Source organism: Astatotilapia calliptera, chromosome 7 (genome assembly GCF_900246225.1).
Source record: "Astatotilapia calliptera chromosome 7, fAstCal1.2, whole genome shotgun sequence".
Taxonomy (NCBI): domain Eukaryota; kingdom Metazoa; phylum Chordata; class Actinopteri; order Cichliformes; family Cichlidae; genus Astatotilapia; species Astatotilapia calliptera.
In genome coordinates, this window is record NC_039308.1 from 54361034 (window position 1) to 54432788 (window position 71755).

The 71755-nt window shown below is 39.3% G+C and overlaps 4 protein-coding genes across 10 annotated transcripts; 1 reads left to right on the forward strand and 3 right to left on the reverse strand.

Annotated features, from left to right (window-relative positions):
* Positions 1–8346: 8346 nt before the first annotated feature.
* On the reverse strand, positions 8347–9404 carry c7h15orf61 (chromosome 7 C15orf61 homolog). Of its 3 annotated transcripts, none has more exons than XM_026175809.1 (3): positions 9298–9404; positions 8680–8955; positions 8347–8583 (listed from the first exon to the last, which is right to left on the reverse strand). In XM_026175809.1, the coding sequence occupies exons 1-3, from the start codon at positions 9320–9322 to the stop codon at positions 8456–8458; spliced, it is 429 nt and encodes a 142-aa protein (XP_026031594.1). In that variant the 5' UTR covers positions 9323–9404; the 3' UTR covers positions 8347–8455. The 3 variants fall into 3 exon arrangements, with proteins under 3 accessions (XP_026031594.1, XP_026031593.1, XP_026031592.1); XM_026175808.1 differs by having other exon boundaries at positions 9239–9403; XM_026175807.1 differs by having other exon boundaries at positions 8680–9402.
* Positions 9405–11217: 1813 nt separating this feature from the next.
* Positions 11218–33304, reverse strand: iqch (IQ motif containing H). 5 transcript variants are annotated; one of them, XM_026175810.1, is made up of 20 exons: positions 32843–33304; positions 32642–32737; positions 32445–32536; positions 32239–32314; positions 31247–31348; positions 29358–29460; positions 28531–28673; positions 27892–28425; positions 25893–25959; positions 24927–25010; positions 24665–24846; positions 23513–23785; positions 23199–23414; positions 17844–17964; positions 17313–17599; positions 14229–14387; positions 12817–12939; positions 12475–12536; positions 11793–11901; positions 11218–11597 (listed from the first exon to the last, which is right to left on the reverse strand). In XM_026175810.1, exons 1-20 carry the CDS (start codon positions 32891–32893, stop codon positions 11520–11522), a joined length of 2958 nt encoding a protein of 985 aa, XP_026031595.1. In that variant the 5' UTR covers positions 32894–33304; the 3' UTR covers positions 11218–11519. The 5 variants fall into 5 exon arrangements, with proteins under 5 accessions (XP_026031595.1, XP_026031596.1, XP_026031598.1 ...); XM_026175811.1 differs by having other exon boundaries at positions 11219–11597; positions 23199–23387; XM_026175813.1 differs by lacking the exon at positions 11793–11901 and adding an exon at positions 12654–12702 and having other exon boundaries at positions 11536–11597.
* Positions 33305–33371: 67 nt separating this feature from the next.
* aagab (alpha and gamma adaptin binding protein) lies at positions 33372–37400 on the forward strand. Its single transcript, XM_026175817.1, has 10 exons — positions 33372–33582; positions 33868–34058; positions 34139–34235; positions 34324–34413; positions 34529–34612; positions 34695–34774; positions 34950–35046; positions 35176–35280; positions 36633–36682; positions 36769–37400. The coding sequence occupies exons 1-10, from the start codon at positions 33489–33491 to the stop codon at positions 36844–36846; spliced, it is 966 nt and encodes a 321-aa protein (XP_026031602.1). The 5' UTR covers positions 33372–33488; the 3' UTR covers positions 36847–37400.
* A 165-nt stretch (positions 37401–37565) lies between these two features.
* Positions 37566–54574, reverse strand: smad3b (SMAD family member 3b). The gene is made up of 9 exons (XM_026175816.1): positions 54014–54574; positions 44057–44250; positions 43825–43959; positions 43529–43603; positions 43381–43431; positions 40967–41179; positions 40730–40867; positions 40445–40589; positions 37566–39440 (listed from the first exon to the last, which is right to left on the reverse strand). The coding sequence occupies exons 1-9, from the start codon at positions 54214–54216 to the stop codon at positions 39317–39319; spliced, it is 1278 nt and encodes a 425-aa protein (XP_026031601.1). The 5' UTR covers positions 54217–54574; the 3' UTR covers positions 37566–39316.
* Between the last annotated feature and the right edge of the window lie 17181 nt (positions 54575–71755).

Consider the following 71755-nt stretch of genomic DNA (forward strand, 5'->3'; position numbering starts at 1 on the left):
GATGATCCTTAATGCCCTTTAAAGAAAAAATGTCACATGAATTTATTTCTTGTCATACAAGAAATAAAATGTAATGTTTCTTAAAAAAACACTTCCCCATAAAATGATATATACATCAACATAAAAAAAAAAGATTTTAACCTTAATAAGCAGTCTGACTGAACCATGAGCTAGCTTCTTGGTATCTTTTCAATTATTCGTGTAATTATTGAAAATTTGAGTCTCTAAGTTCTGAGGGCCCAAAGTGAAGCCTTCAAACTGTATCTGACCAGCAGTCCTACAGTCGTGGGCTTTCATCTTATAATGATATGAAACACAGAAGAGGTCAAAAAGATAAAAGAAAGATAAAATCAGCAGTTTGAATTTGCTTTTCTTGTCGGTGAATAAAGCCCGTTAAAAACTATTGTAGGATGGGTCTACAAAGTAATTCAAATAACATTTAGCTTAAAATTTTGTAAAATGTTTTGTAAAAGCTGCAGATTTTCAGAACATTAAGGCAAAACATCATCTTTAAATAAAAATATACGCAGTGTAATTCTCAGATTAGGGCCAGAGTACAGTGAGAATTAAGTCTGACTTCTTTTCAAACACATTTACAAAAAGAATGAGCAAGTGCTGAAAACTAGAATGAAAGAAAGCAAGCAAATATCATCAAGGCTAAAATTACACAAACCTTCATTCAACTACACCTTTCCTCCATAACTGCTCTGAAGTGAAAGAGCCACAAGCTATCTTAGTACAATGTGCAAGTAATTTTTCTTTAATAGGAAAATTGTTACTTATTGATCTGCACTCTGTAAAGCCTTCCAGCAATGCTCCAATCACCACAGCTGTCAAAACCATGGAAATACACTCTGCTCCTTTGTGATTTGATGGCACACTGATTCCCATTACTGGCACATTTCCAATGTTAATTACCTTCAACATAACATCATCTCCCTGAAAAGAGTCTTGTACAGGCCACTAGTGTCCCACCAGAGGACAGTGGGGGGGTGAGACTGATTGGGTGAGCGCGGAGATATCGTGCTTTGGCTGTCTAGAGCTCACGTTGAATCTGTGCATCACTGAGTCTGGCCATTAGGCAGCGTGATGGGCTTTTCTTTTCCAGGCCATTTCCCATGGTCAAAATAGCATAAAAACACTATTTTGGTTCAATAGCAAAGACTTCAACTGAATAATCACAAGGGTGAAACTGTAACTATTACAGAGGCACCTCTGGGATAACCATACATAACTGGGGTGTCAAAAACACTGTAGGTTTTCTGGAGGGCAAAGTGTTTAAAGTGTATGTTGTTGGCTCTTGCTCCAACATCTGCTTTTAATTACTCAATTAGCGCAATCATTTAGTCTCCTTGACATTCATCCAAATGGCAAATCATAGCCGGAAGTTGTTCTGTTTAAACAGAGCGTTAAGAGGAGTCATGAAAAATGCATACGCGATAATGTATACAGATACTTAACTAATTGAACCAATTAAAGGGAGGGAACTGGTTTGAGTGAGAACAGAGCCGGCATCACCCTGCGGGAAGAAGCTTTGACACCTCTGATCTACAGCCTCCCCTCTCCCTGCTCACAGACCTGGGCCTGAGGTCATATTTCAGCAGACAAAAGGTTTTTGACTTCAGTCATAAAGCAACAATGAACCAAAAAATTAAAAGCCATGCAGATTGAAAGGTTCGTGAAGCATCAGCGGAGCCATTGTTAAGCTAGTTTTCTTGAGGAAAATGTGCCGTTTAGAGTATTGAATCTGTCCTCAGAAACTGCAAAAATCTTTTCAGTATTTGCTAATGTGCAGTTTTATCTTCTTCTCTGTGGCATTCAATGTCATTGCTAACTATATGCGAGCTGACATTTCCAATAACGAAATCTTGGCAACTTTTGTTTGTGCTTGTGTATCAAAGCGAGACCTCTCTGTGATGCACGTGTAGTTATATTCCAGCACAGACACAGCTACAGACCAAACTCAGGTTTAAATGAATATATGCCTGGTTTAAGATCAGCTTGCTTACCTCCTCCCAAAGTAAAAACCAATGCAATCCCCCCCACCACACAAAAAAAGAATAATTGTACCCCTGCGGTGGTGATTTCCTGCATGCTATGGATGCATAAATAAACATAGGCATAAATACACAGAGGACACTGACTGGGACTAGCTGGCCAAGTGGGGCAGCTGTTATTAAAAGGGCTATTTATCACTGTCACCCCTCTCAGGTTCCATCCCTCTCTGCCCTCCAGCGATGTCAGTGGGCCGCACAGGAACAATGTGGCTCATCCAACCAAGCCTACCCCCTCTATCACACACACAAACGCATGCAAACACACACCCGCTGATGGTCACAGCCTTTCATACGCGAAGTAAAATACCTGCTTGTATACCAAAAATTGCCTCCGTGTTCGATGACTTCTCCGAAACAAACACAAAAGCAAGAATCTAGTTTCTTTTGGATTCCTTCAAACATCCACACATCTACACTGCACCCAAACGTTCATTTTCTGCTCTGTTACTTTATTGATCGTGGCCACAATTATCCACTTTTCTGAAGCACTGCATTAAGTGAATTCCCCCTTTGTTGGACAATAAGTACAGAAGGTTGGCTAAGTCAAGCTATTCTTCAGCCTTGGGGGACAGACTACTTCTCCTGCACCCTCATCATTATTAGCAAGCTCAGATAAAAACACACCTCAACAATTAGTCCACCTCTGCTGCGGGAGGCACGTCTAGTAAGGCGGGCTGCTCCAACTGACCCATGCATTGATTACAGCAGCTCACATCACGCCCAAAGTAAAGGCCAAAGATTACATTATCAAACAGTTACACACACTGAAAGGGAGACTTTGAATAAAATAAATCCCTAAATTCAATAAAGTCTTGATCTAAGACAGTTTAAGTGCACAAAAACTCTCAGGTACGAAGCAGAAGCTGCAACCTGAGAGTCTCTGTGCTTATTTATACTTTTTTTTGTTAAAAAAAATACCTGAAGCTATTGTTCTATAATCAACACAACTAAAAACAGTACTAATCATTTCAGTTCTACATTATGCTGTTTATTGTGCTTTCCTTATCTACATCTATTGAGCACGAACCTGCTTTTTAAAGACAGAACGGCCTCATTTTCTCTCATCTATGCGCTAGCAGTCTACACCACCTATAAACCTCTCACACTCAGCAATCCACTCACGATTAATGAAGTGCTTACTTAACCAATTTAAACCCTTAATTCCTATTAATTCAACATAATAGCCACCCTCTCCAACAGGAATTAAAAACACTCCAGCAGAAACCTTCAAATCTCTACAGGCCAGAAAGAGTCAACCCAGCAAAATCCATATTCTTTGATAAATATGTAACAGTATGTATATCACTGTTAAAATGCATAACCCTCATGTAAGACCCCTATCAAGTCTGCTTTACACCTGTATTACATTTCTCCCTCAATCAGCATTTTTTCTGAGACGGCGGCCTCCCACGAGGAGCAGAAACCATTACAAGGCACTGCAGCTCATTTGCAGAAAGATTGGAGATCACGCTGCCTCGAAAAGTATGTGAAACATTTCTGGGAGCAAAATTGATTTATTCCATTTCTGTGTTTGTATGCAGCATCTGTATCAGTGTATTTAATGTAAATCCCCCCAATCTAGCACCGAGTTGCTGTGCAGGTTGCTGCTTATTGTGCAAGTAAGAAGCAGGGTGATCATACAACACACGGACACCTGTTCTGCTGTAAGATAAAGGTGCACGCGGTATGTCTTTACACAGTATATGATTTTGTCTGGGAGTAAATGATAAAAGCACATATGCGATGTAGCAGATTATATCAATCAAACAAAAAGCATTCATTCATCGTTTCCTTTTTCCAATCCACTGATGCTGCTTGTTTAAGCTACAAAGACATTACGCTATTCCTTAGCGAGATAAAAACGCATAAACAAATAAATAAATATTTCTGAGTATTTCAATTTTGACTTAGGAAAAACAGATCAAGCAGAGCCTGTGGCTAGAGGAGCCTGACTGCATGCTGGTGGGGGGTAAAAGACAGCCTGGGGGGGTGTGGAGGGCGTCTGTTTTTTAATGAGCTGAAACTTTAAATACTGCATAATATATAATACTCCTAAAAATGGATAGTTCATTTCACTCTCCGGATAAGTCGCGGAAAAAACTATTAAAAACCATTTCTCTCTTAATGTCAACAGAGTAAGCATTAAGTATGAATGAAGTGAATGTCATACCGCTGTCATCGACAAGAAAGAAAACGCAAAATAATAATCAACTTGAACTGGAAGAAACAAGAGGTTTGGGCACGAAGATAAGTGCACGAGCTTAAGGGCATCAGCTAAACACAGTGCACGCAAAGACAATGATGTATTCAACTATAACTAGAAATTCAGATTCACTCTATGAAGACAAAGCATCGCCGTTTTTTCTTTTTTTATTGTGTTTAAAATGTGAAGTGCAATTGATCTTGATGAAATTGTCTTATTTATTTATAAGTTGCAGCTTAGTCTTAATGTCAGCTGGAAGCAGAAAAAGAAAGAATAGATGACTGACGTTTCAGCCACCCACTGACAGTAGCTTTGGCAACACTGGCACAGCAGGCATACTCTTTCAGTGGCTTCACTTCCTCCCCCTACACACACGCACACAAACACATGCACAGATACACAAGTGGGGGAAGTGAAGAAAAAAAAAGAATTATGGTGCCCCTTGTCATCCCCTGGGTAAGAAAAACACCATAATAGATTTTTAATGGCTATCTGCTCACCGAAAGAAAAAGGAAAGGTTGTGTTTTGAATGTCAGTGACAGGAGGTCAGCAATTACAAAGTGCAGGTAAAAAATAAAGCAAACTTTTCCGTAGCATTTCTTTTTCAAAGTTGATCAAAGCGTGCGCATGTTTACAACATCAGATGTCTCCAGATGAAACGCAATGATTCTCACGTCACATTATAATTCAGAAAGTGCCGTTTGACAGTAAACACTGTGACAATGTTGTCTTGACTCTGCTGCATAAACATGTAATTCCAGCATGATCCTTAAAGTGATCTGAGTGATGGCTCAGGTACCCCGCTGTTCATGGAGCAAGCATGGAGACGGTGCTGGTGGCCGATCCGGAGGCTTAATAATGATAACCTCGCCAGTATTAGCTGCAGGGGTTGTTCACACAATAATTGTTTCTGCCAAGCCATATATCTATATGACAGAGGAAAAGCTGGTGTGACTCTCCTGCTAAATAACTGATTTACGGAGCGGCTGCGTCAACTATTTCAGAGATCGTTTGTTCTTTTTTTCCTTTTTCCTCTGAAGAAACTGTGAACTTATTAGCTAATTAGAAGATAATTACAAGTCTCTGCAAGTTGATTAGCAATTTCACTGCTGAACATTAACAACTTACAGAAAGACTGCACTCAATTTCAGCACTTGTTTTGCCTTACTTACCTAAATTCTAAATAGTATAAGTATTTAAAGATTTCACCTTGGCAAAACTTATTACCAGCTCCAGCGTGCAATTAAACTTGCCGAACAGGCATTAATTCTTTGTTCATTACCACATTAAATGCATGTAGGGTAATTTGACACTTCAATACAAGACTGCACGATTACGGCTATTAAAAGGCATCACTTTCGTACCAAAGGCAGGCGCATTTTGTTAATTTGCACAAGTCCATCTGCAGTCCCGGCATCCTGCACCCACTGTGGTGGTGACTAAAGTTTGATATGTAATGCTAATCCTTAGCCCGAGCTGGAAGGGGTCGCTCCCCCGCAGTTTAGAGTGACTCAAAGGTGAAGTCCTGAAAACAAATACATCGTACTCAGATGCTCCGCAGTTTACATTTCACTGACGCACATCGGCCCGTATTAGCAGCGCACAAAGCTGCAGTCACTTCCAACCCCGTGCAATTGTGTCTGGCTATACGGCAGTATCAATGCAGCTCGTGGGTCAAAGGGTCAATGAGTAATTAAGACATGGTTGCCTGAGCATTCCCCATGCACACTTTCAGTCCTGATGAAAGGTTGGCAATGAAAGGAGGGGGATTTAAGTGCAGCCTGATACGAAGGATCAGATTTCCATAAGTGTGTCTAAATGTTCCTTGTTCAAGGCAATTAGTATGATTAAAGAGATAGCGAGGGGTCATCACGCTGTTTAAGAGGATTTTGCACATGAATTCTGCATGAGGTTTTCAACAAAGCAAATGCTGCATTGCTTACAATAAAAACCTTTAAGCTAGTCGTATTTTTAAAGTGTTGCCGAGGCACCGTCTAAATTACTGTACATTTCAAGACAGATTCAGCAACAGAAATGATTATTTGATTTATTACTTTTTTTTGTGACGTGGGTGTTAAAGTAAAAATGTGGTCAGGCGGCATGTAAATGTCTAGTTAAATCTTCTCGCATAAGATGATCATGAGGATGCAGAACATTTGTAACAACACGCAGGCAAGTAATCGTAGCCTTCAACTCCAGCGAAGGTCACAAGGTGCATTGATTCCCGTGTACGACAAGAAATTATTCCTAGAGTTTCATTGTTGCTAAAAATTGAAGAGGCCAAGGCCTGAAAATTGAGGTCGCTGATAAACGCTATTAGTAGGAGATGCTGAGAGGAGAAATCAATATGGCAGTTTGTCAACCTGCCTCTCAGAGGGAGGGGAACTCTGCAGCTGGGGTAAGTGTGCCCTGTCAGCAAAGCACATTACCAGAAATCAAAGGCCAGAGAAGGCCCGAAGGAAGGGATGTAGATGTCTCTCTACAAAGGCCACACTTTGGTAATTAAAACCTATTTTCTCAGACCTGTTGTATCACTGGTTTTTCTCTAACACTATTGACTATCTGTTGAGTGGAGGGTGATCACTAATTTAACTTTAAATAAATGAGCTGTGGCCATTTAGATTCCTGTACCTGTCACACAAAATTAAGCAAAAGACATCAAATAAATTATGTCACTTCATATCACTTACATCAAGTCTTGAAGGAAACATCTGACAAACTTAAGCTATGTTTTTTCAACAGGCGACATTGAGAAGCTTCTCGTTTCCAACGCGTGTAAGTACAAGTGCCATAAAAACCAAACATTATATCATCTCCTTTCTGCCATTCTCAATAATTTGATTTCATAATGTCTCCTCTCCTTTTGCAATAAAACCAAGATGAAAAATCTCCATCGCTCCATACTTCAGTCTATTCTTGAGGTATTCTTAAGCTTTCTGCTAAAGAATAATATAGTACAAGAACTGAACTTCAACTTTAAATATTTAATAGTACTTAAACACAACTGAATCTATGCAGTCCAAGAAGCGCATCTCAGGGGTCCAGGCCTACCCTGGAAACTCAGTGTCCCTTAAGTTGAATTCTAGCGATACACTTACTCTAAGTGAACTAGGTCATACAATTTGGTAAACACCTGTCTCTCACTGATAAGTTATAGCAGTGCAAACTCAGTATAATCATTCGTTCATGGTAGTTTAGTCTTTCTGCAGCATTTGTGGTACCCAGCATGACTGAGGACGACACCGAACAGGTGAGGCTATGCAGGTCAGGCTTTGGGAAGTACCCAAACCAGATAGTTTTAAAGCACGAGTCTACTTGGAAATGACAAAACAAATGGGAAAATGTTGAAGATCTTGTGTGCCCACAGTCAACTGTTCTAGACCGTGGTGAGATTGCTGATCCACTTCTGTAACTGATTGTCTCCTGTTTTGCTTCTGCAATCTTTGACAGATATTTTTGCACATTTATAAGTGCAGCTACATTTCTCTGTTAGTGTACAATGTTTGTCTGGTTATAATTGTGCATAGATTTTTTTTCCTTGGGAAAAAAAGCAAACTTGAGCAGAATGACCCCATGTGAAAGTTGGTTGCTCGTCCAGTCAATATGATGTGCCACTCAGCTAGAGCACTACTGACATGACGGTAAAGGGGACCTGTTATGTTCACTTCCAGCTCCATGTTTTTATTCTTGCTTGACTCATGCTTAAAAATAATCCATATCACAATCTGATTGCAAAGCTCCCTGACAGGACAAGATTTTGAAAAATTGATTTTAAAAAATCCATATTTTTCTTATGCTTTGCCTTGGGACACTTTTTTTACTATCTGAAATAAGCAGTTTTCTCTCTGGTTCACCTTCTGATTGGCTGCTCAGATCTGATCAGTGGGTAGGGCTTCTTTGCTCACACTCACATGTATGTGCCTGAGATCAAACTAAGCCAACAGTAGCAAAAATGCAACTTAGTGTTCAGAGCAGTCTGACTTCAAAGCATTCATTCACAGGGATTGCTTGAATGTAAGATGACCTCACTATTAAACTCTGTATAACAGGAGCGTCGATAATTAAAATAGCATATAGGACCAAAAGCAAAGAAAAAAAACACAAAGGCTCCTTTTTAATGGTTTCAAAAATACAGCAGCTTGGTAGATAATATCCTCCTGAAAACACATTCAAGTTACTTTGTTTCCTCTTCACTTCAGTACTGTGCACCTTCCTCCTCTTTGTAGGCAAAATAGACTGTAACAGGTCCGACACTCGTCTGTACTGTTTCTGATGCTCCCACCACCATCCAGCAGCCAATGCCATAGGCCAAACAAGGGATACCTGCAGTTTAAAGGGACACTGAATATATGGACTCTGTTGTATTGGAAATAAAATACAAGTATGTAACAATGACAGCAACGTGGAAGAAATACTGACCCAGATTAATAACTTTTAACATGGTGAAAAATCTGTCTTCAAAATCCAGCTTCTGAGGAGGCGCTTTAGTGCAGTGATATTTAATAAAGGGGAAACATCCCGTTCTCAGAATGTGGTAGTTGGATCCCTGAACTCTCCAATTAAAGTTTGACATTCCAAACTGGTCATTGTGGACGGAGCTGTAGCGGACACAGTATGAAGTCCACGGAGGAAGTCTGCGCTGCTGCAGGTGACAGGTTAACACCTCCGAAGCAGCTGGCCGCGGACCTGTCCTGCCTAACGTGCTAGGAAACAGAGCGATCTTCAGAAAGAGGCTGTGGGTCTTCTTCAAAAACTCCTTCATGGTTTTAAAGATTCGTATTTTAGCATTCGGACTGCAGAAGGACACACCTATAACTAGCCACACTTGGAATATACCAACGTTTTAAGAGTGAAAATACCAAGTTGTAACACATCAAAGCAGCAGCTGACATGAGATATGCTAAAGCTAGCAAGAAAACTCCCGCACGATTTGCGAGCTTAAATCCTCAGACCATGTCTGAGATGTTCCAACACTGACCTATACACCTGACGTGTCTCTGTAGAAATGCTGAATTCGCACACATGTATCTAAACCACCTGTGAGAAGAAGAGCAGCTTTCATCTGGTTGGTTTTCTGTTTCTGTTGTGCTTCTTGCGTCTGACCTCGTACCGCGGCTTAACTCATCCGGCTGGAAACGCGTCTCTCCGAACCCGTTCCTCTTTAACATAATTAACTTCAGTCTGGTATTTATTTATATCAAGTACTCGCCGGTTCATTCAATATAGGACTTATATCCTTTATAAGAATTTATAGACTGCCACGTGTTCAATAACCCTGTAAAACGACTAAACGTAAAGTTATTTTGTTCTTTATACTTCTAACGTTATTTACCACAAAAAAATAAGCATGAAAACGACAAATGTATGTTCCAGCTACCAAAAGACCTCTTCAAAATTAACCACCACTGACCCGAGTGCCAATAGGCTAATAAGTGTTTTTGTTGGTTCCATGACCACACCACCTACTCCTTTAAAATCCACTTAAAACCACCACAGCAACTGCTGAAGCATTTCCACGGTTCAGTGAACTGCTGTAGATCAGGACCATGGACAGCAGTCTATAAACTACGTGGTAATTAAACACCGCAAATAAGCCATAATATATACATATACGCATATGCTATATTTAATACATGCGCTCATCATTTTTGTTTCTTTTATTATTTACTCGTATTTTGAAAATGTTTTTAAGAACCTCTTTAAGAACAGACATTTTAATTTATCTTTGGCTATAAATTTTGTGGTATGTGATGTGATTTTTGTTACATGTAATAAAATACCCCCCCCCCCCCCCCCCCCAAAAAAAAATAAATAAATAAATAAAAAATAAATAAATAAACATGTTTGTTTTTTTTAAATTTGCGTTTTCGTTCGTGTTATTTGAATATATCTTTGCCTGTCTTCCTTTTAGCATTTCAGTCGTTTGTGCAGCACTTACCTGCAGGAAGGGGGCCATATAATAAAGCTTGATTGATTCATTGATTGACCGTAATTTGTCAGGGTGATTGGTAATGCCTTAACAACTTCACAAACCAACCGAAATCCCATCTGCATGCTTTATAAATGATTTGCTAAATAATTTAGGTCCAATTCTGTGTGAAATGCAAATAGATAATAATTAAGTGATGTGAAAATAAATTACAGATGTATTTGTCCCAGATGTTTTCAGTGTCTTAAAATATTATTTCTGAAGTCAAATATGTGAAAATAATGCACATATTCAAATGTAATTCTAGTCTCTGGATTTAAAGGTGTAACAGAGCCACTGGGGTGCTCAATCCTCCATAAGAATTAGTCCTGTGAAGTTTTTCCATTATCACATGTTGTCTTTTTTGCAATACAACTGTCTATTTGAACAGAGGGGGGTAAAGCATGACTATGAGTGCTTTTTCCTGGAAATCTAAAATTTTATGTGCTTTAAAAAATGTACATCAAGTAAGGCTCTTGGATAAAATTAACATATATAAATCCTTGATACAAATTACAAAATAAAAATTAAGTACGATTTAAATGTTTTTTTGCAATCTCAAATCCACGAATACACGCATCGTCTCTACTTAGAAAGCTTAGAAAGTCAACGTTCACAGTCCAGTGAGGACCAGACTGAAACACTGTCATGTCACCATATGAGGCGAGTTGTTTGAAATTGTCAGCTTCCAGATGAGGACTTTGACAATCAAACTAGTTGACTCTAATCTAATTTAATAAAAATCAACCACAGTAGTGCATGGCCCAATTTGTACAGAAGAAAGGTATTCTGGGAGATCCTAGTGTGTATTGTGACACCAAACGCAAATATATATATATATATATATATATATATATATATATATATATATATATATATATATATATATATATATATATATATATATATATATATATATATATATATATATATATATATATATATATATATATATGTGTGTGTGTGTGTACCAGAAGCATTTGACTTGGCAGAAGAAGCATACATTGCTATATACACACATTTGACTTCTTTTTATGTACACACTTTTTGATTTACACATGCAAATTCCTTCTGCATAGGTTTCTGGCAGTGTAATCTTTGTTTATAGTAAAGTATATTCAGGCTTTTGAAACTTTTTACAAAGCCAGTGATTTTACAGATTTGTGATATATTTAGGGTTTTTTTTCAGGAATTTATTTGGAAAGTCCTTCAATCATCTTCAGAGTAGACATATTTAGTTATATTTAGTGATTTTGGAAAAGCAAGTCAGCAACACTGATAATGGAACTATCTAAGATGCAGGTTTAGCCTCCCGTTGAAGCTTGTTCTGAGTCATCTGCAGTATATCTTCTATTTCCTTAATCACCTCCTTCAAGTAAAGCAGACAGAAAAGGAAGCAAACTTAGAGTATTACCTATTATTATTCCATAAAATCATCAACATTAACTTGAAAATATATTCTTATTAGGATATTTATGAGTAGTGATCATGCTTTCAGTTTCACTGATACACAAGTTTCATGACAAATAGATGAGGAGAGATCATTAACTCATTAACATGGTACCATGAAATTGGTTTCTCCTTGGCTTTTAGGGATTGATATTTCCTGATGAATGACTGACAGATGCCGAGCAAAGGTCGCGAGAGCTCTCTGGAGATCCTCTGAGACTGTTCTATTAACGACACCACAAACAAACGAGTTTACTAATGATCCCCAAGTCGCCAGCTAAGAAACAATCACCTTGTTCATCTGATAGTGGTGGTTAAATGAAACTTTCAGCAGACAACATCTTCGCTCTTTAGGGGGATGAGCACAGCTTGATTTAACTGTTACAGCATTGTGGAAGCGAAAGGATTTGTGTGATAAATATGTTAAATAACCCTCTGCTTAACAACTTTTAGAGTTTGTAGCATTACCAAAGCTAGAGGTGGCATCTTAATCCTCTGAAAGAATTGATTTTACTCTTAGCCATGTGAAGTCTTTCACCTAATCGCCTATTATCTTCTTTGGAAAGTGATCGCCTATTTGAACAGAGGAGAGTAAGGCTCCATCTCCCGGGGATGAGCCTCAAATTTTATACACATATATGCAGCAAAAAAACAAAAATCTTATTCTCTTCCACATTATGTTTGTCCATATTTCTGACTTAAAATAATAAAAGATCAGCTTATGGTTTGTCTATAAAGAAAGAAAGTTCATAACTCATGTTTTCTTGTATGGATCTGGTGTAGTAAGACATACTTACATCATTCCAATACTGCTTCGCTTACTGCTGTCAAAAAAAGCGAAAACTGTGCCTTGCTTTGTCTGAAACGCAAGCAACAAAAAACAGAGAAAAATAAAGCTTCATCATTGTATAGCAAAGAGTACTAACTATTAGTGCATTTCAACCCTGCTTTAAATCTAAGCTCTTTAAATTTACACCTTTTCTGTATGTTGCCCTCCCTCCATATGCTGTTGTACTCATTAAAACCTGAAAACAGACTCTGATGTGTAAAATCTGTGCAGTTTCCCTTTGTATTAACCATATAACAGGAACAGTGGAAATGATGATAGAAAAGCGTGCCGATCAATTCTGAATTGTTACCTTTTTGTTAAATCTTATGCCATGGGCCTTGCACATCATAAGGAACACCTTATTGTATAACATGGAAAGGTCAGAGTGAAATAAGTGGTTCCCAATAACTGCACAAAGATTTCCAACTGGAGCCTGGACAAAAAAAAATAGACAGAGAGAAAGAAAGAAAAAAGAAAACAGCAGAAGATGTGAGTGATGACTGTTTGTCAATTAATTCATTGAATCCAATAATTTAAAGTTTGATTATATTTGGCAGCTAAGTATGGTGGTGGTGTGTGAAATAGATAGAGCAGAAATGGCTAAACCCCAGACATGTCCTTAGGGTCACTGCTGAATTTGTGTGTGTGATTAGTGAACGTGATGAGTACGGGGCACATGTGGTAAACTGTTGGGCCTTTCTTAATTAACTGCAGGGAGGAACAATTAATGCTTAGAAGACATGCCAAACACAAGATGAGCTTAATTGTACGACACCAATCAAAGAAACTACAGGTTGGGGACTGCAGATTTTTTTCATTCAATCTAAGATCAAAGCATTAGTGAATCCACAAAAGGAATACTCACTGCACACAACATTCTGTATCACCGTAATAGAGGGATTCTGTTTGCATGTGTCATAAGTAACACCAGAGAGGTTGATTACTTAAAAGTGGCAGGGCTTAGGAGGATAAAAATGTTCCTGCTTCTCAGCCACCTTTGGGAGACTTAAAGAGTAGGCCTAAGCCCCCGTGAGCTCAGGAGATAGCCCATAACTTGCTGTGAAGGGTGTGTGTTTGCAGTTGTCAGATGCAGGGCCCTCACACAACAATAAAAGCGTCCAACTGGGATTTAATTGTGTTTGTAATATGCAGGGCCTTAATGACGGCCAGCGCCGAAGCCATTAACCACTGCAGTGGCTCAACTGCTGTACTGAAGCACCAGGCCACCAACTAAATGAATGTTTGATAAAATAATACAAGTCGCAGATCAACAAGCGTAAACTCGGGCATACTGCTAATAAAAGAACTCTATTGTTTAAGGCCTGGCACCAGGTTGATGAGGTGTTCAAGCATGCATACACATGCATAATGAAAATGGTATGAATTATTAATGTGTTGATTATTTAGGCTCATCTATCAAAATGATAATGAATTCAGCACCTAAACACCAATTGAGCTCGGTGCATAATTACAGTATTTAGTTGTATTTAACAATAATGAAGAGCAAAACGTTGATCTATCTTTGTGATTACTGAAAGGCTACGAATAGCCTCCATAGTCTCAGGCTGCTTTTTTGTTGCAGAAACTACGTGACGGCATCATTTGATTTAAGAAGAAAAAGAAAAAAGTGTGAATTTAAATTATAGCATCTAAACTCAACACACTGATAGGTGAGTAAAGACATAATTTAAACTGCAAATATAAGCAAATATAAGACGGTACTTTGGGCACGATCTGGTGTTCACAGCATTTCTCGCTGATTGGCATTGGCGCTTCTAAACAGCCTGTGCGGCAATTCAGCGTTCCTCCAGTCATCATCAGAAGCATCTGGGTCATGGCCAGCTGGTTACTGTATGTGATGTCCAGATCAACAGCCCACACCTGCAAACAAGACGTCGTGAACTCTGTGTCATGGAGAGAAGACAAAACTCTATAGACTTAATCATTTCAATTTAATCACAAAAAAAATGGAACATCAAAGTATTTCATCCCCGGACCTTACAAAGCGAAGAGTTAGCACCTCTTAATCCTTACAATGTTACTCATGTTAAGAGGCAAACATAAGGAAAACACAGGCATGGTGAGTGTTTGACTGATTTAGGTAATTCAGTTCTGACATGTGCACAAAGTAGATCCTTCCCTGTGTATTTGAATTCGGGCAGCCCTGGGCATGTTTGGCTCAAGTCTGATGAGAAGTAAAGTTCAGTTATGTATGGTAAATGGCATCATTATAAGTATATTAAGGGGTCAGGTATGGTCGTAGCCCTCCGCTTAAACAGGGCTAATTTTCCCAATAATAACCTAATAGCTCTGCCCTTTCTTCAAAAGTGACAAATAAATCACCAGTGAAGGAGTTGTTAATAACTAAGTGGCAGTTGGCTGCCTCCTTTAGCCGTTCCTATTTGTCAAAGTAAACGCTCCTGCCACCGAATGCAAATTGCTGCCTGTCTGAACCCGCAGTCTCGGTAACCCGAGTACTTTATCTCCACCAGCACATGGACATCTGACCATACGCAGTAATTATCTTAAATGCTTCACTGTGTTTTATATGAAATTTGAATATATTGTAAAGCATATTGCACAGTCTGCTTCTATAACAATTGTTTTTGGGACCGATTAGTGCGACAGCGTGTAAAAAACAATTCCGGAGAGATACCTGAAAATGTGAGATGTTTGGAAAACTTGAAAAGATTGGCACAAGCGGGAAAACTGGAAAATGTGTGACATGTTTATCTGAAAAATTTGTTTTTAAAATGTTATAGAGACAAAAATAGCTTTTTCCTGATTTGACATAATCTGATTTATAGGGCAGAAGTTACGCAGTTTTGGTTAGTAACATTTTCTTCCCAATAAGAAAATGCCCCAACTTATGATTTATAAACTGCAGAAACAAGTATGAAAATTTCACGAGGTACATAAAAACGTCAAAAAGAAAAAGTACAGTATGTGGATACAAAGTTAAAAAAAATTCAAGGTGGGAAACACTTTAGCAGAACTGAGTGAGCTTTTCTGTAGGTGGTACTTTAGCTACCTGTGGGCAGATTCACGTCTCTATATATCAGGTTGATACCTGGGCCTGAGTGATGGACACACTTCACCAAGCCATTCACTCAACTCACTAAAACTCATACACCCCTGTCCCATTGTTGCTCTTAACAAAGCTGTGGGAAATGTAAGCCTGGATTGTACCTGTTTTCTATTGCCTTGCATTTTCATTAAAAGCCCCGATGCTGCAGCTGGGGCCCCACCGTTCCACAATGTGAGGAAAGACTGCAAGGGCAAACATATGTGACCCACTTCTTCCCATCAAATAAAGTAGGCAGCTTTTAGCAACAGGTTTGAATCTAAATTGATGTTTAAACCCAGACAGGTTTGCCCATGTGGCTCTCTTCCATCTAAGCTTTGTGTGTGTGGGGAGATGGTTAAGAATCTGTCATTAATGTTCCTGCCTCTATTGAAGCACACGCTGTTTTATAGTCTATTCTTAATTATGCTGTCAGTGAGTCCCTTTCAATTTCAGGTCAACATTGAAGATGAAAATTAATTTTAAGCCTGTCATTATTTCATTCTAAACAGGTAAAGGAAAAAGGGCCTGATTCTGTCCCGAACACATTTAAGAAATTTCTGCTTTTAGTGTCACCATTTTGTCACTGAAATGACAGTTTAATTTGACTAAATAAAATCACAGGATGTAAGAAAGTACTGCAAGTTGGTTTTTTACCCTAAAATAAATACAGCATGGTAGAGTCCACAGTCTGTGCAAAGCCTACTGACAAAAACATTCCTGGCTGGATTTCTAAATCTTCAAAGAAAGAAAAAATGCTGATAATCTAAAACAAAATCGGACATTTGAGGTTATAGGATGCAAATTGCAACACTGCTTTGCTTACATTGTACATTACATCTAATCCAGAAGATACTACCCTCTAGTGGCAAGTGTGCTCTTTCTCCAACTCCGGCATATCTATTATGAATATAAACAAAAGAAGGAAAGTCGGAAAAGTGCAGGGACGATATTTTTTGAACTGTTCTGAATAAAAATCCATCATAAATAACTAGAGGACAAATTGTATTCTGCTACTGGTGTTCTTTCATGTTTTTTAATGAAAGAATGGGAAAGAAGATAGTGTCCTTCTTTCTTCTTTGTGCTTTTGTAAAACCTGTAAAATTCCACAGTATTTTATAGACTACATTACATACAAAGCATTTCATCATACAGCTCCAAATCAATAGGCAGTCAGTCAAGCCACATGTTAGGAGCAGAGGTTAAAGCATCATAAACCAGTCCATTTCAAATATCATAAATCAAAGTGCTTTCAGCAAAACTTAATCCTGACAAATGAAATAAGACTTCCATGCTACCTGGCTATAATAGCGAGATACATTTCAGCCGACTGCTGCAGGTAGGGGTTAAACACTGACAGGGTATCCCCCCACCCGAAGCTGCCAAATCACTTTGGAATGACCTATTGTCTGAAAGATAGGTGCCTCTGAAATTCTCAGTATTGTAAGGTTAAAGGGCAAGCCTTAAATGGTGGAATCAGTGTATCGACACAATAAGACTTGACAGTTTATTAGATGGCCTTGTGACACATTTGCTCCCAGTGCCCACAGTTTGCCTTATCTTTTTTTTTAGATCCCAGGGGACTAATATGGGCGGCACCTAACTGCTCCTATGGATCCAGCCTAAAAATTGATCTTTTCCACCAATACGTTGAAATAAAAGCATTTGCAGAATGTGTTGTAACACCTTAGATCATATCTATTATGATAGATAAGCTAAGATCTTCTCTGTTTGTGTCTCACCTTCTTCTCCATGGTGTTATGGTCCAGAAAGCTAACGAGATCCACAGAGACATAACCTACGATACGCCGCTGCAGGCAGGCCCGGCCTACACGGGTGCAGATGGAGTGCAAAGTTTCTGGGTGTACAGAGCTCTGAGGAACAATGGAGCCTATAGCTTCAAGTTTACAACCACCATGGAGTTGGTCTCCACAAGAGAACATGGTCACTTCACCCCCTGGCTCCAGCAGCAGATCTACTGTCAGACAGGTGACACTGTTTGAAGGGGGGTAGGCCTCCACCACACCTCCTGGGAACATAGCAGAGCAGATAAATGGCTCTAGTACCCTCAACAAAACACAGCCTAACAGTAATACAGGACCTGAACTCTCCTAGCAGCTGTTTAGCAATCACAGAAAGTTACATGAAAATTATTGAATTTCGCATTTCACAAAGGCAACACCTGTGAAGCAGGAACGACATAGGAAATCCATATTACATGCTGCTATATTTGCAAGTGAAAAGCATTCCGTGCCTGACAATAGATATCTAACCTTGCCTGAGGAAGGTCTTCAGGAAGCAGGCCCAGTTGGGATAGCAGGAGGTTTTAGCAGGCTGGGCATAATGGGTCAGCCATTCTGGGATCTCATCTAAATATCTGAGCAGCACAGTCTCCTACAGAAAGAAAGTGCATACATTAAGCATCTACTGAATATTGTGCAAATTTTAGGAGTTTTTGTATCAATTCAATGCAAAATAATAAGTTTCAGTTACTTCATTATTATTAAAGCTTTGTATGTGTTGACCATATTATTGGAAGCACATTGTGTTTGACTCCAGTGACTGCTTGTTGTCCCCCAGACCTTGGGTGGCTGCTTCAATTTCTGTGCAAGTGTCTGATGGATATTGCGGGAGGGTCCATCTGTGAGTGACAGCCTATTATCAGAAGGCCTCAGGAGTCTAATGGCTTTAACTCACAGCCTCCAAGCAGCTGCCCTCAATAACAACTCTCTCCACTGGGCAGTTGATGAATACGTAAGCTAACCCCATCTATCTGGGGATCAATCAGGGCTTGACTGAGATCGATATCACTCTTGTTTCTGTAACTAGGAAATGCCATAATGGTTACACCACTTAATTATGCTGTTAATTTCTAACTTTTGTTTTAGGTTTCCCTGAAACAGTTTGACAACAACAAGTACAACTCTCTTCTTATAAGGCTATGATGGCTATATTTAAAATACAATGCCCTGACTAAACCCTCTGTAGCCAGTATGACAACAACAACAACAACAATGCTGTACGTGTGGCGCCAACAGAGAAGAATTTAATTTTTTTCATACACAATAAAACATGAAAAACATTTTTAAGAGATGACTAAATTATAAGTAGAAATAATATCTTTCTTCTGTCCTCATACTATCAAGATCATTACTTTGTTTTGAGTGCACGCTGTTGGGCTTCACTGGAGACAGGACCAGAGATTATACTGTTGATATTCCAGTCATGTAACAGCCATCATCATATTCAAGTACTGTAAGAGGCGAGGTCAAATGCTACACAGTGATTCCCCCTATACAAACCATAAAGCACACAATGGTGCGGCAAAAAGTGTAAGGGAACGGTTGTCATTCTCAACGGAAGAGCAAACTCACCCCGGGACTTTGCCTATGCAGTTCACAGAAACAGCAGGACAGTAAGAAAAGAAAGAGAGGTATTTTGCAATAAATTATTTGGACTTAAACTGCGTATAGTACCCTGTGATAGGATTCAGCCTTTGCTTGGTGTCCACATAAAGCCAAGCAATCTGGTCATAAATAAAATAGATGTTGCCCTGGCTCTTTGATTGCCATTTCACCTCTCCACTACATAGCACAACAACTGAGATACTACAGTGAACAGGTCTCAGGAACAGGAAGATATAATCAGGCTACTTATATATTTCGCATGAATATTTGCTTTACTTCAACCTCATCCTTGGATTTCTTGTACAAACTGAGGCAAAATTTCTTTGCATAAACATTGTAAATAAATACCTAGGATTGTCTTTGCAATGAAAAAAACAAAACATATATATATATATATATATATATATATATATATATATATATATATATATATATAGACTAAAGGAAATATTTTAAATTCCCAAATTCAGGCTAATTATATTAAGGCAAAACATTACATATTTAAACTCCTCCATGCAAGCAAGCACAGACTGCACAATGTTTAGACATAGAACATCTGTATTAAATGTCCCTCTACCTCTTCAGTGGTAGTGATTATCAAATGACCCATTTCGCTGACAAACTTAACCTAAATAAGGTGTTGCTCAAGATCTGTTTGTACACAGCATGACAAAAAGAAATACTCCATCTGTTGACGCTATTAGGTGTAATTTTTACCCTCTTGTGCCTAATGATCCATATGCAAGCTGTGTGAGCGCTTAAGTGTGTGTATGGCCCCCTTCGGGCATTGCAAGGCTGCAGATCTACATGTCTTTAACCTCTCTCTGTGTAAATGCTAAAAGAGGCCTGGGGGCTTTCTGCAGGCTAAAACATTGTGCTGGAAGCTCTGGGCCTCACAATATTTTGAGAAACACACGCTTTCTAAGACCTGTGCAAAAGCTCCTATAGTAAGGATGAACCCCCCCCCACACACACACACACACACACACCACCACCACCCATCCATTCTCCTTTTTGTATCATTTTAGGCTATCCTTTTGCATAGCCAGAAGGGTTCTGAATGTTAATATTATTTTGAACGAGCACATGGTATCATCTGACTCAAGCTTTCTCATATGGAGCCCGTCAGAGCAAGCAATAATTAAGAAAAAAGGGCCAGTCACACTCATTTATCCCCCATCTACTTTTATAGTGAATATAATGGGACTTTAACTAAACTATGACACATATGATAATATACACTTTAATAATCCCTTTGATATTTATTGGTAAACAATTATTGGTGAAAGCTGATAAATTATGGATTAGTATTATAATGCTTAATTTGATCATTTGTATTTGATTAATAATTTATTAAAACTACTGTTTTCGTAAAGCTTGCGAAATATTCTGGAGTGTATTCACTAGCTGTCATTACGAGTGCAGTTAGATCTATTGTTTTTCAGCAAAGTGCTCTATTAATGAGCGTCATTTCTCAAAATGTATGAAGAAGGTTAAACATTCATGAAAGTTTTTGCTGTGTGAAGAAGATAACGATTAGATACATTAATATAACATATTAATATGCTCGGATCTACTCAACAATACTGTTTTATGATCTTTCAGCACAAAGAGCCAGATTGCACTCTTCTGTATAAAGCATTTCAACAGAAGGTCAGTATGATTCACATCCAAGTGGCTAACAGATTTTAGGAGAAAACAATATCGTAAGAAAAACATCATGCAATGAAGAGCACAGGATGTGGGCTTTGCTTTGATTAAAAGAGCAAGGTGTAGAATAAAGGCCAGTTAAAGTGTTGTGTCCATATGGCCCAGAAGCCCCGAGGCTGTCGGCCTACACTGGGGGCCTCGGCACTCTTCCCTCTCCATGGGACCCCAGCTGGTGAAAGAAACCCCATTTACTTCCCTGTGCTGCTTCAGCCACCATTATGGACCTTGGCTGTGGCTCAGCCACTCTCTGCCATAATTAACAGCACCAAAGCCACAACAATTACAGCCCCGCACCACACATACACTCTGAATTAAAGAATGAGCTAATAGGAACAAAAACAGAGGGAGCCACAAGAACCTTGAGATGACTGCTATTCTTCCGAATGGAATAAAAAGTAAAATTGTTGTGCTCCAAGCCCACAATCATTAGCCTGTAATTAGTTTACACAGTGCTCCCAGTTAAATGGCAAAATACGGTAATTAACACATGACAGAAAATCAAAGGCTACTTTGTAAGCATATGAGAAATAAGAGCCAGGGGCTCAGGCGCTGTGTACAGATTGCATTTGTTGTAAATGAATGGTTTACCATTGATTAAATACATTTTATTTGTTCTAAATAGATCCAAGATGAAACCAGGATTTATATTTTCAGGAAAAACAAATGAATTCTTGCAACATCGCATTTGCAATTTAGACTTTATTTTACAGAGAGCTCAGATCCATCTAATGAGTGTAACAGATGTAAAAAGCTCAGTATAGCAAATATTAATGTAACTTGTATTTAAACTATTCAGTTCTGTTCTATACAAAGTTACTGATACAGTGACAATTCACAGCAGCCATCACAAAGAACTTTACATGCTAAGGTAACAACTAAGGCGAAAACCTCACTCAAGCTGCAGAGTAAAAGTATCAAAATACACATTACTTTGGGAAAGTCTTGAATCTCCCCCCATTTCTTTAAATTTCATTTTAAAGGATGTATTTTCTCCTAATTTCCTAAGTGATCTTGAGCAATATTTCTCTAGACTTTTTGAAGTTTTTCTTTGGTTGCTTCTTCCCTTATTTTCAGTCCAGTCCTTGCAACTGGCCATCTTCAGAAGAATATTTTTTTCTTACTTTTTTTTGTTGAGCCACACAACAAGCAACTCAGCAAAGTATCAATTGTAAATTGTATCTTTAGGAACTTTGTTACTAGCTGCTGTCACATAAACACAATTTGCTTCCAATTCTTTAACCGAATCTACAAAAAATGACATAAAATTAAAAAAAAACTATCTGCAGCACATGAACAGCAGATGAAAGTCCTTAAGAAATATGAGAAAATCCAATAAAGACCTGAGCCAGGGACTGAGAGATACATTTGACACTTTAGTTGATCTATTTGCTGTCCCATTAGAAATGATCCCAGTGGAAAGGTTGCTGCCAAGAAGCGATTCTTAAGAAAGAAAAATTACACAAGTACTAGACTGAAAATCAGTGGCAACAGGTCTTAAAAAGCAGTGAACCAAATTTGAAGATTTTGGTTTAAATTGCTGTTAGTATGGACGGAGGAGGTCAGGATCCACCATCTGTAAAAGCTGATTTGCAACATCCAAAGAAAAGCTTCAAGAAGCCTATTGCAACAAAGTCTTCCTAAAGGTGGTGATACCAAATGTTGACTTTCAATGTTGTTAGAATGGTATAAACTCTGTTTATGCCTTATATACTGTATTTATTTGTATGTATGTAGACATTTCAATAAGTCACTGCACTTGTTTTCTTAGGAAAATATAAAAATGAGGGGGTGACTCAAGAGTTTTGCACAGTACTATACGGATAGGCAACAGTATGTTAAATACACTATGTGTACCGTGATTTGTTACTGTTGGATGAGTTAAAGCACTCTAGGTTATGTGTGTGTTTCAGGATATATCTATATGTATAAAATATGTATAAAATTAAAAAATGTCATCTATTGATTTACTGTTCTGAGGCTCCTGGGATGACGTTTAAAATACTGTACTAAGGGAATCAGCATTGCCACTGACCCCAGGGTGAAAAATGACATCTCTTTGACCCTAATGTGACATACACTTTTGTTCCTTCAGTGACAGAAGTGAATCTAACCCTTTTTTGGGGCTCTCTCTTCTTCTGAACACCTGGGCACAGTCTGGACTTTAATATCCAGTCGCTACTGTAGTGTTATCTGTTAACTATTTAGTTGTTACCATGTTAACTTAAAGTGGGAGATTCCTCATGGGTGCTGTAATAATAATCGCAATAAACTTTATTTGTATTGTGTTTTTGCAAAACCACTGCTTTGGAGAGAGCCATAAAAACAGGATATAATAGTAAAAAAAACATAAATTTGGTGAGATGTAATAAGGAAAAGTAATCAAAAAAGAAAAACAGAAACTCCAAATTCAAACTCATTTAATAAAACATTGCATAAAATTCAGTGTAAAATTATGCTCAAAAATTTTAAGTCACAGGAAGATTGACATAATGCTCTGAGTCACATCTTTACCTGAATGCATTTTGGGTTCCACAGCTCCGGACCGTAACGATGATACTCCTGCAGAGCCCACTTATAGCAACTAAGATGGCATGTATCACAATATGCTGTACCGTGGCTGCCATCCTCTGAGTCAATCTTGAAGAGCCAGCGCTGCACATCAGTGTTTTGAGTCATAAGCTCTGCCAGTGTTTCATGAAGCTTGACCAAGATTGAAAAATGTGCAAACTAAATTAACACAAACATTAGGAGGGAAAATGTATTATGTTTTCATCTGTTACTGAGCAGTGATGAAGGACTGTGTAATGCAGTATTTGGTGTCTGACCTGGTTTAGCGAGTAGATGTCTCCTTGACCAGGTGGCACATCGACCTCTGCCCCCACAAAAATTCTCCTCCCTCCAGATTTGGTGCTGTAGTGTTGAGCAATAGCAGGTTCTGGACCCAGGATTGGTAGCCCTAACTCATCAGCTACCGCCAGGTCATCCACGTGGGCAATTCCACCCACAATATAGGCATGCTTCCCCTGGATCAGGTTTCTGATGTGCTTCAGGGTTTGTGGACTGTACTTCAGAAGTGTAGACAGGCACATGTTATGGGTCTGGAAGAGAAGAGGGGAGGACGATTTTCAAAGCGGAGCGTTTTCACTGTCTCTTCCAAGGGTTGTTTCTTGACCTGATTTATCACTGTGTACACAAAACAGATCTATTATTGAAATAGCCAGCAGGGTTTTGACCTCTCCTGTATTCTAGCAGGTTGAATTGATAAAAGCTGCCTGTGGGAGGCCTCCCCTATCCTTCACATCTTTAATGTGTGCTCCCAATGAGCTCCTTGGGAATACAACTAATTACTTCACATCTGTATTTATTTGATCCACATGGAATTATCCCTTCTGTCACTGGCAGAATGCGCTGCCAGCCATGGGTAGCAGTGATTCATCTCAGCAACACGTCTGGCACAGTTTAACAACAAAACAGCAGGAAAATCAATAAAAAGAATGAAGAAGACCATGTCATGTTGCACATTCAATCTAGCGCAAAACGATGGAATAAGATGGATAGAATGGCTGGATGTGCAAAGATAAATATAGCAACAGCTTCACTTTTATAGCAGTGAGATACTCAGAACTATTAAAAATACAGCCTTTAAATGTAATGATGAGTTAATTAAACCACCCACTATGGAATTTAATCATCTGCTGAACAACATCAGAAAACACCCTCAGTTAAATTCAGTAAAACTTGCAAAATATGTAGAGTTTTGGTTTGACAAGTAGAAAGAAAGATGAAAAAATGTTAGACAGAGTGTAGCGCTATAACAACAACCTCCTTTGGTACCCTCTAGAGGATAATTTATAAACTACAAACGCTTGTGGCATCTATAAATATATAGTAAGCAGATTTCTGTGCTCAAAAGGCACATTGTTATCATGTTAATACTTAAAAGTTGCAAGTAAATTGGTGAATACTGTCATCCTTACTGGGAAATAATCTACAGCCTCAGGTGTGAGGATGATGTAGCGTCTCACGGAGGATGAGGCTCGAGCGGTCCTGGTATCAGCCCCATCTGTGGCTCCATCACACTTCAGGAGGCTGGTGTAATAGTCCAAGATGTCGTTTCCCAGATGCTGGGGACATATGTAGATCACCTCCACATTTTCATCTACAATTACACAAAGAGTGTTTTACAAATGGCATGTTTACAGATATGAACAATAAAAAAACGTAAGCTGTGCAGCTTACCTCTAATATCACACAACCTGCTCATTTGGATGTTCTGTAGGATGTCAAAGCCTCTCAAGTTCAGTCGTTTCCTCTGAGAGTATCCTGTCAGAAAAATGTTATATGTTATCTAACAGTTTAAAAATCTGTAGCTCTGTACAACTACTGATAATGCGTGTGTTACTAGACTTGGGGATGAGGGACTTAAGTCTAATCACACTGTAGTGCAATCCGATGATTAATTTAGCTTAATAACTAGCAGGTGCTGTGCCTGTCGCGTGCTGGGAGTCCTGCTGCACCATGTCCAGCCACCACTGAACTACATTCAGTGATACCGCCAGGATTTTAGCCCATGTATGTCTGGATTTCTGCCTGAGAGAGAATCCTCAACTGAATCAAGGTAATTAAATGATTGGATTCATGCTAATTAACAACAATGGGGTTCAACTTTCTAATTATCCTTGCTCACACACCACTCTCTGTAGTCACCCCAAGTGCAAATAAAGCATTCCATCTGCTAGTAATTAGGCTTAATAATTTTAGACAATCGCTCAATGATTTACAATGCACATGCCTGATTACTGTCTAAATGTGGATGCTGCGGTGAAATTAGAACAAGAACCGATCCTAGATTGCACTCTGTGTTTAGTGTGAAAAACACAGCAGCGATTCCTCTTTTGTCTCTTTTTTTTCTGCCTTTTTTTTGCGCAGCAATAAAATAAGACCTTTGTGCCGCTTGTAAATATTCACCATAATGGCTTTTCATTTGCTTAATCTACAAATTAAATGGCGATTGAGACTAAATTGTTCAGTTCCCTGGCATGGGGACTGTCATCATCCTGTGAGTGCTTTCCTGCAGAGAGTCATTTGAACGAGACAGAGTGCCTGCACCAGGGCCACAGACTGGGGCAGCAGAGTGGTGAGACCGGGGGTGACTGCTGCTAGATCAGATGTGCTTGTGTGTGTGCAGCAGGCAAAGAAAGCTACCTAATGAAGGGATGTGGATAATGGTCCTCTTGAAGGACTGGATGCGTTTCCAGTTGGCTGCCAGATGCTGGGGACGGAAAAAAGGAGCGATCAGAGATGGGATCGCCAGAGCGTATGCACACACACACATACACACACACAAATCATCATATCATTGCATAGCTAAAACACATCAAGCCAATCTCTCTCTGGGCTCACAGAAGCAAACCAAGCATAAAATACCACCGTAATTAAATTAAGCGTTTACTTTAGGAACATCTTCTCACAATTAATTCAATCAGCAAGGTACATGATGCTACTGCCAGGGGAAGATTAGCAGGCTTAATTACCAGGGTATGAATGCTTTAAGAGTGAGAACATACATTTAGTGCATGTATACACACACAGTAATGGTAAAACTAAATGAGGTTTTAGGCACTAATTAATATTATGTCAGCGCTCTAGAAGATGTTCAGCCAGATGACACAGAGACATGACATCTACAAGAAAAGGGAAAAGGATTACAGAATATTACGTATGTAGAACAATTGAACTGTCACAGCAGTCTTTTAAATAGAAACACTGTTTTATTTCCCATGTCTAAGATTACAAGTTAACGTAGTTAAGTATACGTCATGCATTCTGCCATGTTAAGGAGATGTTAAAATATTTGGAGATACTGAACATAAACTTTGGGAAGCCTGCCTGGAAGTCTTCAATGAAGAAAATCAGTCTTTTCAGCCTAATAAATAAAAAAACAAACTTGTTTTTAACTGCAGTTCTGGTGTAGATTATATGTACCGTCACTCTTTTGCATCTCTTAAATTATGCCAGTGCGATTAGAACATGTTTACTGTTTATTTACACGTTAAAATTCACAGTAACATATTATTTTTGAATGAAGAAAAAATCCCTTTCCAGTATGTGGGCAATATATAAAACACATTCTCTGAACAATATTTGATTTTCTTCACCTAAATCTGCCTTGTAGCTTACTGAAAAACGCAGAAGCCATGACTATGTAAATATATTTTATTTCATACTAGTGGAATAAGATTCATTAGTTGTTCATTAGATCAGGATTGATACTTAATAGCACAAATCATGCTCACTTGCTAAAAAGTGTGGCATTTTTAAAAGCAGAAAGATATATTTTTTAATATTTCCTAAATTAATCTAAGGTTGTAAAAAACTGGTAAACAGGTAAAAGTGCTACAGACACTGTAGAGAGCTGTCCTATCTTATAAGAATATCAATCCTCTCTGGGGTGAAGAGAAGTAGCCTTGTGCTTGATCGACAAAGAACACAATTGATGTGGCACTGAGAAAATACATAATCAATTTTTTTCATTAAATCAGATGTTGAGTATCAGAAGAGAGAGAGGGGAAACCTTTCCTTTTTAGAGATCAAATAACTAACAAATGCCAAAACACGTATTTCATTTTTATAACATTTCATCATATGTGTAGTAATTATTACTTGAACTGTAACAGACAATCAGCTGATTGTCCCTAGGCTTTGTAGCCTTCATTACCACTGTTTCTGCTTCTGTCTTCTTTTACAGTGTGGCTATACTTATATTTATTGTCTTCATCCCGTCCACTTTTCCATTGTCTTTTTGTTTTCTCCTTAAACTTTACTAAAATGTGTATATCTGGGTTTGTTTCTTTAAATCTCACACTGTAAGTACTAGAGAAATGCATTTTTTACCACTGTAAACAATTGTCTATAACACTGCATCTTAGCATAGCATTACATGGCTTCTGTCCAAATTTCTAAAATTGTCTTGGTGTTCTAGAAATGACCATGTGCCTTAAAAAATGCTTGTAAAATACAGAACATTTATACTAAACAGAATCACAATGTGCAACCTTATTTTAATGAAAAGGAATCCATTTACAGTCAAAGGACAAATATCAATGGATTCATTGGATTTGGAGAAATTGAGAGAATAGTCAAGAAAACAGGTACCAGAGCATTATTAGGTAAAAGAGAGATGGAAGCGAGAAAGTAGCATCACCTGTGCTCGGCTGCGGCTGTTTTCCAGCTGACTAAAACGCCGAGCCTGCAGGGCCTTCCTGACACGGCACAGCTGAGCGTGCATCAACCATGAGATGGCAATGGTGCCCGCCGCCCACTTGCGGCGACAGTGGCACAAGTAGGCTGTCCGGGCTAAGTAGCGCCTCCAGGAGGACTGGATGTGGATGGCAGCGGCCTCGATGCCTCCCTCTCCCTTGTAGCGCTGACCTGGGTGCGAGATGAGTTCTGAAACCTCCTCCCAGTTTTCTAGCACTGAGAGGACAGGCATCGCTGAAGGAGCCTTACTCCAACCACTATCCCAAACATGGCTCAGCTCCACCAGGCGCTCTCCACCCACTTTGGCTAAAGGCACAGCAAACTCCCTGAGCAGTTTTTGCAGGGCCTCTAGAACATCAACCACACTGCTCCAGCACAAGACAAAACACTGCTTGAAATGACAGAAGTCTGCAGCCATTGGGTCGACCTGTCCACTTCTGATTGTAAAAAGGTACCTGGGGATATCTACAGGCAGGCTCTAAAGAGGAAACAAGTGAGAGACACCCAGCTTAGTTATTAATAACAGTGTTACAATTCATGAAAATGTTGGTTTTTAGCACCTACTATTTTTGAATTAGTGTACCTGAGGACTTCTAGGAACCATGCTCTTGGAAGTTGTGGCGAAAGCTGGTGTCTCAGTGGGTGTGCAGTCTTTGTCTGCTCTTAAATAAGTGGATTCAGCTTTTGTTTTACATACTGGCTGTTCGTGGCACGTGGACTTTGAATCTATCAGGGCAAAATTCACAGAAAGACCCAGATACATTTTAAAAGTGATCAGAAGTCAAATCAAGCATCAGCTATCTCTTCAAGAACAGAGTCATTGAGATATTTAACCTAAAATCATGAAAGAAAAACTAAAACAGCTAGAAGGATGAGACAAAAAACATAATTGCTTTGGCAAAGCTGATGGACTTTTATCCAGATTCTTAAAAGTTTGGTATTCTAAAAAGTAGAACTTTTAGCAAAGATAAATGACATTTTCCATAAAAGACATTTTTTAATATTCCCTAAATAATAAATTCAAGGTTAATGTAAAAAGCAGACAGAAACAGGAAAAACTGCTACAGACTCTGTAGAGCGCTGTCCCATCTTTGAAAAATATCAATCTTCTCTGGGATAAAGAGATGCAGCCTTGTAGTCGATCGACACAGAACACAAATTTGGATGTGGCACTGTCCTCGTTCATCCTCTCCCAGGATTAAGAAAATATATATAATAGTATCTAAACTTAATACTACTAACTTAATATAAAAATTTATATGATTTGGAGTTTGACACTATAGAGTATTGTGGAATTACTGACTTGATCAAAGTTTCCGCAAACATTAAGCAAACACAGAATGTCAAAAGATGTTTGTCTGGAGTATAAAAGATGAGGAGATGGTGTAGGGGTGGTGAAATGCTGCTAACCTGTCCAAAAGTCTTCTTTGGGAACTACCAGGATGTGATGGCCCTTTGATTCAGCTCCTTGAAGATTCACCACAGAGCCAGAGATTATCCTGTCACCTTTTGCCTGAACAGAAGATTTTCGCAACATCAGTGACTGCACATCAGATGTAAACACAACCAACAAAACGCTGCCTGACATTACCTGCTACTGTTCACATTAAAACCCATCTGTCCCATTAGACATGAAAACATTTTCTAGGGGAATAAGTATAAACAAGCGGTTCAGGATAGCATGCTTTATCAGAAACAACAGGTTTGCTGCATTCATTAAGAATTTAGAAAAGTGCCACTGGCAATAGGACCTTCGCTGTAACTCACTGTCAATCATAGTTATTCAAATCTGTTAACCTTAAACATTTTAATTCATAACACTGGATTACAATAAAAATAAAACAAGATTTATTGGCCTAATTTCAGTATGAATTTGTTGTGACTACATTTAAACATTTCACAACTCATAAAACAGAAAGTTTGTGCTCCTCCAGATTTGTCACCTAATGTCCTTTCTTTTGTTCTTCTCAGACCACTGAGCTCTTTGACAGACCACAGGTAGCAGCCAGGTGCAGTGAGATTCTCCCCTCAAAGGCACACATCTGTTTCAGATGAGGTTGGGAAAAAGGTGGCACCCTTTGTAAAATTGCTAAAATGCAAACGCTCATTGCCTGGCATGGGTATGGAGAGAAGAAGAGCTGGCCTGAGTTGCAGGAGATGGTAGCAGGCAGAGAGCCAGTGGTTAGCAGTTGGGGAAGCTACGGCTGTCTTATTGGCATGCTGGACCAGGTATCCACTTCTGTCTTGAGACAGCTGTAAACCAGTAGCCCATAGCACAGCAATCAGGCGCCTGTTACTTTAGAAGAATGCTGATGTGCTGCAATCTGCTGCTTTCCGCTTTCTGCAGCCAGCAATTCCATCTCTCCTATATCAGAGTGACAGTCTTGGCCTATGTTTCTTGTGTCAGGTAGAGATTCCCAAAAACATATCAGAAAAGTGTGTAAAATAGATCTAAAACTAATGCCGACCTTTGCAAAGATTAATTTGTTTGCTGTGACAAGTGCTGGATGTCATCCCTAAGCCAAGTGACCTTTACGTCACAGACTGTCTGAACATGAGACTTGAGGCATCTATTAATACAGAACACTACCATCACTCTTCACTCCAGCACACACTGTCTATTGGAAGGATTAGAGAGTAAGTATCGGGGAAAAGAACAATGATATCTAATTCACCACAGGTGCAGCAGAAACTTTTCTCACTGTACAAAGCAAATACCCGGAGGAAATAATTATTATTTCATGATTAAACTCTGACAAAACTATGATTATAGCCGAGATTTCATGCAGTGAATGGTGTTCTTTCCAGCGGTAAGACTGAAATGCCCCATGAAAACATTTCAAATATAATTAGAAAACATTGAGCCTGATGTCTGCAACAAATGAAAAGTCGAAATTCTCTTTTGTGGTTCCGTTTTACAAAGCCACTGCAAATTATCTGTCAGCTACTTTGTGTAGAGTATTCAATCCGACAAACTGTAGCACATAATTTTTGGAGAAAAAAACAACTATCGACATAATAAACAGATTCAAAGGCTCCAGAGAAAAGTTGACTAAAGTGGCAAGTTCACAGGGTTTATTTTAGACCCACCTGTGATAAATAATACATTACAATAAGAATAACTGGATTAAGAGTTGTTTATGTTATAACATTATGTATATGATCAGTAAATGTAATACCATGTTTATACTTCATTTGAAAGACCCTATGGCTTTCTGTAAGGTGTAGTTTCTAAAGAAATCATGCATGATAGCAAACTACAACTACAGGTTATTCTACATTTATGGAATATTACTTACCTCATTTGCTCTCTTCCTGTGAGTATCAGTAAGCAATTTCCCAGATTTCTGATGCCTAATGGATCTTTTGTTTGGCAAACACATGTTCAATGCTAACTTTTCCTGAAACAGAGAAAGGAAAAAAAATCAGAAATTGTAATAGAAGATGCACTCTCATTAGTCTATTCATTAGGTATACCTCATCAGTACCAGGTTGAACCCCCTTTTGAATCATAGCTGCCTTAATTCATCATGGCACAAGTTTCATCAAGGGGCTGCAAACATTCCTCAGAGACTTTGACAGCATCACGCCACTAATACAGATCTGTTGCATCCCAGAGGTGCTCTGTTTAAGATCATGTGACTGTTGAGACCATTTGAGTACAGTGAACTCATTGTCATGTTCAAGAAACCACTTTGAGGTGAACAATCTTTGTGACATGGTGCATAATCCTGCTGGAAGCAGCCATCTGAAGATGGTTACAGTGTAACCGTAAAGTGATGGATCAACTCAAAGGAGTCTGGCTATTCTCCTCTGATCCAGAGAACTGTCGCTCACTGTATATTTTCTCTCTTTCAGACAATCCTCTGTATACCTTATAGAGATGGTTGTGCAGGAAAATCCCAGTAAACTAGCAATTTGTGAAATACTCAGAACAGACCGCCTGGCGCCAACAATGCTACGTCCAGAGATCATCTTGCCCATTCTGACGCTCAGTTTGAATTTCAGCAGGTGATTTTGTACATTCCTAAATGCACCAAGTTGCTGCCGTGTGATTGGGCTATTGATATTTGCATTGACATGCTGTTAATGCAAACAGGTGTACCTAATAATTTTTCCAATGAGCGTGTAAATAGTTAGGATTTTTGCTAAACAAAAAAGGTATCAATCCTTGCCCGCTTTTACCTTCCCTATCGTATTGCACGTGTTTAGCTTGTACACACCCTCATTAATTGAAAAAAGGTCATTTATTATCCTTTTTTAAAGTTTCTGAATGCACATAATAATCTACCTGTTCCCCTGCTGGAGCTCCTGGAAGGTTTTCTCTCTGTTTCTTCACATCTGAGATTTTCTCCAGACAAGGAGTCCTGTGTAAAGACTTTCTTTCAGACTCACAATCCCAATTAACCAGAATTCACAACAATTCTAAACATATTTAATCAAATTTGCAAAAAGGTAATGGTTGAGCAAAATATTCCCACTAAAAATACTACTTACCATTTAGAAATAGTCTTTTTTTGTAAATCTTCAATGGGAGGAAGAACCAGCTGCTGCTTATTCACTGTTTTCAAACAATCCTCTGCATGTTTCTACAGACAGTCAAGAACTTATTAACTGTCGGTTCTTACGTGTACTATGTTTCACTTAAGTCTCTTTATTTAATATAAATGCTACTGTGCGTGAAGATTTCTCACCCTGATGTTCAGGGCCTGAGTGTTCAGTGTTGTCCTCCCCTCACTGACAGTCACTTTCTCAAGACTAGGTTTGAGTTGTCTTAAATCGTCTTCCACCTGCAATACAGTCATAAAATGTAAATACTCCAGAAAATGACCTAAAAACAGCATACACGAGTTTGATGATTTAGCGAAAGGCAAGATAAGTCAAGGAAACTTTACCCGAACCGAAACAGCTCCCGACTTGTCTTCCTTTTTAACCACTTCGGACATTTTTTTTCATCATTATTTATGGGTTTGTAACTGAAATATATATAGCACAATGGCGAACTGTACTAGTTACCCCAATGACTTTTTTACAGTCATTGAGTTACCCACTGTTAGCGAAACAATTAGCTTGTCACCAGTGAAAGTTTCTGATTCGGTACACGTAACCTTGACGACGAGACACCGTGCAGCTCATTTCTTCCTGGAATTTGACAGTCAGGCATATAAGGGTCACGTCTAAGTAAATAATTGTTTATCCCAATGCTCCAATCCCATTGCCACATAACCATGGCCTTTACTTTAATCACCTTCTAAAACATATCAGCTGATGTTAGATTTGTTCACAGTGTCCCTCCACTTCACATAAACGCAGAGTGCAATTTTTTGATTTTGCTTTTTAAATAATTATCATTATTATTATTATTATTATTATTATTACTTAGTTTCAATGATGGATCGAAAAATATTTTTACAATTAAACGTCACAAGACTGTTTAACGTGCACCGGAAGAGGCCGGTCAGAGTTGAAAGGTCTCCCAAGTTTTCCATCGTAACGCTAAGCTAATAGCTGAAGAAGCTTTCTCTCCAATTTATAATTAAAATGTCAGCTTCAGAAGAAAACACAGAAATAGCCACCCCATGTGTGCTTGTCACTAGCTGTGACAGCGAGTTTAAAGAAGAAGAACTAATCAAACGTAAGTTAAGGTGAAAATAACATAATAGTAAGGAAGCTAACGTTAAACAGAGCTAACTAAGCGATAGCATCTGGAAGCCCTTTTATGTCTTTTTCTCGGGTTAATAGCGAATTTCTTCAAGGCGTCTAAGCCATTTTATGTCCTTTACTTTCGCCAGGCTGATATACAAGCGATATGGTAATGCTAATTAAGGTTAATACTATTCCTGTTGCTTGAGCTTTCACCGTGAGAAGCTTAGCTTGACGTCTTTGTTCGTGTAGATCAACAGATTTGTTTTTGTCTCAGAAATCCTCAGTACGAAGACTTTACCCGAGCCGACAAAGCGAGAGGAAACAGTGGTCTGGTACCCTTGGACCATCAACAACAAGTATTATACGGCAGATGTCAGTCTCTGTGTTGTATCAAGCACTTTTCACATGTCGTCAGAGATTGCCCAGTCCATGCAAGCTTTCATCGCTTATTTTGACAGCAAAGCGGTATGTGACATAAGAAGTTATATTTATAAGTCTAAACAGCACGTTTCTTCATGCCTTTATATCATCCATTATGTTTGCAGAAAGATGGGCTGCAAAAGCTACAACCTTGGATCCCGTTAGTGGAAGATCTTGCGCCAGAGGTGCTCATCCTGGTCTGTGACAGAGTCTGTGAAAATGGTCAGTTTTTTTGCTCTGCATGTGGCTTGCAGAAAACACTGTCTTACATATAAGTCGTGGGGGATACAACTTCTAATTTATGTTGTAGGAGTCACCAGACATGAAGCGCAGCAGTGGTGTTTGGCTCATGCATTTGAGCTCGTAGAACTCAATCCTCAGGAGCTCCCAGATGAGGATGGTGAGTTTCTCAAATGGGAGAAATGAGCAGTGACATCACCCAGATTTATATCTCAATTCTTTGTGTTTTGATAATATTTTCACCCGCATTCACACTATTCTGTTTTCTCTATCAGACGACTTTCCAGAATCCACAGGTGTAAAGAGAATTGTTCAGGCTCTCAATGCAAATGTGTGGTCCAGCGTGGAAATGAAGGATGGTAAGATGACATAACCTTTGATTTAACTACTACATACTCTGTGTATGCATGTATGGCATGTGACAGTTTACATCTCTAACAGGGCACAATCAGGGCTTTGGTCTGATGAGCAGTTTGGTGGCTTCCAGACATAACAACCCACGCACCTGCCAAGATCCACCAGTCAGTGGAGTTTTCCTTTTTTGATAATGATCGATTTATTTAGGTTTTAACAGTATTTTTTCATGCATTTTCTTGCTTGCTTGCTTGCTTGAATCAATACAATTTAAATTTATGTTTTTTTAAAGTAGTTTTTGTGGAGGCATGCTGATCCAAGCTGTTTTATTTTTTTTGGTAGTCTTCCAGCTTACCAGTAGAGGGCACCGTTAACAATGAGGAGCCTAACCACACAGAAAGTACTACAAATACAGACACACAGGAAGAGGCAGTAGTTGGTAAGCGAATGCCTTGTGATAGAATTTTCTTTACTAAGTCGTGAATCAATTTTTCTCAGATTCCTCAAAATACTGCTGCTGGAACTGTTAGTTATGTGTATAAACATACATTTTTTTGATCTCCCTCAGATGCAATGACTGATTTGGACATTCAGGAGCTCGCTAACCTCACAACTGGAGATGTAGATGTTGATAACTTTGAACGGCTTTTTACCAAATTAAAGGAGATGAAAGGTAAATGGGAGAATTTTAAAAAAGATATGCAAATCTTGTTTTTTCTTTCTTTCTTTCTTTCTTTCTTTCTTTTTTTTATTTAAAGGTATGTTGTCCCTGTGGAGGTTAAATATTTTCTATAGAGTTCACTTTGAATAGCTAAGTGAGCATCTTTGATGTATTTAGCTTTTGTTTTTCATTATATTTTCAAAATAGTTTGATGCATTTCAGATGATTACTTTAACTAATAAAAAGAAAGTGATTATGATAAAAAGTTTAAGCCCCCATGGTCAGTACTTTGTAAGCAACACATCTTACCATTCTTGTTTGTTGGATTTTCACCCTTTCTTTGCAAACATCTTTCAGTTTTGTCAGATCTTTGTTCTGGCCTGCACAGCTTCTTTAAACTCCATCAACTGTTGAAGATGTTTAGCTCAGGAAATTTCAAGAACCACTGACAAATCTTCAGTGTTCGTCACTCAGTAGTTGTTGTTGGATTTTGAGGTGTTTTTCGGATTGTTAAAATGTTGTTAAACAACATCATCTTTTTTTATCTTGAGCTTTTTGTTTGCAGATACTGCAGTGCAGAATTTGTGGTGTATAATTGAATCCATCCTTCCTCTATCTTGTGCCAGTGGCTGTAACACAAGCCATCCACCCATATGCTTAACAGTTAAAGAGATCATTAGGTTTATTTAGATGTTCATTTGAAAACTTCTGATGCTTTTAATTATCTCTTCCACGAAGGTCGTGGTTGTACAAGTAGATTAAAGCACAGTCTGCTCAATTTTCCTGAAGTTCCTTTGTTTTCATCACAGGGTTTTGATTCTAGCAATCCTACGATTAGATCTCTTAAAGTTTTTTTTTTTTTGCTTTGTTTTCCAGACATCACTTTGATGTCCCTCCTTTCTTTTTAAGTACAGTAAATCAGTTCCATTAATTCCAGTTCCAGCTGAGTAAAGGCCTTCTTAAAGCAATATCCTGAATTGTGGGCATAAAATTTTTAATCTTCAAAAGACAAGGCGCTCTTACTTAGTAGAGGACTCAATGGCTGATTATTGTAGGAATAATATTTTAGGAGTCAGAATATGTATGCAAGTCTTGAAATGTGCATTGCCCAAGTTTCCAGAACAATTACTATGAACAAGCCAAAGCACAGACAAGCTAGTTACCTTCAGGATTTCTGAGATTACTAAGATTTTGGAATACTTACATTGCACAAAAACTCTAGTCTTGCATTCAAGGTTTCAGAAACAAACAAACAAAAAACAAATCAACTTTTCATCAGGAGTGCTCAAATATTTGGATGCCAGTGCACCTGATGTCATTGTGGCTGACTGATGATTTTGGTCTTCTCTATTTTAAACCTACAGACAAAGCTTCTTCATTACCCCACGAGCAGAGAAAAGTTCACGCAGAAAAGGTAAGTTTTTTTTTTTTCTTTAGTGTTTTAATTTAACCCTTCATTAGTTCAATACATGATCTGTTTACCCACAATCTGCTTTCTAGGTGGCAAAAGCATTTTGGATGGCCATCGGTGGTGATGAAGATGAGATAGATGGGTTATCATCGGGAGAAGAAAGCTAAAAGTAGCTGGCTGTAACTTGGACTCCTTTCACCTGATCCTCCTGTTTTTCTTGGGGCTTCCACAAGATTCAGCATCCCGTGACATCCTGCTTGCACTTGGAAAGTGGAGATGCTTACAGATGGCACTGTAGGCATTAGTATATTTAAAAACTGTGGATTCTTAACATGAAATGATGTATTGAAAAAACAGATGGGAATTCCTGATTGCAAGAAAAGCAAATGAGTGGCCCTGATCCTCAATCTACTCCCCTGGGTTCTTCACTATACTTTAGCCCTAAGTGAACCTCAGCACGTGATGGTGTTGAAGGTGGGGAAAGACATGAAATGTATGTGGTTTGTGTATTTGTTATTAGGTACATTGATACATATATTTTAAAGGTAAATGATGTGCCTTATCCTAAAAAGACATATAATGCACACTGGAATAAATTAACACAAAACCTTGTGATTTTAATATTTAGTGAGTATGGTTTATTTGTTGTGAACACTCACATGGGTTCACAATCTCTATTCAACTTAAATAAAAGGATATGTGTATTGTGCTTTGCGATTAACTCTGCAGTAAATAAGTAATTTAGATGTAGCGCAGTGGGGAGTTTCTAATATTTTTATCAAGCCTTAATGAGTAGAGAAGCACATTTAAAAATATATTATACTGTACATACATACCATCACAAACTATGCCGTTTAGCAAAAGAGTGTCGCGTCACCTCTACAGGTTTCCTGATGATATCATTTATTACAGGACACTTATCCGCTTTATGTATATCAATTTCAAATTTTTGTCACGGTGTATAATAATGTTTCAACAAGCAACTTTACTCCTTGGTGCAGGGTCATGTATGAGAAGCAGAGTGTACCCCAGACAGGTCGCCACCCTAACACAGAAAGGGTCAATTTAGTGGTACAATGAATGCACCAGCTGCTGTGAGGCAACTGTTCTTTTTACATTTATATTTCATACATAATTCCTTTTACAGAGAAGCAGCCCTCTTTTTACTGTTTTGCAATTTATTAAAATTTCACAGATAATTCTAGACATTTGAGAACAAATATTAGTCTACATTAAAAAACAAAAACATAAGACTTGGATCATAAAACCACTAAAAGAATATCAAGGAACTCAAGTACTGATACAGACCTACCACATACCTAATGTACTGTGTAGTACAGTGTTTCCGTTCAGCACCATGTAACTCCTTTAAATAGATTGCTTGGTGACTCAGTCTTATGTACTGTGAGTGAGTGCAGGATTAACATGGTGACGTCTTAGACAACGACCAAGGACAGTGAGCATATTACACATGCCTTATATTGTAATGTACATGTAATATACAGTATTTAGTGGACAAGCAAATTACCACAACCATTAAAGTGACACAATAAACTTGAAATGCATCATTTACCCATAAGGAGCATAGTGTACCATTGGTTAACAATTGATAATACATAAGAAGACCTGCATTGTTGTTTTCACTCCACACTGCCAACAATAGATGAACACAACCTTGGTCACTGTACACTTCATACTTCAAGTCACATGGTGTCCAGATTCAGTCAGTCTACTATAATGACTCATCGAGCCTGTTATCAAATAACACTAATGGTTGGTACAGTATTCCTGTGCCACACTTCAGAACCAACTCACCTGAAAAGTTCATCTAAGTAGTCTTACTATGAATCCACCCATGCCAGAGTTCACTTTGATCCACTCTTTCAAGCAATGGATGACTAGCAGATTACACAAGCTATAAATATTTATGTACAATCATATTTAGGCAATAAGAAAAATATATTCTCATGCAGGACAATATGCAAAAATAACTTAGAAAATGTCTCTTTCATTGAGCAAAATACTTTTAATACAAGGGCTCTATATCAGAAACACTGATACTGTTTTTTTTTTAAAGCTAGACAAAATACCAATTCACTGATCAGATAATTGGTTTCTTTATTGATCATAAATCAATAAAGGAAAGTACCTTCTACTTAAAATATTAATGAAATATATTCTGTCACTATAAATAACATTTCTCATGTTAATTTATCGTTTTTTTATTAAATAAGCTTCCCAATTCAGTGATTGCTGGGACACTAAAGGCTTATTCATAATATTGATTAATTCATAGAATCAAAAATGTTTTAAAACATGTCGATGGCCAAGTTGAAACTGCATATCTTCCAACTTGGAAAACAAACATTTCAGTCTCCTTTGTGAAATGTAAAGTTAATTAACAGGAAGGATGGACATAATATGTAAAAGAATAATCATGAAGATGCACTTCTGTCTTCTGAAAATAATAAAACCCATAAAAATGTCCTACAATGACCATGAAATTGAGACACTAAATGACACTAAAGACAGTGCTGTACATGTGATGAGAAATGTCAAACACAGCAGGGGAAATGCTGTTTCTGTGGATTGATTCCTATGGGGGGGTTTGAGTGTGGATGGGAAGGAGGGCTGCTCCTAGGACACACTAGAGCAGTGGATGCTGGGGGAGCCCATCTGTGTGAGGACCTTGTCCAACCACTGAAGGGGACCATTAAGATGTAGCTCTATCCAGCAGGGGGTGCTGGTCACTGTCTGACGTCTGCAGAACACAAAGAAGGAAAGCACACATTTCTGTCATTGCTGAACCTTTTCTTCTGTACTATATTATAACGGTTGTTGTCTTATAGCTTATACAGTCCATATTTTTGGAAGAATTTCCCGAACAGTGATACCAGCTCTGGGCTATTTCTGAAGCCATTCAAGTATCTCTGAGGATGTTTTTCTCCAAGGTGTTTGGTGCCAGAAATACAACACGCACCATTCATAGTCCAGTGGGAATCCCCCTTCCAGAGGCAGTTAGAAATATGTCCACACCCCACTTCATACCCCCCTCACTACTGCATGCCTGCTGCATTCTTCCTCCTCTCTTACAGAGTCACAGTTACACCATCCCCCATCACCTTCTTTTCCTGTTAAAAGTCGGCTTCAGTCAACAACCCAAAGTCATGTTTTTCTTCTTTTATTCCTCACTTCTCCAATTATGAATGAAGATGTTGAACAACCTCTTTAGAATAATGTGCATTCATTTGTGTAATAAGTTCTACAATAGATGCAATTGTCCACATGTTTCCCAAACAGAACAAATTCTTTTCTTCCAGCATTTTACTGCCTAATAAACAAAATGTTGACTCACTGAACCTCAATTTGATTGTATATGCAGTGTACAATTTAAGTTTCCACATCACGTTTAGGGAAAAAAATGCACGGCAGAGACTTGAAAGACATGAGTAATACGAGCCACTCACTAGCTGGGTCAGTTAAATGTTAACTTGTCTTCTGACCTCTAAGCAGGCCATCTACCAGCCAAAATATTTAGTACACTGACATTTATTAACTACCTGTAAATGACCTAACCAGAAAATGACATTTATTTTAATCACTACACAACCTCTACCATTTCAGAACACCATATTACACATTTACGCCACTACAACATGACATCAGTCCTTCTCACGTATTACTTTACTGTCAGTCAAATAATAAGCAAATGCAACAATATCTTATACTTTGTAAGTAATATAAGAAAAATAGTAAAATATTTACCTGTACTCAGCTCCCCAACCCTTAACAAAACTCATCCGAATAGTACACATCCTGGTGAGTTGGTAGACTGCCTCAAATCCCTGGTTGACTGACTGAGAGAGCAGCGCAGCAAACTCCTGGTTGTTGAAGATCTTCAGGTTGCAGCCTAGCAACAAAATATTTATTATCAGGTTTACTAGCACAGAGAATAAAATAAATGTCAGGAGCAGAAGAACACAGTTATACAGTCATACTCTGGTCATATTGCCTTTAATGAGTTTGTGTTTGTATGCACGTTGTGCTGACCTGGAGGTATTTTGCACACAGTGGCAGGATGCCACCCATAGCGCTGGTTGCAGTTAGGGCTTTGGACAAAGATGGCGCTATCACTGAGACATTCTGCAAACACCTCACCCCCGATGTAGTATAACCTCACACCCCGACCTGGAAAAAGAGGAGAAAAAAAAAGCTAGCTCAGCATAAAACAACCTTCACATATAATCAGAACAAATTTATGCCGTCGCTTCGAAATACAGTTAATACCTATGTGTCTGCGTGTGAGTTCTACTCCTGAGTTGCGGTTGACGTTTGACAGCAAGCCCAGACAGAAGCGTTCGGAGTTGGAGGGATCTGTGAATCCATCTACTGTAAGGGAGGGTTGTGAAGCGTGGAAGGTCTCTCCAACACGCTGGTTCAACTCATAATAGGAGATGGAGCACCAGAAGGCAGATTCACAATATGTCACAGGTTGAAAGTCTGGTAAGACAAAGAGACATTTACAGGTTTAATCTATTTCCATGATGAAAGAATTAAATAGTTGAATAGCTCTGTCATCAAATTGATGCTGAAGGTGCAGCATCATGACAAAGTCCTGACAAGGTTTCCTTTGGTTCCTCTCCAAAAGCTCTTTCCCATGACCTTCATAACCTCAGCCAGACATGAAATACCTTTCTTAAAAAGCAAAACAAAACAAGGACCTCCTAGTTTGTCTCCACATAGAATAACCTGCCACGCAGACATTTACTGCATTATCTTAAAGCTGCATGTAGCTGGTTTTTCCACACATAAGAACAGAGCAAACACAAAGACTCCATTCATATCATACTTACTGCCCTGAAGCTAAGCCAGACACGATCCACTCACTCAAGTGTGTGCATATATTGCTCATCAGTCTCATAAACAGACATTCAAAAACACCAACCCCCCCAAAATAAATAAATAAATAACATAATGTTCTCCACAAATAAATAAACAAACCAACAAGAAAATCAAGGATAGTAATGCACGTGATGCATTGATCCAATGCAGAAGTGTCATAAAATACAGTTGCTTCAATGGCTGCAACAAGAGAGATGGACTCCCATGTGAAAATGTTTCACTTAACAGCTAATTTGCACCTTCTTAACAACTGTACTAATGACGAAATTTTGTATACATGTTTTTTCTTAATATATCTTATATAGTGAATTTTTTTGGAGACTTTAAAATTAGGTGTTTAGCCACATTGAGTGAGAGCTAGGGCAATAAAAGCAATTACAGCCACTATAGCTGACTGCTAGGGTTTACCTCTTCTAATTTAAGTTACTGAAATGTGCCTTTTGACTGTAATTGTGGTGTGTGTAGTTTTTGAAAGATGACAATGGAACTGTCTGACAGATAAAGTGGCCTGCACGGTAGTACAGACTGTCCACGAAGTTTGTGCTTCAGTTGTGGTGACTGGAATTGTATTGCACCCATACAGTTTATTGAAGCATCCTGTTAGCCACATTTGTTGGTGTTGCTGTCTAAATATGGTCACTTGTGACCAAAAAACCCCCCAAAAACTGTTGTGTGTGTTACCCAACTGAGCCACCAGGATCCCAGCCCCAGTGTCCATTTACATCTCTTAATGGAGCAGCCAATAGAGCATAACTACATACCGCTGATGCAAATGCTTCTTTACCATTATAAATTAATAATCTGCAGTTCAGGTGTACATGATGATAGTGTCTATCAGCCAGTGTCTTTCAGCATTTATTTAGGTATTAAAGAGTGAGCACAAGCATGTGTACAGTAGAGTTGTGGCAAGTTTTCATACAACAGTGACCATTTCAGACTATATAAAGTCATTATGCATCCGTGTTTTTTCATGTGGGGCGATTGCCCTCTTGAAGTAAATTCAATAAGTGTTCATTTTACATTTAGAGGTTGAGATCAGACTAAAAATATTGAAATATGACCAATTACACTAACCAAATAAAGAAAATCAGAAAAGGGTAGTTACCTTGTAGAAATAAATAAAAACCACTTAGTGTTTGAAAAAATTCAGTTTTCATGTGAATTCAAGAGAAAAAAGCAAGCCTAATTAAATTATTGTCATCCATGCTAGTTAAGGAACTTTGACCGTTTTAACGGTTTGAAAACTAAATGGCTCTTTTGCCAACTTCTCATCTCTACTATTCCAAATACAGACAAACATATGGAGAAAAAAACCCAGTTAAATCCCTTGCGCTCCTCAAATTTGAATCAAGCAACACACCTCAAAATCATTATGATAGCTTTGACCATTCAATTTGTTTTATAGGCTCTGTTGCATGACACACACTTTAGCGATGACAGGCTCTAACACATGAATTAAGTGCAAATATTCTATTACAGCACTTGTACTTTTAATGATATCATTACTACAGGTTTGACTTTCGTAATAACTGGAGAACCATTTATAAAGTTTCTTTTTAAATATGTTATTATCAATTTTTTTCCCATTCACTATTGGGCAGTTCTGTTACTGCTCAGTTTTGTTATATATACATATATCTTGGAGGGTGTAATAAGCTTTTTCCTAACAAGCAAAAAACTTCAAATCCAGATTAAACACTGGATTTTAAATGAATGGCTGAAATTTCTATTGGCGCACATAACTTAAAATATGTCCAGGAGCTAAAGCTGAGTAAACTTGACTGACTGATGTTACTTACCAGGATTATTGTTTGCAGGGGATACAGGATTGGGTGACAGGCTGGGTGAACCTGAAACAGAGTGGTAATAGAAGGTGGGTTCATGACCATTATAAGCTGTAATTAGAGTAGTATAAGCTTCAGGTGTGTGTACAGTCAGGTGACTCACTTGTGTCCATGCTGTGGTTAAGCTGGTGATCATTTGTCTCACCATCCTCACTCAGGTACCCTGGTGGGGGAGTTTCTGTAACACATGGGTTAAGCACACATCATTGTTCTTTTGCGTGTTTAAACTGCTTCTGTGATACAACTACACAAATACAATATTTTAATATAATATAAAAACTGCACTCAGGAACAACATTTTTGGGGCATGAGCCACAAACTAAATCATCCCTGAGAAAAATAATTTAGAGACCGAGTCAAGAATGAGTGGGATGTGTTTTTTGCTTTTTTTCCCCTCACCGGGAATATAGTTGTTCTGGGGCTCAATGCCAGCGGGAAAATTGGTGTTTTCAGGGATGGATGGGCTGTAGTCATCCAGTGGTGGGAACTCGGCAGGGATGTCTGTATGTCGTGGCACTAGAACGGGAGGCAAAACTGGAGACAGTGGATCAGATCAGTTCTGTACCCAGTTTGGAGAAAGCTTTAATTTAACTACAATCATGTGGAACACGTAGCAATTAAGAACACTCACTTGGTGTCTCCACCCTCTGGTAGTGATAGGGGTTGACACATACTTCATCCTTCTTGGTGTGAAAGGCAAATTCACAGTGGTCGGCAGCTCTGAGTTCATGGTGGGACTGCAGATCCGGCCAGCGCCACAAGCGGCAGTAGATCACATGAGGAAGACCTTTTCTGTGGGAAACCTGCAGACGTCCATCCAAAGACCTGAAAGACATCACAGTCGAAATATAAAACATTCAGATTAAATTTAGTCACTCTGTGCTGGTTTACCCTCAATTGTTTCACTAAAATATTTTTCATCTTCAATACAGCTCACAAAATATGTCCAAGAATAAAACAGGGCCCCAATTCTACTGACACCTGGGTTAATAATAACAGAATGTAAATGTCTATTTTTACATTTGAAGTGGAAAAGGCCAACCATGAAGCAGCTTTTGTTAAAACTAATAATAATATTTAAGTACTTAACCTCCTAAGACCCGAACTCTTCCACAGCATGCATTTTTAATTTATCTTTGATATTTGGGCATATTGGGCCCCGATGAATGTAAAAACAAAGAATTACCAGATTTTATTATTTTTTTTTTTTTACCAAATTTTCGTTTCTAAGAAAAATGAGAGCCACAAATTAGGATATTTGTTTAAAATTTCAATAGAACAGTAGCAGTATAATGTCCTCGTAAGTGGATATCAGGCCCTTGTAGAGCAAAATTGAGTATTTGGGTCTAAATAACCAAAAATGTGATGTCCACATATGTGGACGCCAGGTCCTAGGAGGTTATGGTACCTTTGTAGTGTAAACCTATGTATACCCTCATGTAACTGAAATTAAAAAAAATGCAAAGGAAGGATTGTCTTGGAATCTCAGTGTGGGGTAACTTTTTGATGACTTAACATTTCAGTTTATTGTGGAGCTGTGCAACATGAAAAGTGGTTTTCATTCTTTGGCCAAGTTTTAAGTGCACAAATAATCTTTTTATGCATTAACTTCTTAAAATGAACTGGAAAAACTTTTTTTTTTCAATGATGAGTTTTTTGACCCAACGTAGATTCTGCTGTGCTGTCCCTCCCTCAACTGTGAATGGCCCAATGACCTAAGTGCCAATCACTCTGCTTCCTGTCTACACTCACTGCTGATTGGAGTGATCCAGCACATAAAGTTAATCAGTGAATTTACTTGGGCGTTGCCCTTTTTAAGTCCAGCATGTACATTCCTTTGCACGGTGATTTAATGTAACCCACCAACCTTCTGGGTCTCTTGAACATTGATTTAGTTGTTGATGTTGCAAGACACTAAGAAGACGTATGTGTCTTTAAGGTACTCTTTACTACCTGGGATAACGGGCACTAATAACACTGTTTTAGAGACGTAATAACAGACACTCTGCTCACATTGTGCACACATTACTTGTTCTTTTGTTATTCACATTATGGAAAAAGGTGGTATTTTTATTTTCAACACTCACATGACCTACTGTCCCTCCAGCTCGTCCCTTGAATCACAACACAATGTGGCTCATACATCTTATTTTCAACCAAAACCAACCAAAACCAAAACCAGGATAGAACCAAAATCAGGTTCTATCCTGATTCTCTCCACCCATGTCTCTCTGAACTAAGACATAACACTAAGAGCTCCTTGAAAGCAATACCATCTGCAGGACACATTCTGCAAGATTTTTTTTGTAACAGCTATACAAGAGTCTCAAAAATGTCCTCTATTTTAATGAGGACTGTAGATTCTTGTCATTTTTGTAGCTTCATGTAGAGATGCTCAGTGAGACTGACACACAAGGACCCAGTGAGGCCCAGTTAACAATGCAATACCTAAAAGGGTGGTTTTATTTTTCAGACATACAAAACAGACCACAGAATTTTAATGGTTTAGTATAATGACAATATCCACATTTAATTTTGTTCTCTATAAGCCTTGTGTTCACTATGCAATTTTGCCTCACAATGGGGGCAAAATCTTCAAGGAAAATGTGCAACCAGAACAGAGGATGGCACTTCTGTTTTTTCCAGTAGCTAAAATGACAAATGGTGGAACGACTGGAAGAACTGCGGAAAGGCTAAAATGAAAAAACAAGAGCCCCATTGTTAAAGATTTCAAATAAAGCAATGAGGGACAAAATCTCATTTTAAGATGAGAGAAAACAAGGTCCAGTTGCCAATATTGTTACTATAATCAGTAAGTAACAGAGCTTACTTTTCATTAGCGTAATACAATCAGGTATTTAAAAAATAGAAGGAACTCCAGTCCTCCTTATGATGACCTGCAGCATTATTTCCTGGGTCAGCTTAGGTCAGCATTTGCAAGCCTCAGCTGAGAGGCTGGCCTGGGCTAGTTTCTGTCTCCCTGGTTTGCCACTCTGACATGATGTCACACAGCCAGTTGAGGCAACCTTCCTGTTTAGCTGAATATACAACAACAGTACATCTACCAGCCAGGAAGTTAGAGCATCACACTACCAACCAAATCACCCCCCGAGTAGAAGACAAACCACTTTCTGTCAAAGACTCCAACTCCAGAAGCAACCACAAGCAGCTGATTATACTACATAAATAAATGCAAGTGCAGCGCAAAGTGCCTGCATCTGCAGAAGCACATTAAAAAATGTTAACAACGTTTGTCTTTGTTAAAGCACATCTGGTGGCCTACTAGTTAAGACACACACTATATGGACCTAGGATTTCAGTATCACCAGCTGCTCAGTTTTTATTTACATCTGTTCATTTTAACCAAAACGCAAGTCCCTTCATTGCATTTATGTAGTTTTATACAACAAAGCACCAGTATGGAACTTGAGGGTCAATAATTCAAAATGATCCTATAGCCAATATAGTGTAATAAACAATAATATTAATCTAACAAATGCAAGAATATGAACAGACATACTGTCTACGTCCGGTTTTATAAGATATCTTTTATCAATGTTGGGTTCCACACCATCTTAAATAATCAGGGTTGTTTCTGGCTTCCCATTATGCTCGCAAGCATGGCTTTGCCACATGTAGTTAAGCTAACCCAGATGTTTTGTCTTATTTAACCTAAGTTTTTGCAATTTCCTCTTATTTGTGGTCATTTGATAAAGAGAAATGTATTTTCTGCTTGAGTGAATGATATCAAGGTTAAAAGTAAGTATTAGTATAATTTCATAATAGGCCAATCATTAACAAAACTCCAAAAAATAACTGAATTATTTTAACAGTGGCATTAATTAAATGCTTACCTAAGGGCAAGAAACACAACCCATTACCAATATATTTGAAATCTACAGTAAACAAGAGAGGTTTACATTATAATACCAATGAACTTAACTTTTTTAATAGGGGTGCAACGATACACAAAATTCACGGTTCGGTTTGGTTCGATACTTTGGTGTCACGGTTCGATATTTTTTCGATACAAAAAAAAATGTTCATGCCTTTTTAATTTGTCATTTATTAAAATTATAAATATATATTTTAACTCAAAAGTACAGTTTTTTAATTTAATGTTACTGAAAAAAAAGTAATTTAAAAAATAAATATATCTCAGGGCTCTCAAAATTTCAAAATCCCTGGTAGCCCTTCGGGCAGGGACTCTTCAGTTTTTGGTAGCCCAAAATAAATGTAAGTAGCCCGAATAAAAAAGAGAGCAATTTTTTGATTGATGTTTTGTTTCCTTTACAATATTATACATTAAAGTATAATATTGTAAAGGAAACAAAACATTAATCAAAAAAATTGTTGAAAAACAAATTACAACATTGTATAAAAATTACAATCATCAACTCAAATACTTGGTTCTAATTGAACAGAAATTTCTATGAACTTGTAAGAACTGTGTAGGACATGAATCAGTCTGTGTCAGATCCTGAATTTGAAATTTCCACTGAAGTCACGGGTAAGAGACAAGTGGAACCAAGATCTAGGCCATTTGCTTTTTGAAGATTGCAAAGACTGCTAAATTTTGCCAGTGGTAGTTCACTCTTTGCAACATAGTACGCTGTTCTAAACAGATTTTTCAGGTTTATTTTTAGTATGTTATTTTCAATTGGTGTTTGTTCTGGGAAAGATATTGCAGACTGAGCAATAATGCATTTCTTGCATTTCTCATGGGTTCTAATGGGGGCCTTTCTTAAAATGACTGGTCCCAGTAACAGAGGCGCTTGTAGACTCAGGAATCGAGAGAAAACCAACAACACACCCGGCAGAACATTATGTTATTTACACGGGTGCACATAAGTGGTCTGCATGTGCGCATTCGCTGTCAAAATAAAAGACGCGCACCAGATAAGAAGTTGCAACGCGCGTTTGCGTCCATATAAAAGCACTGTTTTTGTCCGCTAGAGTGGGATTTTCACAGCACATTGTGCACCACATCTCTGTGCATTCTTCATTTGTTTGAAGCCAGCTCACCTCCTGCAACCACTTTTCCGAGAATACATGCTTCTTTTGTGGTTCGGACTCCTTCTGACATTTGTTTGGAGGTAGAGGAACACCAAAGTAATTGCTTAAAGGAGCTTGCTTCTTCGATATCTTTAAGAGTTCTAAACAAATGTCTGTCCTCCTCCAGAAAATCTTATGTATGCAAACACGCGTTGCAACTTCATATCTTGTGCGCGTTTTTTGTTTTTTGTTTTTTTTTTTTGACAGCGAATGCGCACCTGCGGACCACTTATGTGCAGCCCCGGTTATATAGCTCGTCATATTGCAGCCACAGAAATTCTTTTGTCCATGAAACCATAAAGCTGCACTTTCTTTTTGCCTTATAGTCTGATTTGTCATAACTTTTCCATTTTGTGGTAAGCTTTTCTTTGGCTGTCACTTCTTCACCCTGACCTGTCTTATTTGGCTCAGCAGAACTAAAATATATATCCTGCTGCTTTTACACACCACTCGCATAACGGTCAGCGATTCTCTGCGCGATCAACCTCTCACATGTTTAAGCTGCGGGAGATTTCACTTGTCATGTTTGCATAGTAAGCTAACGATTGATAAGACGATGTCAGAGGAATTGGTGCGCAAATTATCATCACTCACCAATCAGTGCTGTTGCTCTCTATACACAGTTCGCGCGATTGCAAAGTGAAAGCAAAAAACAAGCGCAAATTCAAACGCGATTTCAATATGTCACATATTGACAGTGGCTCACCGATGCCAATGACATAATTACCCAGCTACATTTCCAAAAGAATGCAAAAGCATTGACATATATTTTTCCTTCAATAGCCCGACGGGCAGGGCAGAGATAGATTTTGGTAGCCCGACTGGAAAAACCGCTAACCCCGGGACGTCTGGCTAGCGATTTTGCAAGCCCTGTATCTGATTGAGGAATCACTCATCTTTGGAAAAGAGAGTTTATTACAGAGGCTCTTTCCAAAATAAAAGCAATACTATACACTTCTTCTGGGCTATATTCTCAGCAGCATATTGTAGCGGGTCAGGGCTGTTCAGGGTTCTGTTTGTACAGTTATGTTTTGTTTATGTTGCCATAGTGACGGGTGACGCCCTCTCGATGCGACGGTGTGTTCTTCCGGGGTCAGAGGGCGCCCTGTGTGGTGTTGTTGTTGTTGCTGTGCGGTTGCCGCGCTGAGCAGTTAGCTAGCGGCAGTGTTCTTCTGCAGATGTCAATAAACGGCTGTGCTCCCTGGCTAGCTCACGGGAAGCAAGACCAAACGACACCTCTGTCTCCTCCTTGTCTGAGCTCGCCACATTGGTGTCAGAAGTGGGATGATGGTGGCACCCCATGTTCTGACCCGAGTGACTTTTCCCCCGCCGGTCGTGACCGGCCGGTGCGCCAAAAGAAGGCACCTGGACATTTGCAGGACTTTTTGTGGGGCAATGGGGTCGTCGGAGACGACTGACCCCTTAGGTGGGGGCTGTGTAGCGGGTCAGGGCTGTTCGGGGTTCTGTTTGTACAGTTATGTTTTGTTTATGTTGCCATAGTGACGGGTGACGCCTTCTCGCTGCGACGGTGTGTCCTTCCGGGGTCAGAGGGCGCCCTGTGTGTTGTTGTTGTTGCTGTGCTGTTGCCGCGCTGAGCAGTTAGCTAGCGGCAGTGTTCTTCTGCAGATGTCAATAAACGGCTGTGCTCCCTGGCTAGCTCACGGGAAGCAAGACCAAACGACACCTCCGTCTCCACCTTGTCTGAGCTCGCCACAATATTAAACATAAATCATGTGCCAACGGCTGTCTAAATGACTCGAGTAAAGTTTGTAGCATGCATGCTTGTTGTTTTTGTCTGCTTCCACTTGTCTTTGCACTAGGATGATGTCAGCGTCAACGGGCAGTCATATTCGTTGTGTTCCCACTAGTGCAGTCAGCGTTAAGCTCGTTGAAATGACGTTAACGCCACAACACGGCAAATCTCCGTTAACGAGCTATCCCTGATCGCCCCGTGCGTGGGGCTAGACGGCCAACACGTTAACGAGCTCCCACCCATGTAATTGAGCATTGCGTGGCACATCCAACATACTGTTTTACTTTAGTCCATGACGCGCTTACCTTCAGGGTCATACGTCACATGAAAACCAAAATAATTCCAAACGCCAGATCTGAATGAGAGTGGGGGAGGTTCAATTTGCCATGTTGCAAGGGGAGCTTAACTTCTGTCTCGCTAGCTTGTCCTGCGCTCTTCCTTCTGGCAATGCTGTCTGTGTTGAAGCTCAGTGGATCTGCGCTCGACAGTGCAGCCTAGGCGGAGTAGTCGAACGCAGATTCACTGAGCGCTCAACACAGACAGCATTGTCAGAAGGAAAGTTGATAAAATAAATTACAAATTTTGTATTGTTCGATACATATGCGTACCGAACCGAAAGCACTGTATCGAACGGTTCAATATCGATACGAGTATCATTGCACCCCTATTTTTTAACATGACCAGTTAAAAGGCAAACCTTTGCAGTAAGCTCATACTTTTTACTCTACTTACTGTGGGTGCTTTAAAATCAGTCATGGATGCCAGAAAATTGTGGTGCGCTTAGTTTCACAGTTTTGACATTTTGGTACATAATAATTTCCTGCTGGTTAAGTTCATTCTAGGTGCAAGCACCTCAGGCAAGCACTTGACCACTCTAAATGCTCACAACCCCTTTCTCTCCACGCCACATTAGAGGAGGTGATGAAAGTACAGCACAATGCAGGCTGGCTGCAATACAGAATCACTGAGTCACTCTATCCCCAAAAGATAGCAACACAGCTGTTATTCTGTAAAGTCTACTGTCTATGAACCCACTGACAACTTGAACCACAATCCAAACAGTGGCCCACGCCCTCCCTAGAGCCCAGAGCACATTCCGAACAACTGAGAAAAAGGTTTTAATGTAGGTTACCACCCATGCTTTGACATCCACACTTACTGTGATGGGAGACTCCCAGTTTTGTTAGCAATCAGGCCTACAAGCTGCCTTTTAGGGCTTGGAAAAAATTTCTGGAGGCTTGTTAAGGTCACTGAAGCTCCTTTTGTACTAATTATTAAGAGGAAAAAAGGTGTGGAACAGCCCTATTTGTTTTATGTGGGAACAAAAGCTAAAGAAACAAAGAATCTTTTTAAATAGCAGGCTTTGTGTTATACCAATGTCTTTACTGTCATTGCTATACCTGTAGCAACAACCTGGCATAATATAGCAGTTTATCACATTCCATGTTCCAGTTAGACAACACGCTTATATATTTACCACCTCCCCAATTTGTCAATCAGCATTATCCTTCGTTCTTACTGGTAGCTGCTTCAATGGGCTCGCCTCTAACTTGAAAAAGGTTCAACTCTGACCAACCACTTTGTACTGCTAACCTTTAGAATCAACTTTCACTCTTACATTTGTCTGAATTTTACTGACATTCCACAGAGACCCCCACTAAATTTATGCCAGTCTCTTCCTGTGAGGACAACCCTTAAGTCCCTGGGCCTCTACTGGACGGGACACCATTCTTAAAATGCTACATCTTGTTTTGGTGTTTTGATTGTGGCACTGGAGACCTGAATTGATTTGAAAGACATAGCTTATGAGTTACACCACTCTGACACTCATCAAACCGTTTACTAATCACTCATGCCAACAGGGAAACACTCATTCTGGAATTGAATACTGCCATTTTGAAATGTTTTATCATAAGATAAAGTGATCATTAAAACCAACTTTGTATTGACTTGTATAACCTTTCACTTTAAAGGGATAAGGTGACCCAAAGCATGCCAGCAAAACGCCACCATAAAATAAGTAGGGGCTTAAGGTCCAAATTTTTTCTGTGACTGTCACAGGTCTCAAGGTCATGGTAACAACATTCATTATGTTAACTCCTTACCCATAGAAAGCTAACAAGGAGTAACCCTTTAATCTCTTTTATGAACTGAGTGGTTCTTTCATATTTCAGGCCTGCTTATAGAACAAAATGATTGGGCGTGCATCAGAGATTAATGGGAATGGTCTCTGCCTATGCAGCTACACTTGGAACCCAATAGTCACAAAACCAGGTCTGTTTGGATATACTGAGGTGTCAAACCTAGTCATTAAGGGGAGATCTTTATAAGGGAAAGGGGCTACTTTTTGTGTCCTTTGATTGAAGACTGTATACAATAAGTAAACACATTTACTTATGAGTAAACATATTTAACTGCACACATGCACTGAGTTGTCTTAACGCTTAAAAACACCTTCCTAATATTGGGTAGGACCCAGCATACAGACAAAACAGTTTTGGGAAACCTCTGGGGATGTCCAGGACTGTCTGGCACCAGGACACTGACAGGAGACCCTTTAGGCTGGAATAAAGTCTTCCTTCATCAGGCCTGTTCTTGCCCACTGATGCTTGATTAGATTGGAAAGAATCCAGGGAGTGTGATGCCAGGTTGAGACATTTGTGAACTGCTTTTTTATGTTGTGGAGTGTGTCCCTGCTTAGGGATTCCACTGCCACCAGATGAGTGAGGCAAGTAATCATGTTTAAGATGGTGTTACATGTCAAAGTGCTGTCCGCATGAATCCCGGCCAGCAACCACCAAAACACTGCAGTCTGACAAAATGATCAGAGTTAAGTATTTCACTAAGGATTTTTATGTTGTGCCTAATCAGTCTACTTCTGTGCACTGATTCAAAGCACCGGTAATACAACTATGTGGCTCCAATGTGATGTGTCACACCCAGTGAGTCCACCTCATATGTCTGACAAATTGTGCAGGTCTAATACAGATGGGTATCCCATATGGGGAATCCCAAACTGGACTCTTATTATAACTTTCCCAGAGAACAGACACACACAGTCTAAACATCCTCTATGAGTCAAGCTCCAGCTTAGCCAAACCACTCCCTCTCAGTTTATCACATGTGTGAACTGTGGACATATTTATGCAGCATTAGTTAGCATGTCAGCAGGTGAAGCTAGCTCGGAGATAAACACTCACTACTACAGCATTGCCTCACAATTACATGCTGCACAGCTGGTCTTACTACAGATCATATCGTTGCGCAAACTAATGCTGGAAAATAACACAACAGACTCTAATATATGGGTTGAAACACACCATATTATTCCTTTAACGCTACCAGGCAAATAATTTTATATATATATATATATATATATATATATATACACATACACACATATATATATATATAAATAAAATTGCCTGTAAGGAGTTAACATCTGCAGAACAAAATTGTATCTATTTAACACGGGTTAAGATGATAAGATGATAGAGCTAATGTTAGCTCTAAATACAATGCACGATTGGTTTTATTCTGGCGGCAGGTCCAATCAAAATCCATGTCATAACATCAAACGCTTTATGTTGTCTTTGATGTGGCAATTCGCCAGTTTGACTTTGCTCTCTATAAAATAGAGCTGCTTTAAATACAAACATCTGCTAATATCAACTCAAGCTAACTACCTAGCTGCTTGGGCTAACGCTAGCTGTCACCAGCATTAGCTTGCTAGCTCACTTATTCAGAGGCAGTCAGTCAGCGCTCTGTCTTTGTCTTTACCTGGGTATAGTTAGGCATTTTGTGTTGACATTCTGTGTTGTGATGGCCTTCTCCAGCTCGTCCAGCTGTCCCGTCCGTTTTAACTTCTTCACCAGACTTTTGACAGCTTTTTCACACCATTTTTCCTCCTGTCCGTTCTGCTCTCCTTTCTTCCAGCCAAGAAGCCTCTTCACAACTGGAGGGGTGAACGGTAAGATAGACATTTTAACCTGCAACTGCAACAACTAGTTACAGCTCCTATCTTTAATTTATTACTGTAGACACTTTGTTTTTTCAGACTTTCAACTATTTAGCTTGCTAGCTAAACTCCTAGACAGGTGAATGTCTGATGGCTGCCGGGGGCTCAGAACCAGCAGCAGCGGTGCGCGTCGCAGCTTCCCTCCGTTCAAGTATGCTCAGTGTCGGCGTGCAGCAGGACCTCGGCCAGCCTGCCTGCCTGCCCCTCCTACTGCTCCTCAGTCAGCTGGTCTGCCCTACTGCACCTGTATCACACAACTTTCTTACACGTTACACAGCCACTAAATGCTACTTAGTATATAGAACAAAAAAAAAAACAGTGACATAAAATACACGCTTCTTTCTTAGACGATTAAAAATATAAAGCTAAACAAATTAATTAAAATAAAAATCTTCTTAAATGTATGTGATGTTCAATCTTAAACTTATGAAACTTTAATATATAATTTCTCAGTGTTTATTTAGTAATCAGTGAAGAAGGAGTATTGGCGACTAAAAACCTGCACGAGAAACGGGGGAGGGGGAGGAGGACAAAAAAGTATATGAGCACTGAAAAGTGATCCAACTTTTGCATTTACTGTGTCCGAGAATAGAAGACCCTTGGGAGTAATCCCTTTGATCCCCTCATAAAGGTGATTTAATTTCACTTCAGATGCATCTTTCCAGAAATGTATGAGGGGGGTCACTGTGCATTCAGTGGTATTTCAGGGTTTATGGTTTTATTGATAAGTGCACTGCCTCCCGTAAACAGCTGTGTGCCTGCGCTATAAATACTCCCATCCAGGACAAGCCCCTCTTCCCTCTCTTTATTTATAGCTTCTATCAATGACTCCTGTCTATTTTTAAGTAAGTATTTGGCATAGCTCCTTACTTCCTTCATCCTAAATAAATATTATAGCTGTCTTGGCAATGTCACAAGGACACCTTCATGACTCTCTGTTCACCAGCCAGCTGAGTGCTGCATGTATCTGAAAGTATTCCAGTGTTCAGTGCATTTATCTCAAAAACACCCAAGGGCTTATAATGGAAGTATGATTACAATTATATATTATTACAGATTTTCTTCAGATGTCACTCATTAAAGGGGGACCTATTGCGTGCTTCCTCATTATTTTATCTTATATATTGTTCCAATACTGGGTTGAAATAATGGTGACGCTGTGTGCAGGTTATCCCTACGAGCCAAAGGCTCAGGCTTCAAACTGCTGCACACACTCGTTTTAGAACAACGCATACATGCTCATCTCAGGCACACAGCTCTGGCTCTGAGCAGACACTGCCCATCCAGTTGCAATTCAAACCTTCTACTTGCAGGGGTGAGCCAATCAGAAGAAAGATGCCATAAAGGGAGGGGGAATTGAGCTAAAAGGGCTTGTTTCAGACAAAAGATGAATTAGAGTGCTGCATCAAGGTGCATTACAAGATAACTGAGGAATTGGTTTTGACATTTAAGTAGTAGAGTCTATAGGGGAAAAAAGCTGCACATCATGTTGTCTATAAACAATGACATCATTTATAGAATGACAGAAAATAATTTAATAATAATAATTTATTCATAATAACAATTTGATCTTAGTTTGGTGATCCCTTGGTGAATTAAGAAGCAGCTGAAGTGGCTTAACAATGTTTATAAGTGTGTCTACAGTGTAGCATCCTGGCTGTTCCATACAGATATCTAGGTTCAGACAGATCTGACTTTAAAAGACTCAATTTAAGTAAAATGAAATTTGGAAAAGTCTTACTCTGTGTTTTAAAATATTTCTGCCACTGATAAGCACAACAGGAGAGTGATGAGTGCTGCTTTTTTTTCTACTTGGATTGTTTGTTGCAGGGCCACCTCTCTTTACTGCCACAGGAGCATAAGCTGGACAGCCAGTGTGGAGAGTTTTTGTCAGTGTGTGTGTTTGTGTGTGTGGTAGAGAGAGAGAGAGAGAACTAGAGCATTTGGGCAAAATGTGTCAGATGGGGGGTCAACGGGCCACAGCTGGCATTAGAAGGTCTTCTGGACAAAGTAAAGAATGATTTTGGACAAAAGACATGACAGCTGGTTGAATAAGTAATGACTGCTGGCAATCTGATAGATAACAATGGCACTCTGATGGGCCACTCATGGCTATGTGGGAAATAAGCAGCATGTGTTGGAGGGGCCCAATCAGCTGGGCTGCTGGCATAACATTACTTATACAGAAGGAAAGCAATTAGAGTAATGTCTGTGTGTGTGCGTCTGTGTGGAGGGGCAGCTGCAGAGACATTTAAAGTTTTAAAAATACCACTAAGACTTTAAAATGACTAACATTTTTCTTGTGATCGCAGTTCTGCTGTAAACACAAATTCTGTGGCTCGAGCGATGAACATCATGCTTATTGTATGATTAAAAAAATAAGAGCATGTCACATTTACCCTCTACAAACCTGTAATTGCCTCGGCAGCTAATTGCAGTGTGTTAGAGCTGGATGTGGCTGTTCAGCGCAGTCCCATATGGGTGGGGTTCAGTTCCCCCTACAATTTCTGCCTCCTTTTATAATCTCTCTTCACACTGTAAGCTGTTATCTGTTGCTCGCAGCCATCATTCTCTCCCCAGTGACAACTACAAATCTGGGGCAGGAGTGACCTCCCTCTATTCTCCCTCCCTCTGGCCTGAACCAATGCACCCTCAGATCCTCCTCCTCTGGCTTCAAATGCTTTAAAATGATAGACGGCCATAGATGGTGCGTGTGGGATCACTTATGCTTCTGACATGCAGATACAGTTTAGTCCATAAAATTTTGAAGATTTATACTTTTTTTTGTAATTTTGTGTCTGTACACCACCACAATGTAATCAAGATGTGACTAAAGTGCAGAGTTCCAGCTTTAATTTAAGGGGGTTTACAAAAGTATGAAATTAACTGTTTAGGAACAACAGCCATTTTTATACACATTCCCCCATTTTCACATTTTCACAAGCTCAAATCCGGGACAATTTACTGAAGTGCATTTTCACGGACAGGTGAGGACTGTTTTCTCATTATTTGATGACAGAATAAGGAGATAAAATATCTGCACAAATGTTAAACTTATAAACCGGTCCAGTATGAACTCCAAAGAGATGTCAGGACAAGTCAAGTGAGGGATTTAGGTTTTTTTATTGGCTGGAAAACCAAAATATCACAGAGATTACCAAAACATTAGAAAAGCCTATGTCAGCGGTCTGGTACATTCTTAAAAATAAAGAATACACTGGCCACCTCAGTAAGACAGAAAGACCCGAAAGACCACAGACAATAACAGCTAAAGTGGATGATGAGTTCTTTCCTTGGTTAAGAGTAAGTTCTCACAATATCTGAGTCAAGAAAACTCTTGAGGAGGCAATGACCATGTCAGTTTTCTGATCTCAGCCCAACAGAGCATGCTTTTTAGTTACTGAAGACAAAACTGAAGTGAGAGAGAGAGAGCCACAAACAAGCAGCAACTGAAAGCTGCAGTAAAGGTTTGGCAGAGGATCTCACGTGAGAAAACACCGCATTTGGTGATGTCCATGGCCTCTAGACTTTGGGCATTCATTGACTGTCAGAGATTTTCATCCAAATATTAAAAGTCAGTCTTTATATTTAAAACAATGTTATTTTGTACATTTAACATGACACACAAAGTATAAAACAGTTCTGCACCTGTTTACATTCATTGATACCTTGTCATAGAATTTTCTATGGAATTTTCTGAAGTTCTTAGTACATCTGAGGCAAATAGCTTTGATGTATCCACTGAAAAATTGGGACGCTAACTGCAATAAAATTTACTGCAAAGAAAACAGATAACATATCCCCACCTAGTGGCTTACATTTGGTGCTACAACACTTAATGTGAACACCCCAAGCCACCAAGCACTGCTGCTTTCTGTGGATTTAAGGTGAATATATTGTGTTGTATAGATATTTTGAAAGGCAAGTGCCCCATCCTGCAATTTAAAAGGAAGCGGTGTGGATTTTAACCAAATTTTACCGAGTTTTCCTTTTGGATTTGCTCAACCGCTCCCAAAAGTTTCATGAAAATTTGCCTCTTAATTTATGTATCTCTTGTTCTGCGAGATCAAACAGCATTCCCCGCTTCGGTAGGGGAATGATGGCTGATTTCTGACATTAGTAACTGAACAGTTTCTGTGAATGATACTGGAAAACACCTCTGTTTTTTCTGGCTAACAAGTAAAAATGCTTGCTTTTGTGAATTCGTTTTTTCTTTCCTTTTTCTTTCTGTTTTGACACACTGTGATTATAATTTATTTGTGAATCAGTGCCATTAACTCATTGACTTATACAGTATTCCATAAACACAATTTACATGTTTATTGTGAACAATGGCCCATAACAGCATTAGGTTGTTTCAGAGGCTTTGCAAAATATCTCCTCATCCTACATATGGAAAGAATGCAGCACTTGGCCATGATTCATTAACTTCACCTTCGGGCAAAAAGGCTTTTGGTTTGGCCTGAATCTCAAGCGCTATACCCTATATTTATGAAGGGCCTCTCACTCGATGGCAAAAACAACACTTTCATAAATATTACATTACGTGACAAAGCTAGATAATTAATACTGTTATTTTGTTTGTCCTTTTTTGCATTTGCAAAGGAAAATTTCCTCTAACCAACAAGTCCAGTGTCACTGTTGTCTCTGAACAGCTTAGAGCTTCTTGTAGCTCAGGCTTTCATGTTTATAGATTCCTACACAAAGCTTGTGGAAATTGTCATTTTCCAAAATCTAGTAAATACACTCTGTCACTCACAGCACCACCAAAACTAATGATTGTGAAATTAGTTTCAGAGCAATCAGGAGCTCCCCTGCTAAGACCCACTGTATCCATATGCATGAAATTGCTTGTGTTAATACATGCTATGAATCGTGGGTAATGCAGTGAATAATTCTGACTGCATGCAATAATGCCATCTTCTATTAGACTGGGGACTGTTGTGAAGCTGGAGCCCTGTGGCAATATGCTTGTAAATGGCCATGTATGGATAATTAAGCATTACTCTTGAACATTAAAACTTGCTTATTTCAGAGAGCTGCAGGCAGTGAAGAGCTCTTATTGGACTCATCACTATTTTTGGTGTTTCCTTGTAATGTGTTCTCATTAGTATTAGTATGCAAGAAAATGTGAACTTTTGGATCCCTTTTTACTGTATCCTGAAAATGGCTTTCATTAGTGTCGGTGTATGACCAAATGTTGGCTTTGTAAAACATTTTTAAAAATGCGCTTTCTAGTTGTAGTTCTGGGAAACCTGCCTGTTTGTGAAGTGATATGTAAATCTGTGTGAAAAATGCTCTGGTGTGTAAGACTTATAGCTTAATATGTTGTCTTTTTAAAAAATCTATTTTATCTTACAGTGAGTAAAAAAAATATTTAAACATACATGTCTTTTAAAAGGGAAGCTATTATGCTCATTTCTGAATCCGTAGTTGTATTCTTGGACCCTGCTAGAGTAGCTTTGCATGATTCACTGTTTTAATGATAAATTAATCCTTAGAAAGGTTATGGTGGGCCTCGGTGTAGCGCCTCACTTTGTCCACTTTCTGAAATGAGCTGTTTTAGTTTCTCTCCCTTTAATTCAGTTTTCTTTTGATTGGCTCCCCCTGGCAAGCAAGATTTAAACAGCAGTGTGCATGACATGACCGTTCTAGTCTCACTGACATCAGTGTGAAACTCAGTGTGAAGTTTGAGATTTTGGTTCGCAGGGATAATTTGTACATGTAGTGGCCTTTTATTAGAAACTTTAGCATGTTTATGAGCATTCTCCCCCAATGTAACACTATATATACTCACGGACCACTTTGTTAGGTACACCTGTGGAGAAGAAAAGTGATTTATGTGACTTTGAATGTGGCATGGTCATTTGTGCCAGATAGTCTCATCTCGATATTTCAGAAACTGCTGATCTGTAGGGATTTTCCCTCACAGTCATCTCTCGGGTTTGCAGAGAATGGTCTAAAACAGGGGTGCCCAATCCCAGTCCTCGAGATCTACTATCCTGCAGCTTTTAGATGCATCCCTACTCCAACACAGCTGAATCAAATGGTGTGATTACCTCTTCAGCATGCCATCAAGTTTGGCAAAGGCCTGATAACAAGCCATTCAGTTGATTCAGGTGTGTCAGAAGAAGGGTGCGTCTAAAAGCTGCAGGACGGTAGCTCTCGAGGACTGGGATTGGGCACCCCTGGTCTAAAATATCCAGTAAGCATCATCACTTCTCTGGGTGAAAATACTTTCTTGATGTCAGGGGTCAGACTCCGTCGAGCTGATTGAAAGGCAACACTGACTCAAATAATAACTTATTAGAATCAAGCGTATGTAGAAAAGCATGTCTGAATACATAACACGTCATACCTTGAAGCAGAAGACCACACCGGACACCATTTCTGTCAGCTTAACACAAACACAATTGCGGTTTATTTCAAACCTCACGCAAACACGGGGAGAACATTCAAACTCCACACAGAAAGACCCCGGCCTGATGGTGGAATTGAACTCAGGACCTTCTTGCTGTGCGGCAACAGTGCTAACCACCGTGCAACCGTTTGTCTGTGATTTGAACCAGGGGAACAAATTGTGGTCAGCCTGATATTATTTGTATCCCACTGTACCTTTACTGTAGAAAGAGCTAACATCTCCAAAATGTCAGGAGTAGTTAGTCATTACAAGAAGTGTTCGTGAACTAAAAATCAAAAATGTGGGATACTGTTTGTCCGTGATTTGGAGAGCCCAGCGTGTGCTCCCGACGCAGGGAAACTAATTCTGTCGGGGAGACCTACCTTGGCACAGGGAAGATATGCTTCACCATATTTTCTAGTCTTTGGCTTGGAAGGAAGTTGGTTTGGAAACATATTTGGCGATGCTTTATCTCCTGCTTTGCGTTTGTGTGGGAGCCCCGTGAAAATCCTGTCCATTATGCTAGCAGTGTCCAAGCGTTCTTTTTTTTTTCCTTTTCGTACCGCGCCCCCCCTGCAATGGCTCTGCACCCCCCCTAGGGGGCTAGCCCCACACTTTGGGAACCTCTGGCTTAAAACACGAAGTGGTACCTGGTACTAGCTACTATTGATATGAACTCACTAAAATTAGACAACAGATGATTGGAAAATGTTGCCTGGTCGAAAGTTTCTCAATTTCTGCTGCAACATTGGGGTGATAGGGTCAGGATTTGGTGTAAACAACATGAAAGCATTTATCCATCCTGCCTTGCATTAAAAGTTCAGGCAGCTGCTGCTGATATAATGACGTGAGGGATGTTTTCTCTTTAATATTTGCACTCCTTAGTACTAACTGAGCATCATATGAATGCCGCAGCCTACCCAAGTGTTGCTGCTGACCGTGTCCAGCCCTGAGTTCATCATTCTCGAATGGCCTGCACAGTAACCAGATCTCATTCCAATAGAACACTTTTGCTCAGTTTGGGAAGCCTGAATTTCTTTCAGTTCAGTGTTTTTCATTTCTTTCTGTTTTAACTAGGGACTGACAACAGGCTGGTGTAGTGCAAATCTTGGGGCAGTTTTATTTTAAAACTTAACATTAAGGGACGGTGTTTCATGAGTGGAAAGGGCCACAGCATTGTCTTTTAGCATTATATGTGGCGACAGACTCTAACTAAGTAAACACAGCTTTTACTGAATATGTGATAGGGTTTGAAAGCTGCAGCTAAGTCGGTGTTTAAATGTTTAACCTAGTCTTTTTTTGTTTCTTTGTTAGATCTGTGTGTGAACCGCTTCTTCCATTTCAAAGTAGATGCTTAATGAAGGTCACATATGTTGGGATGGAAGGAGATTAAATCTGAGGTTAATTTTTCCTTAATTTTGTGTCACATAAAAATACGTTTTACATCACCTTTTGTTGTTTTAATTTATAGCATACAGTGAAGATGTCTACAAAGATGTCTACAAAGAGAGGCATCTTTACAGCATTATTTGCAACATCAGGAGATGAAGTTGTTTTGCGGCCCATTTTCTCTGTTAGTTTCTTTTGTTTTAAATCTTTTAATTACTATAATATTTGTATCTATTGTTATTATAGCAGTACTTCCATATAAATACTGTTTTTTCCTAATCTTCCTCTGTTTTACATGTAGATGAAGCAGCTGAATGAACCTGAAAAGTCCTCTGTCAGGAACTACCCATCACTCATTAAAATGACAATCCTATTAGGTTTGTAATGGGAACAGAGTTTAATGTGGCTTAGAAGATGATTTAATGTGACTTAAGGAAAAGAAAGCAATCAGGCATGTTGTAGTGTTCAGCGACAGTCTGCATTTATCTATTATGCATTATCATTACGCATAGCCTGTGGCCAGCTCGTGTGTTTGTTGAACTTGAGGAGAGCGACCGAGTAGATCTCAAATTATTCGTTTTAGTGCTGGTAGCAGAGGAGAAGTGAGATGTTAGACCACATTTAAACATAAGAGGGTTAAAAAAGAGAAAATATCAATAAAACATCAAATAGAAAGAATAGTGTTACTTTTCTACTTCTTGTAGGCATTTTTAAAGTGCATTTTCATACTGTAAAATACCCAATAGATGAATGTTGTTTGTGTAAATAACATGCTAGATAAAACTGACATGAGTTTGAGAGGAGGAGGAGGAGCTGTAGAGCAGCAGGGGAGAGATGTGTGCACCAGAATTACTTTGCTTCATTGAATACACAACATAGCTGTGATGCCTGTGCTCTTTCAAATCCATATGTAAACCATTTCCCTCCTCCTTTCCTCCCTCTTAAAACCTCCGGCTCATTAGTGTTGCCTTTATGACATAGCTTTACCTAAATGCCGTGGATTTTTCCAGTCTTTTTCTCACCCGTTCTCATGCTCACACTCAGGTCGGTGGCCGTTTCAGCGGCATTTCTCTGCAGAGATAGCTTCTTCATTAACACACACACACACCACAGCAGAGTGATTTAGCTATGGTAGATGCCATAGACCTTTGATCTTTGTTGTAAATGAGCCTCAAAGTTCACACACAATCAGTTATCATGGAAACGCCAGAATACAAGTACTGTAGATACATGTTCAATTTGAAATACCTTAACAGCAAACTTGTTGAAAGATTATGAAAACAGTGAAGAGACAAATAGCTTCCAGTACTCCTGTTACACCACAGAGCTACTTTTCCCTCCCAATAAGAACATTCTTAAGTGACAGAAAATCCATTTACTTAACTACCCTGTTGAGGTACAACTTTAGTAAGTATTTCAAGGTGCCTAATACGTTCTCTTCTTCCAATTCCCTCAACAGTAGAGGTAATTGTTATACTAAAGACAACATAAAAATACTGCTTATGCACACTAATGCATACCCATGAGCAATCTAATACGAAAATATGTGATTCTAGTCATTACAGACACCATTTTTCATTTACTCTGATGCACTTTGCTAAAACCACATCTGTGTTTTATGTAGGATTTTTACTGTGAGACTTTTACAGGCTACCTCCGAGTCCACGCATGTATAAAGAAGACACACAAGGGCCGTACACACAGAGAGCACTCTTGCCTTTCACTGTGTGTTTGCTTGTTCCAAAGTTTTAGCGTTATAAATGTTTTATTTTGAAAGTACAATCTAATGCCTTCTAAACAATAAAAAGAGAGTCCACAAGGGGGCAATGTAGCTACTGATAAAGTCCCTGTCCAAACAGGACATTTAAAGTAATAATGTCATGCCTTCACCTTTGTCACATATAAACACTGATATGATGAGGCAAGTTCAAGTTGTTGCATTTCATTTTATGCATTTGTATGTATCTGCAATTATCCCTGATCATCTAAAATAAATATATACAATTTAATAAATTGAATTAATGTCATTTTTCTCATTGTATAATAAGCCAAACACATACGGGACGCGTCATTTAGCCCGAGAAGGCAGGAGAATCACACATCGACTAAAATCTTGAAGAGTAGTGGCTGAACGCTGTGATGGGGTGGGGCGTGGGGGGTGATGCTTTCAGTCTTCCAACTGGCTCCTGCATTTTACAGAGAGTACTTTAGGGTGGGAAGTTTTTCCTGTTTATCCGTTCAGTGGAAAATAATATCCTGCAAAAAAACCCAATAAGATTCTGTCTTTGAACTCACTAAGAGTTTTTCTTCCCCACTGGCTCGGGCTCTTTGGGAGGAATGAGGGTGAGCAGCTTGACGAAGGACTTCCCATCAGCCGCCTCCAAACCTCCACACATGTTTCTGATAGACCTCCACAAACCCCAGTAATCTGAGGGCAGCTCATTCAGAGAAAGAGGGAGTGATAAAAAAAAAGGGGGGGGGGGGGGTGAGGAGAAGAGTAGGAGATATAAGAGGGAAAGATGGTCCAAAAAGCAAAGTGGGAGCAGGCCAAAGGGGAGGGAGGATGAAAGGAAACGTTTGAGTATGTAGCGGTTATTTGGCTTCTCTAGAGGCGGCATTGTAGGCTTCTCAATTTAAAATGGCAGGCTTGTGTTTTTTTCCTTCTGAGCCAAATCCTTTGAGTTAACTTCATCCAGTCTACGCAGTATTTTGTGTATCTAATATTGACGTTATTAGACTCCTGTGTTGCTTCATGTATTATCCCCAGCTGTTTTTGCTTTGAGGAAAATGAAGGATAAGGGACGGGCATCCCAAATCCAGATTGACAAATCCAGACCACTCAATTAAACGCAGCCCTTTTTTTTCAGTGTGTGAATCTTGATATTAAAAATCAACAAAACATGCTGGTAAAGTATTTCTCTGTGTTATTTTGCACTTCCTTTTTATGAATGCCTCTCTGTGTTCATACATCTGTGAAAAATGCTTTATAGTTGTTAAAGCTGTCTATCAGAGACGCCACATTTGCAGACCGACAGTCTCTTGGGAGGAACACCACACACGCAGTTCTTGCCGGTGTCTTAAACACAATATAATCCTTCACACCTATTTTCTTCTTGTCCCTCATAAATCAACGTGAAACCTGTGCAGACAGACAGGCAAGTGTAAACACCTGTTGTGGTGCTTGTTGCTGTTTTCCCATGAGATGAGTGAGTAGAGGTGTATAGTATAGGGGTGGCAATAGGGGAAGGAGGAGGTGTTTTGAGATTCTCGCTGGGAGAGAGGAGCCGGAACAGACTGTGAAATCAAAAGCAGCAGGCTACCAAGGAAGCCTCAGCTGGAATGAGTCACTCACAAAAAGTTACTCTCCTGAGCGCAGACAGGTTGGTGCAACCCCAACGCAGGAGACCAGAGTCGCTCACCGGGCCTCCTCTAACCTCTGTCTATCCCTTCACAAAGGAGACTAAGACTGCCATAAAATAGCTGCAACAGATTTGCCTTTTTGTCCCCTTTTAACTGGCACTGACAAAAACTCAGCTTGCATAAATGCCACAAACACACACAACTTTTTTTTCCAGCAAAATGAAGACAGTAGCCAAGAATTTCAGAACATGAATGTTAAAATTGTTGTCTAAAGCACGTAGATTGTGTCAGTTTGATAAAATCCAATAAAAATTGTGGAGTCCTGGGTTCAAATACGTGGCTCAAAATGAAATCACTGTATAATGTCAATAAAGAGCTGCAGAAAACTAATTAAAAATAACAGTTACATGTAAAGGAAACAAAGGAACGTAACTATGTTAGGAAATATGACAGTAGGATAAAACATAAAGGATTAGTAGCTGACATTTTAATATTTCAGTGTGTATTGAGCAAATTGTGGCTCTGAATAGGATTATCTAATGGAAACAGCTGATTTCTTTGTGGTTAAATATATTTTTGCGTCAGTCTTTTAAAGGCCCTTCATAATGCCAGCTATTTAATTTACATGATTAGACACACATTCCTAAAACACAGATCTGGTTACTTTATTTAAATTCATCCTAACTAATCTTCCGGAAAAATAAATATTTCAAGATACACTCTGTTCCTCATAAACTCACATTCGGCACATGAGGTTAAGAACAGGAGACAGAGGGTGAAATTTGCACAGGGATTTTAGAGAGGTGAGTTTCTATAATTTTATATAATATTCTATACACGGTGGAGAATTATTACAGATACATTCCTGTGTACAAGTTTAGTTAAAGCTGCAGCACAGTATCACATCATCACAGATTAACTGGTAAATATTCCAACTTTCTGGTGACACAGTGTTAACTACACAAGAGTAATAATGTATAGTCATGCTGTTGTTAAAGAGTTATGGAATCCAAAGTATGCTGAAGTTGGCACGGAGCGTAGGTCAGCTGGCTACCCGTCTTCTGAGTTTGAGAAGGAGAGTGAGGTCAACTAGCTGCAGGACAGAGTGATACTGCAAACACAGACACAGAAAACATAAACAGGAGACTGACAGTTTTGCCTAAGGTAGGGGGGGAAAGTAAGTCTGAGTGTGTTCAGATGCGCTTTGTTTCTGAGGGTGGAGGAGTATGTGTGCACATGGCTGTGTTTAGGGCCTTAAGGCTTGTTTAGCTGACCTCAGTGAAAGCAAACCTCATGACAGAAGGTCTGGCATTGTCTGTGTGCCCGGGCTGCGCTGGAGCCAGACGGTCTGCCGGCCACCAGCTTTGCTTGCTTATAACGGCTGAGAACATCCGATCCCCTTGGGGAGGACAGGAGGGGAGGAGGGAGAGGAGGAGGTGGTGGTGGTGGTGGAGGTGGGGGGGTCTACTGCACCACTCGCCACTTCGCTCTCTGTCTTTATCTTTGCTCTTTAGACAAGGAACAAGCATTAGCCAGGTCCTCAACTAGTATGTTTATTATGCATGTGCGTGAGTGTGCGTGAGTGTGCGTGCATGTGTGTGCAGGAAAAAGAAAACAGTAAGGGATGTAGAGTGAAAGGAGGAGAAGTTGGGATATATGGAATGGAAAATTGTGTCCATGAGAACAGCACGCATACACACACAGTCAGAAAAACGAGCTGAATTTTCTTCAACTTGATTTGGCCTTTCGTAGAAAAAAGTTTCCAACACAGGCAATCACATTAAGTCTCAGTGTCAAAGTATTTAACTGATGAGTGTGTGTATGTGTGTGTCCCCTTTTATCCTGTCCAATTCACTTCCATTAATTCATCAATCACACACAGAGAAGGCTGGAGCCTTGTTCCCTGACAGAAACAAATGGTCTCTAATCACCTCCAGACGCCCATGTCCAACCATGACAGAACACTTCCACTCCTCCTGAGCTGCGTATTCACAGTGCCCGTCCAGCAAAACTTTTTAACGGACTCCCCACGTGGACCTGTTCTTGAAAAGCCCATGAAATAAATATGGAACATTTTTAATGTTTATAGATTGCATAACTTCTGGGTGGAGTATTTTCCCCTCTTAAGCGTCTCAAAATAGTAAGATGTCATTCTCCGTGTGCGCGGCACGGTCAAAAGCAAACATTTTGGTGGAAGGGTAGACGAATGTTACCTCTGCTGCTTCAACTTTCTGTTCATAAGTCAGCGTGGGAACAGGCAGCCAGCTCAGTGACTCCATGGAAAACTGAGGCAAGAGGAGGACATACTCTTCCAGAGCACAGATCCGTGTGGTGGGAAACGCCAACCTGAAAATAATGAAGGAGGAGATATATAAAGCAGAAAGGCTTTGGCTCAGTGTGATATATATATCACCTATACACCCACAATCACTGTTGATGCAGTGAGGATTTTTATAATAATGCGTTCTTAATGAGTTGGGTGGATATACAGAAAAAGAACAAGCATAACAATGACTACAAACGTATTACACAATTAGAGATTAATTTCTTTTTGATGAGAACAGAATGTGAAAGGTCTACACGCTGTTGGTTATTTGGAAAACTGCAGACAAGCATGTCTGTGTTGGTTGCATACTCAAAATCCTTCACTCTGAATAGCTAAGACATACACAAACTGATACAAACACAATATCAGGAAATATGTTCTGCAAAGTAGTGCATACTTTTTTTTTTTTAAGTCGCTGGATTTACTTTCACTTGGTTATGTTTTCAAATGGGAAATATTTCCTCATTCTCCTGGTCCGTTTGTTGTAACAAAATGTTTTTAAACCCCTGACATTTTTAGAGCATTTCCCCATCGCCCAACTCCTTACAGCACGGTGGAACATATCCAATAATATTACAGTGTCTGTGCCCACATAAAAAATGGAAAGTTGTTACATTGTTGAGCTATTGTTTTTTCAGGGTGATAATAAATGTCTGTGAGCTCTACTTCAGATGTTAAGCAAACACCTGCGAGATAAGCGCGGCAAGCTCCACCACACTGAGGCCCATCGAAGAGGAGAATGACCTTGATGCTGCAGCTCTGAAGCAGCAGTCACCAGCTTTTTGCTAAAGCTATCACTCCAGGAGAATAACAAGCTTGTTGCTGGTTATTTCTGGAGGAAATTCTACTAGTATCTACATATTTTGCAATTAGGTAATGTAAGCATGTTTAAATGTAAATGCAGACGAGGCATATCCAAATATTGCTGGTACTGGTATCAAATCAATACTAATATACGTGATAGGATTGATATCCTTAAAGGTCATTATGTAGCTCACTGAATTGTGTTACTTATTTTTCTTGTTTGTTCTTGTATGAACTTTTTCGTGTTCACTGTTGCGTCTATTTTATTTAAAGCCTATTATGTTTAAACAACAGAAGCTGACCCCAAAGTGCTTTTCAGACAGACACATTTACCTTCCAGGTCTCCAGAAACACAAGTGCTTTGCTGTCTTAACTAATCACAGTAATTTAGCTGTCATTAAAATGGGTCCAGATCTTGCAAATTGATGATGATTCATCTCATAAATCAAAACACACTTCTCTCCCGTAGATGAGCTACCTTTGTAGGTTAAAACTATGGATGTCAGTATTGGCATTGGCAGTACTGACCCTGTAGTTACTTGGTATGGGATTGATGCCAAAATTTGCAGTATTGACTGTCACAAATTTCCCCAACTCTTGTTGCTGTGTTACTTCTTTCTGTGTCACTAACTGAAGATTTCTCTTTCATATTGTTTTTGTTTTAAACCCTAAATACCCTGTAGCTTATCTGCACTGGAAACAGCGAGCAGTCATCTGCTGCCCAGATCTCAGTGTGTGTGTGTCCGGTAGCCGGCTCCTCACTACACAATTACACCACAGAACAAGGCCCAAACAACTGCACATCTGGGGCCCGAGCTGGCTTCCAGCCACGAGTTCTCTTTTCTCCCTCTCCCCCATGTGTACATTACAGCTCGCTGTAAACGAACATTTTCATTCTAGCAGCCTGAAATGCTGCTTATAAGGACATTCTTTGTAGACTGATGTCAAACAAAGTTTAGCATGTTGGAGCATTTTTCTTCGGGGCAAATGCTGGGTTTTTTTGTTTGTCTTTTTTGGGGGGAGTGTGCTTTAAGCAAGAAAAGCAAGAATATCCAGCACGTCTCTGTCACAGCTACCATGCTGCTTACATGAACACAAAAAGTCAATTCAGGGGTGACATCATTGACCTGGCGTTTTCCAGGTCAGTGATGCATAAATGCATAAATGCATCACAGATATTTTTCTTAAAGTTCCAGATCTAATGCTTGCCCTTTCATCTCTGCCATTTAAAACTGTGAAACAAACTGAATATTGTGTCTCCAATCAGCATGGCAATCTTTCTGATTTCAGATCTCACATCAACGGTACAATTGTAAGCAGGCAAATACTTTGGTTTGTCACGAGAGATGAGGGCATGACGTCTTTTCTTTTTTCCAGTGACGTTTTCAAGTGAATTCCTAACATTTATGATGATAGTGGCTGACTTTATCACGCCAACATTACATCTGTAGGGATACGGTGAAGATTACTATTTTGTGATTATATTGGACTGTAGTAGAGTAGCTTTGCATGATTCAAAATTTAAAATTACTTATTACTTAATTATTTTACCCTTTACTTATATTATACTTATTATCATTCAGCCTGTATATGAAAATAAGTTGTTCTAGCTCAGCTTTCATCTGATTAGCTGTCCTTTGCAAACAGATACAGGGAGTGCAGAATTATTAGGCAAATGAGTATTTTGTCCACATCATCCTCTTCATGCATGTTGTCTTACTCCAAGCTGTATAGGCTCGAAAGCCTACTACCAATTAAGCATATTAGGTGATGTGCATCTCTGTAATGAGAAGGGGTGTGGTCTAATGACATCAACACCCTATATCAGGTGTGCATAATTATTAGGCAACGTCCTTTCCTTTGGCAAAATGGGTCAAAAGAAGGACTTGACAGGCTCAGAAAAGTCAAAAATAGTGAGATATCTTGCAGAGGGATGCAGCAGTCTCAAAATTGCAAAGCTTCTGAAGCGTGATCATCGAACAATCAAGCGTTTCATTCAAAATAGTCAACAGGGTCGCAAGAAGCGTGTGGAAAAACCAAGGCGCAAAATAACTGCCCATGAACTGAGAAAAGTCAAGCGTGCAGCTGCCAAGATGCCACTTGCCACCAGTTTGGCCATATTTCAGAGCTGCAACATCACTGGAATGTCCAAAAGCACAAGGTGTGCAATACTCAGAGACATGGCCAAGGTAAGAAAGGCTGAAAGACGACCACCACTGAACAAGACACACAAGCTGAAACGTCAAGACTGGGCCAAGAAATATCTCAAGACTGGTTTTTCTAAGGTTTTATGGACTGATGAAATGAGAGTGAGTCTTGATGGGCCAGATGGATGGGCCCGTGGCTGGATTGGTAAAGGGCAGAGAGCTCCAGTCCGACTCAGATGCCAGCAAGGTGGAGGTGGAGTACTGGTTTGGGCTGGTATCATCAAAGATGAGCTTGTGGGGCCTTTTCGGGTTGAGGATGGAGTCAAGCTCAACTCCCAGTCCTACTGCCAGTTTCTGGAAGACACCTTCTTCAAGCAGTGGTACAGGAAGAAGTCTGCATCCTTCAAGAAAAACATGATTTTCATGCAGGACAATGCTCCATCACACGCGTCCAAGTACTCCACAGCGTGGCTGGCAAGAAAGGGTATAAAAGAAGAAAAACTAATGACATGGCCACCTTGTTCACCTGATCTGAACCCCATTGAGAACCTGTGGTCCATCATCAAATGTGAGATTTACAAGGAGGGAAAACAGTACACCTCTCTGAACAGTGTCTGGGAGGCTGTGGTTGCTGCTGCACGCAATGTTGATGGTGAACAGATCAAAACACTGACAGAATCCATGGATGGCAGGCTTTTGAGTGTCCTTGCAAAGAAAGGTGGCTATATTGGTCGCTGATTTGTTTTTGTTTTGTTTTTGAATGTCAGAAATGTATATTTGTGAATGTGGAGATGTTATATTGGTTTCACTGGTAAAAATAAATAATTGAAATGGGTATATATTTGTTTTTTGTTAAGTTGCCTAATAATTATGCACAGTAATAGTCACCTGCACACACAGATATCCTCCTAAAATAGCTAAAACTAAAAACAAACTAAAAACTACTTCCAAAAACATTCAGCTTTGATATTAATGAGTTTTTTGGGTTCATTGAGAACATGGTTGTTGTTCAATAATAACATTATTCCTCAAAAATACAACTTGCCTAATAATTCTGCACTCCCTGTAGTTTGAACAG

Coding starts and splice junctions, on each gene's coding strand:
- c7h15orf61 (XM_026175807.1), bottom strand. CDS start 9,022: ATGAAGGAGTTTTTGAAGAAGACCCACAGCCTCTTTCTGAAGATCGCT. Junction 8,584..8,679: donor GTTAAAAGTTATTAATCTGG/GTCAGTATTTCT, acceptor TTTAAACTGCAG/GTATCCCTTGTTTGGCCTAT.
- iqch (XM_026175810.1), bottom strand. CDS start 32,893: ATGTCCGAAGTGGTTAAAAAGGAAGACAAGTCGGGAGCTGTTTCGGTT. Junction 32,738..32,842: donor CGGGAGCTGTTTCGGTTCGG/GTAAAGTTTCCT, acceptor ACTGTATTGCAG/GTGGAAGACGATTTAAGACA. Junction 24,847..24,926: donor CAGGTTGTGTGATATTAGAG/GTAAGCTGCACA, acceptor GTGTAATTGTAG/ATGAAAATGTGGAGGTGATC.
- aagab (XM_026175817.1), top strand. CDS start 33,489: ATGTCAGCTTCAGAAGAAAACACAGAAATAGCCACCCCATGTGTGCTT. Junction 34,059..34,138: donor CTTATTTTGACAGCAAAGCG/GTATGTGACATA, acceptor TTATGTTTGCAG/AAAGATGGGCTGCAAAAGCT. Junction 34,775..34,949: donor GCACCTGCCAAGATCCACCA/GTCAGTGGAGTT, acceptor TTTTTTTGGTAG/TCTTCCAGCTTACCAGTAGA.
- smad3b (XM_026175816.1), bottom strand. CDS start 54,216: ATGTCTATCTTACCGTTCACCCCTCCAGTTGTGAAGAGGCTTCTTGGC. Junction 40,590..40,729: donor TGTGTGCAAAATACCTCCAG/GTCAGCACAACG, acceptor TTTTGTTGCTAG/GCTGCAACCTGAAGATCTTC. Junction 39,441..40,444: donor GGTTGGGGAGCTGAGTACAG/GTAAATATTTTA, acceptor TGTGTTCTGCAG/ACGTCAGACAGTGACCAGCA.